This window comes from Physcomitrium patens, chromosome 24 (assembly GCF_059467195.1).
Source record: "Physcomitrium patens ecotype Gransden chromosome 24, ASM5946719v1, whole genome shotgun sequence".
Taxonomy (NCBI): Eukaryota; Viridiplantae; Streptophyta; class Bryopsida; order Funariales; family Funariaceae; genus Physcomitrium; species Physcomitrium patens.
Window position 1 is genome coordinate 3,021,488 of NC_143433.1, and position 72,089 is coordinate 3,093,576.

A 72,089-nucleotide genomic window follows, 5' to 3' on the forward strand; every position below is an offset into this window, starting at 1 on the left:
CAAAGTGGGAAACTTTCCGGCCTTGTTCAAACCAGGTCCCAACAGACGAGGAATCTGCTTAATGACAGACTCGGAGGCCAAGAAAGCGTGGTACTTCTTCGCCAGTTTCTTCACGAGCTTCTTGTTCTTGTTCATTTTCTTCAAGCTCTCGACGTCCATGTATTCCATGCCCATCTTGTTGGCCTGTTACGCAATAATGGGGCGAATAAATAAGAGGTAATCAACCTGCGTAATGTGGCATGCTGACAAAATGCTTCTCAACATGGGTGGCATTAGTTGAGTTAGAGGAAATACCTCCTCAACGTGCTGGGCATCTCCGAGCATGCACACGCGCATCTTAGGGCGAGGAATGTGTGGCAGCTTCACGGAACCACTGAAACGCTTGTCTTTCTGGGGATCATAGTTCTTCAGACCGATCTGAAGCTCCACAGTCTCTGTGAACTTCCTATTCTTCTCCTTAGCGGCAGTGGTAATCTGAGTGATGGCCTCCCTGAGGACATCGCTCTGAAGCTTACTGCAGCCGAGAGCAGCATAACACGACCGTTAAACGTGTAATTCGACTAGTAGGTTGTAGCTACCAATCAAACCCTACTAAAAACCCTAAAACTCCCCATCACCTTTCGATAACCTATCGAAAACAGAAGTGGACATAGATACAAATGTAAATAAATCAGAAATGATAATCTCTTTGAAAACGCAAAAGGTCAAAGAGGATTCCACTCTCCGAGACAACCATATGGTTTACAAACAGGGAGAGAGACAGTGTCACCGTCCTGAATGCGGCTAGACCAACTGCAGAAAGATGATTCAATATTCTACTGTGAGGAGCAACCTATTCAGAGTTGAGCTTCTTCATGGGTCCAAATGAGAGAAAACAAACCTCATGGTTGCAGCAAATTACGCACGAACCAGGGAGTCCTCACGACGGTGTGAAGTTGAAAGAGGTCCAGGCATGTAACCTAGACGAGGTTTTGTACAGAGACGAGATAAACCCCTAAACCTAAGCAAGCGTCGGAACCGAACCTTGGAGGCTTGGACACGGGTTCAGAGCGGCTTGAAGCCCTTGACCGCGCCCTCGAGCGTCGTTGGACTGGTGCCCGAGGAATCTATGCCCGTGGTTCCAAATTCTGAAACCTGCACTTACTTTGCCTTGTTACTTTATGCTGTTCCACATGTTTGTAAAAATTAAAAATTAAGAGAATAATTAATTTATATTTTTTATTAATTTTATATGAAATTAATAAAATTTTATTTTTTATTCAAGTACATTCATAAAACTTAATCATTTCATTAAACAAAATTAATTGGAGTAATTTTTTTTAACCCATCAGCAATTCTACAAGAAGTGGTATTGGTTCAAATAATTGCACAAAAATGTGTAAAATTACTAAAAATTATTTAATTCATCAAAATAAAATAAATAATCAAAATAATATAATTATAAAAGTAGAGACAAATAATTAAATTTGAAAAAGAAGCATACACAATAAAATTCAATAGATGTGTTTTTTTTTTTTTTTTTTTTTTTTGACATGTAAATGAAGTGAATCCAATACATTAATGGAGTAGAAAAATTGCAACAAACTACTTGATACCTTATACTTAAGAGGAAGTGTCATGATATAACTTGATTAATGAATATATATATATATATATATATATATATATATATTATAGAAGATCTTATTTTAAAATATTTTAGCAAATTATCTTAGAAATATAGATAATAGTAAAAAAAATATTAAAACTAAAAGGTGTTAATATTGTCTTTTTACAAAATAGGCTTCTACTTATTTTGTAAGGCTATAAATAAGGCAAACAAAGTAGATTGGAAAGTTAAATGATATAGGTATGTATAGGAGGAAGTTAAGAGTAGATTTTAGAAAATTTTATCTCAAGAAGCCAAGAATTGATACTTGGAGAGGACCAGTTGTCAACTTAGGTTAGAATCAAACCTTCAAGCATAAAACCATGCACCTATGATGACTTCTCAATTCTTTTGTACATCAGAGAGTGGGATTTGAGAGCAAACTTGAGAAGAGATTTTTTGCCATTGGTTTTATGTCAATTGAATCAATATTGAGTTTTTGAGGGATTTTCAAGTAAAAGATGTTCTTAATTGATTTAGATTTTAAGAAATAAAAATATGTTTACAAATTTGAGGATTTCTCAAGTTTTATGGTATTTATATAAGTGAAATTTGAGCAAAGTGTTGGTGTATTAGTTCTAAATATGTGTACAAATTTTGGGGTCAATTAAACAATTAGATTGAAGCATATGAAGGTTTTTATGGGTTGAGGTCTCAAAAATTGGAGTTTGAAGGATAGTGAGTATTTCTAAATCTTCAGCAATTTGTCAATTGGATTGAAGTGAATTATTTTTATATGGATTTTAGACTTGATTTTTGACGTCTAGGTGAAATTTGAGAGCAATTCAATAGTTTACAAAGGAGATATTGCCACTGCAAGTTTAGCATTCAGGTTGGAGTAAGAGGCCACCTAATACCTAATTGGATTATCTTGCATTTCTTTCAATTATTAAGTATGATCAATTTCATCTTTCTTATGCTTGTTCCTAACTAAGAGATTAAAAATTATGAAAATTTTGAATTGATATCAATAGTTTAATCATTAATTATTGAGGTTCTATTTTACTATAGGTTTGTTAAGACTTTATTTAAGAATTAGGATTTATTAGGATTTGGTTTCAAAGTTGGTCTAGGATTTGGTTAAGATTAGGATTTACTTAAGATTTGATTTAATACTTATATAGATTTTTTCTAGGATTTAAGGTTTTATTAGGATTTTATTAGAATTTGAGTTAAGATTTAAGGTTTCATTAGGATTTCATTAGAGTTTGATTTAAGATTTAATTAAGGTTTAGTTAGAGTTTAAATTAAAATTTTACTTAAGATTTTGTGAGCCAAATTTTTGATTCATAATGAATTTTTTTTAAAATTAGAATAAATCAATGGAATTAAGAAGAGAAAATTTTGGATATAGTTAGATAGGATAAATTATCAAAGAAAAGGCTCATTTAAGTATTAAGAGTCAAGTACAATTATAATGGTAGATGAAATGATCATGGTTTAAGTAGAGTTAGTGGTTAGATGGTGTTATATTAATAAAGTAGTAAAGCAAGAGGTAAAAAATAGAAAATATGTTATCTAGATCTTTAAAATTAGAAAATATATTAAAAATAGTAAAAATTGGATATACTATTTTAAAGAAAGAATGAAGTAGGGAATATTTTTGAAAGGACTTCCAACAATCTCTCATAAGGATGTATTAGGAACTTATTAAAAATAAATAAATAAACAAATAAATATAAACTAACAACCTATTTTGTTGGATCAATCTAGGCTATAGAGATTCTAGTTTAAACCATTCCAAACCAAATAAGTTATATAAAAATATAAGAAAGACAAGATCTAGATGTCACCAACATACGCATGTAAGCTAGTAATTATATGTATAAATAGGTAGAAGTAAGTAAAAGTAGGTAAAAGTAAGTTAATTCTATAATATTTGCTATACAAGCTTCATAGAAGCTTCATAAACACTACTTTGGCTTTATAGATGTCTTTAATTGACTTTTTGGATTAAAAACGTGGTCAACAAGTTGGCCATGTGCAACACATGTTATTAGCTTGAAGACCAAGCTAACTATGTGGCCCACATGTAGAAAAACTTACCTTGTAAGTCAAGGCATGTGTCCTACAAATTCAACACATATTGGAGGTCCTAGAGAACATCGCCACGTAGCCTTTAGTTAGATAGTATATATAGAGACAAGAGTGAAGCCTCCTTCACTCTTATCAACTCTTTTCTTGCTTCTAGTCTAGTTTCAAGGGTCTCTAGTTTTCTTGGCTTATGGCAATAGCCATTCCAGTTTCTTTTTTAATATACATATCAAGTTATTTCTATTTTGTCATCTTTCTTTGAGAGAAGTCTCACTTGTTTATTTGTTTTTATCATATTTTTATCCTTAATAGATTGACAAGAGTATAATATAAGAGCTTTGTTTAATCTTGATTAAGAGTGGATTGTCTCTTTTTCTTGATAAGACATAAGCATATTAGAAGTTATAGATTACCCTCTTCTAAATTAATATTTTTCTTAGCATTTTCTTTATTCTCAAGTCCTCTCTTCAATTTTTCTTGAACAATATTAGACATCTTTTTTTTTTTTTTTTTTTTTTTTTTTTTTTTTTTTTCAAGTATTATCATGGCAAAACTTGCTGAAATGAAGAGTACAATGGCACAAATGCAAGAATAATTGAGGGAGTAAATGCTTGCAATGTATCAACTTAATTTACCACTATAAGAAGCAACAAGATTGATAGAAAGTGAAGATATAGAAATGATTGGAGCTGCTTCAATATCTGTACCAAATCATGTCCCTTTTCTTCTTGTAGAACACCCTTCCAATGTTAGAGAACCAAGAATTGCCCTATTCGAGAAGTTTGATGGCACCAGATCAAAGTTTAGAGGATTTGTCAATTAAGTACAACTTATGATTGAACTTCAAACCCAAAGCTATCCAATTCAAAGATTACAAGTTAGATTCATTGATATGCTTCTTTTAGTTTCAGCATTATCATAGTTTTCATCTTTTCTTGAATGACGAGATCCAATATTGGATAATCTAGAAGCTTTTTTGGTAGAGTTTTAATCCATATATAGAGAACATGATGCAATTCGTGTTGCAACCAATAAGATCTGTATTTTGCGACAAAGTAATCAATCAATAACGTTGTATGCTTCACAATTTTGACAACTTGCAACTGATATCAAGTGGGATGATGCTGCATTTATTAGCCGATTTCTCTACAGATTATAATATGAAGTACAAAAAATTAATACTCAACTTACTTGATCCTCAAACATTGAGTCAAGTAATTGACTTTGCTGTGAAGTGTGACAATCATCTTTTTGAATTTCGATCTGAGAACCATACAAGTGGACCTAAACGTTACTATAATTCAATGGCAACACCAACATCTCTTCAACACATACATTTGGAAGTAGAGGATATGCAAATTGATGCAGTACGTTTCAAACCTCTTACTGAGCAAGAAAAGATTCGTCGTTGTCTGAAAGGATTATGCTTATATTATGGAGAACCTAAACACACTGCTCAACATTGCACAAAGAAGCAATGCAACCATAAAATGAGGAGTACAGAGATTAAAGAAAATAGCATGTCAAAAAACAAATTTGTCTAGCTACAATAGGGACTGTGCAGTTGGAACCTTGTACAACGCCTAGTGAAGGTCCTATCCTCTCCTTACAATCCTCTCTATGTTTTATGATAAATATTATTCTAGGACCTAAACATTACAAAGCCTTTGCCCTGCTAGATTTAGGAGCCTCAACATGTTTTTTAGATGAAGAATTTGCTAAAAGACATAGCACATTTTTAGTGAAGAAAATTAAACCTCTTCATATAGAAGTCATAGATGGTTGTCCATTGTCTTCAAGAGACATTACTCATGAAATCCTTCCTATATAAATAGCAACTAATGGTCATAGTAGCTTTGTAATATTTAATATTATTAGATCTCTTTCTAATCTAGTCATTTTAAATTTATCATAGTTAAAAAAATATAATCCTAAAATAGATTGGACTTCTTGTAGTCTTGAATTTTCTAAAAGTATGACTAAGAGCGTAGTTAATCAAGTAGAAAGTCATAAGTCTAGTATAATTAAACCTATATTTATAGGTGCAAGAGCTTTCTTGCATGGTGCAAAAGAAGGATCACCTTGTGTCATTTATGCCACACCTATTTCTATTGGTAGAAAGACTTTAAGTGGCATTCCAAGCCAATATTAAGATTTTCAAGATGTATTTGAGAAAAAGATTATGGATACCCTTCCGGAACATCGTTCCTATGACTACTCAATTGACTTTCAAGAAGGAGGACAACCACCATTTGGACCAATCTACAATTTATCTCAAAATGAGTTAGCTGAACTCAAAGAATATATTGAAGAGAATCTGGCTAAGAACTTCATATATCATTCCAAATCTCCAACATGAGCTTCAATTTTATTTATGAAGAAAAAAGACAAATCATTGCAGATGTGTGTCCATTATCAAGGACTCAACAAAATCACTATAAAAAATAGGTATCCACTATCTTTGATATGTGGACTCCTTCATCAATTGAATCAAGCTAAGATCTATACAAAAATAGATCTACGAGGAGCATACAATGTGGTACGCATTATAAAAGAAGATGAATGGAAGACTACGTTTTGAATAAGGTATGGACATTTCAAATACAACGTCATGCCTTTTGGACTTACAAATACACTAGCAGCATTCCAACATCTAATAAATAATGTCTTTTGGGAGTTTTTAGATGATTTTGTTGTCTGTTACCTAGACGACATCTTAATCTATTTTAAGAACATAGAAGAATATGAACTTCATATTTGTCATATATTACAAAAACTAAGAGATGTGGGACTCTATGCCAAGATAAAAAAGTGTTTATTTTACACTACTCAAGTCGACTTCTTAGGATACATTTATTTCAAATGATGGACTTATGATGGATCTTAAGAAAGTTCAAACTATTATGGATTGGAAGATCTCAAAAACGGTAAGAGATGTCCAATGTTTTTTGGGATTTGCCAACTACTATCAAATCTTCATCAAAGACTTGTCTCAAGTTGCAACTCCACTTACACATTTGACTTGTAAAGACAAATTTTAATCGAATCAAGAAGCGGAAGTAGCATTTGAAGCTTTAAAGATAATCTTTGTTTTTGCACCAATCTTATATTGCGTCAATTTTTCTAAGCCATTTTTTTTATAGAAACAGACACATGAAACTTTGCTTTAGGTGCTCTATTATCATAAATGGAAACAAATGATAAACTTCATCCAATAGTATTTCATTCCAAAAAAATTTCAGTAGTTGAGATCAACTACGAGATCCACGACAAAGAACTTCTTGCAATCATGGATTCGTTTCAAGAATGGCACCATTATCTAGAAGGTGCTTCTAGGCTAGTCATAGTGTATACGGATCACAAGAACCTTGAATATTTTTTGACAGCACGTGTTTTGAATCGTCTTCAAGTCTGTTGGCGTATGAATTTGTCAAGATTCAAATTTAAGATCACTTATCGACCAAAAAAACAACAAGGTTTGTTACATGCACTCTCTAGACGATCTTGCCTTGCATCAAAGGAAGGAGATGCTGCTTTTGATCAACAATAGACAATTCTCTTGAAGTCATAGCATCTTCATCTTCGAGCAATGAAATCAATACTAATTGTTGATTCAACTTTCATTAAGCAAGTTTACTCAAGTATGTCTTCTGATCCTCTTATTCATGATATTAAAGAAAATCCTTCAAAGTCTTATGATACTTCCTAGTTTGAATTCAAGAAGAATCTACTATATTTTGAGGAACGCCTATATGCTCCAGAAGATGAAGCTTGATTATGTGTTCTTCAAGCTCGTCATGACTTTCTAGCAATAGAACATTTTGGATACAATAAAACTTTAGAACTAATATCTAGGGACTTTTGGTGGCTCAAAATGTGGAAAGCTGTCAAAGATTTTGTACAAACTTGTAATATTTACTCAAGATCAAAAACTTCTCGTCATCAACCTTACAAACTTTTTGAGTAACTACCCATTCTTAAACAACCATGGTCTTCTATTTCTATGGATTTCATCACGGTTCTTCCAATCTCAGGTTCTTATAACTCTATATTTGTAATATTAGATCATTTTACCAAGATGGTACATTTTGTATCATATACAAAATCTATTACAGATGAAGAAACATCTAAGCTCTTTCTTGATAATATCTATTGCTATCATGAATTACCCAAGGATATTTTATCAGATGGGAGAACTCAATTTGTATGAAGATTTTGGCGGACTCTTTTCAAGTTTTCAAAGTGGATATAAAACTATCTTCGGCATTCCATCCTCGAATTGATGGACAAACGGAGCATATTAATCAAGTTTTGGAGCAGTACTTAAGATGTACCATTAACTACCAACAAGATGATTGGACAACTCTTTTATCATTAGCAAAGTTTGCTTACAATAACACGGTACATTCTTCTATAAAACAAACACCTTTCTTTGCCAATTATGGTTATCATCCATGACTTGATACTTTTGACTTTTTAAAAGTTGATTATCCTACTACGAAAGATTTGGCAATTCATTTGTCAAAGCTATATGCAACGATGAAGGCATAGTTAAAAGAAGCTCAAGAACAACAAAAGGTCAATGCGGATGTCTATCAAAAGGAACAACCACCATTCTACTTGGGTGATAAGGTATGGCTACTTCATCGCAATATCAAGACCACTCATCCTTGTGACAAGTTGGACTATCGAAGGCTTAGACTATTTTCTATTTTTATACAAATCAATCCAGTTGCATATTATTTATATCCACCGGAGTCAATAAAAATCCATCCAATATTCAACGTGTCTCTTCTTTAATTGTATAAGATAGTGGACATATCAAGAAGAAGATAAGCTCCACCTCTCCATATAGAAGTAGACAATAATGAAGAGTTTGAAGTCGGAGAAGTTTTAGATTCAAGGCGGCACCAAAATAAATTGGAATATTTTTACCATTGGCACGAATATGATATTAGTGAATGTACATGGGAGCTAGTAAAGAATTTTATAAATGTAGTAAAGGTGGTGGAGGCTTTTCATCGACAACATCCATCAAAATCAAGATGAAAACCTTTCTTATGAAAGAAACAAGATCTAAGCAAGATAACATTTTACTTTCAATCCTTGTTTGTAGCTTCTTTGTAGTTGTGATGCTCAGAAGATGGAGAACCAACAATCAATTGATTTGACTTATGAGCCTTTGTTTGCTGTCCTACCGGACGAGGTATTACAATTGTCACAACCTTTAAGATGATACAATCGAGATGAAGATCTTCAAGAAGGACATGTTCTTCTTTGAATAGATGGTGAGATACAATGCTTTTGGTATCATGACCTTGGAAGAGACTTTTGATGTTTGGTGATTTTACTAGAGGTAGGAACAACTCCTGAAGATGTTTCAAATTTTTTATTTAAAGGAAGTTATGAAGGCCTCAATAACGATCAAATAACTGGGTGGTCCTTTCACCCTAGTATGGGAAACTACAAATGGTTGAGAGGCCCTATCAATCATCTTCAAAGAGAACAAAGATCAAAATATGTAGCAAATACAATTCATCGCATCATGGATTTTCACAACATATTATAACCGCTCCTCGTGGAACTCGTTCCTAAAAGGGGAGGTAATGTCATGGACATATGCATGTAAGCCAATAATTACATGTATAAATAGGTAGAAGTAAGTAAAAGTAGATAAAAATAAGTTAATTCTATAGTATTTGCTATAGAAGCTTTCTAGAAGCTTTATAGATGCTACTTTGACTTTATACGTGTCATTAATCAACTTTTTGGATTAAAAACGTAGTCAACAAGTTGGCCATGTGCTACACATGTTATTAGCTTGAAGACCAAGCTAACTATGTGGCCCACATGTAGAAAAACTTACCTTGTAAGTCAAGGCATGTATCCTACAAATTCAACACATATTGAAGGTCCTATAGAACATCACCACGTAGCCCTTAGTTAGATAGTATATATAGAGACAAGAGTGAAGCCTCCTTCATTCTTGTCAACTCTTTTCTTGCTTCTAGTCTAGTTTCAAGGGTCTTTAGTTTTCTTGGCTTATGACAATAGCCATTCCAGTTTCTTTTTTAATATACATATCAAGTTATTTCTATTTTGTCATCTTTCTTTGAGAGAAGTCTCACTTGTTTATTTATTTTTATCATGTTCTTGTCCTTGACACTAAAGCACCAAAATTTAAATGAAGGTAGTGAGGTAAGGCAATACATGGGATGGTATGTAATAGATGAGAAAGTTGAATGTAAGTTTGAGTTAATTTAGGTGATCTTGTTTGAGATATCTGTATTGCGTGGAGAAGAATTTGTCCTCACTAGGAAGTTGGGATTGCTAGGTGGAGTAGCAATTTGGACCTAAGTTGCAAGAAAGGTCAGATTGTAATTTAACTTTATAGAATAAGTGAGAGATTTCTAGTAGAAAAAGGTGAAGGTTGTGGCATATAGAAGTTTTTGATCGTGGGGCATAAGAGTCGATCCAAATCAGTAGAAGGAGTTGTCGATTAAGAGAAGGAAGGGTACAAATTCTAGAAGAGCTTGAGCGGATTGAAAGAGAAGTAATAGTAATGTTGTGTTGTCTTAGTGTTGATGGATCTAAGCTGCGTGGCCATTTCAAAGGAGGCTATGAAGTGAAGGTATTTCTATTGGAGGAGATGAGAGTGATAATAGTGCGCAGACATAGAAATAGTCTAGTAGCAACAAAAGCAAGACTTGGCTCGGGAGTTGAAAATCATGGTAGATCAGCCATGATTTGCCATGTTGTTATAAAATGGTAGTTGATTTCTAATAGTTTTTAGACAACAAGTTTGGAAGAATTCTTATGCATATTTTTTGGTGTGCTAATAAGCGATTAAGGTGTTGTGATTCACATTTTAGTTTAGTTATTTCTTTACTAAAGAATGGGTTGCATATGAAAACTTTCACGAGTTGATTGGTGGATAATTAAAATAATAAATAAATTAATTAAAATAATAAATATAATAAAATAAATATATAAATAATAAAATATAATAAAATAAAATTAATAAAATTAATAAAAATTAATAAAATAAAATAATAGATAAACAATGGTTAAGAAGGGAAAGACATCTAATCTTATATGGGTGAAGTTATTCTACTAGACTACCAAACGAAATTAAAGTGGATTTATTTTGATAAAAAATTTGATTAAAATTTAATTAATTTTTTAATTAAGATTATATTAGGATTTTATTTTTAATGTATTTTTAGGATTTTTTATATTTCTTTTTTGACTCCTTTTAAATTTATTTTGATAGATTAAAGTTTAATTGGATTATTAGAAATTACTTGAAGCTTATTTAGTAGTCTATTAGACTTAGTAGAATTATTGTTGCATTATTATTTATCTTCTATAGTTAGGTGCTTGGTGTATTTTTAAGCAAGAATACATGTAATACGAAAATAATATTAATAATACTAAGAATATAGAATAATTATTAAAGTGAATTAATTTATTCTTTTTTATATAATTATATTACACTAAATTATTTTAAAGTTATATTTAATCATCTTGTTGCAATTTAAGAGTTATTCCATCTCTTATATAAGCAAGACTTTTATTGTAGGTGTTTTGATAATATTTTTTTGAAAAATTTTAAATATTTTTTATATTCAATAATATCTTTTTAAACTATGTTTCAAGTATGGAGTATATTCCATACTATATTTTCAAAGAAAATATTCTTTTCATAAATTAAAATACTCCATTAATAAAACATTCTTAACGATGATAAGATTTTATGAAAATATTTGAATCTAGAAGGATAAATTTTTAACAAAAATAGCTTATTTCCAAATGAAGGATTTTAAAAAAATATATTTTCATAGTTTAGATGTTACTTTGTATAAAAAAAAACAGTCCAATCTCAAATATAATCGACTTGGTGACAATTCCAAAACCAATAGAGAATAGATTTGGGCATTTAAAGCTTATGCACAATACAATTAATATGAATATTAGGACTGATTTTTCTCTTCTAAGTGTTAACCACTATAATTTTTTGCCATATATGCCACATATATGTAGCTTATTTACAAAAAAAGTGATAAGATCAAATTTCTTTCTAATTAAATGAAAAGTCTTAATTAAAAAAAAATTCTATTTTTATGCTACTAAATTATTAGTAGAGTTATTTTTTTGAATTATCTTTTTATCAAGTTTGATTGAGTAATTTAATAATTCTTTAATAGTGACCAAAGAATATAATAGAGGATCAATGGTTAATTTACAAATAAGATTATAGAAGAAATCAATATCAAAAGTTTATTAAATTATTGATTTTAGTTTTAGCACAATTCTAATAATTTTAAAAAAAAAACTTTATACTCATTGTCTTTTAAGTCTTACTCAAGCAAAAATAATTTATTAAAGTTGAGAATTGTGAATTAAATATCTACTAATATATATATATATATATATATATATATATATATATATTGGATAAGATAAGAAAACTATTTATTTTCTTCTACTTTATCATATTTAAAAGAGAGTTGAAATATATTATAAGATATTATAAAAATAAATAAGAAAATTGAGCCAAACAAATTTATACATCCATGTACAAAAAAAATCAATTTTTTTCCACGTTTTAGATTTAATACTCTATTTAATGATAGAAAGTGAAAAAACAAAATCTAATATCCAAATTCTATAACCTATTGGTTTAAAATTTATCAAATAATATTTAAAATATTTTTGAATATATTTTTGACCTAATTAAAGAGTCACTAAAACCTATTTGAACAAGAGAGCTTTGGTGGCATCTTTTGGATTAATAATGCCAAGACCACTTTTTCATAAGCTTTATATCAAATAATCCATGTTATTGTGGATCAAACTAAGGAAGTAGTGTTTGTCTACAAAATTATTTAACTATTACATTAATCTTTTAAATAACCTTTATTGAGTTAATCTGTGTGGCTAAAAAAGATATTATAAAGAAACTTAAATATTATTTACAATTATGGCTTCATCTACTACATTAATTTTAGTAGAACACCAATAATTCAATTTTCTTGTGATTCTATTGATAAAAAAATAAAATAAAATAACATCCTATGTATTCAAAGAGATATCAAAGAGGATTTCAAAGATCATAATATTAATATTATGATTAATATTAATATTATTAATACTAATATTAATTTTAATATGAATTAATATTATTAATACTAGTATTAATTTTAGTTTCACATTCCTATGTAAATTGGTTTGAATAAACCAATTTATTTGTTATTTTAAATTTTCAATAAGCTATGGATTTAGACCAATTTATTTTAGGACCTAAAGCAAAATTGATTTGTTTTTAATAATATTTCTTTTATTGAAAACATTTTTTTTTCTTTCTTTTTACAAACAATAAGTATGGAATCACCAATATTTTGATTAATGACTTATTGGTGGAGACTTTAGAAAATAGAAATATCTTATAGATGGTATTTTTAGAAAATAATATTGAATAAAAATATAAAGAACATCATCAACTAAGATGAAAAAGTTAGGTATTAAATTTTAACCTTATTTTAAACTTTTTTCTATTGTTAAATTATTTAAAAGAACAAAATTGAAGTTTATAACTAAGCTTATATATTATAGACTAGTTTTAATGTTATGAAGAAAACAAATTTTTAATCCAAGTAATTCTAAAGTTTTATATATAAATTATATTAATTTTATATTTAATTATATAAAATAATTATAAATAGATTTTTTAAAAATAATAGTCCCTTGGATAACTATTATACTATCTAAGATAAATCTCAAAAAAAATAGTTGGAATAAATAACTTCTTTGAAAATTTCTTGGAGTTTTTTTTGGATTATTTTACTATAAAGTTTATAAGTATTTAAAATGGTGAAAGATCTCTAATTATTTAATTTTATTTTGTCATCATTTTTGTACAAAAGAACAACATGTCATTTGTAAATGTAACGTGGAAACTAACTTATAGCTAAGATATAGTCAATCATTAAAATATACCTATTACTAATAATATGGCAAAAGATCTAAATGTTTTCAAGACCTAGTTTATTAACATTCATTTTTTTTGCTTTTTGACATAGATTATATAACTTATCAAGGATAATAATTTGAAAAATAAAAATAAATAAGTAAAATATATTATAAATAAAATTAATAAAAAAATATAATAATAAATATATATATGTATATATAGAAAAAATTAAATTGATTTTTTTCAAATAAAGCTATAGATTCTTGAAATTAGACTAAAAATAAGAAAATAATTGACAAAGGTGAAAAAAAACCTCACTCTTGTCTCTACATATACTATCTAATTAAAGATCTATATGACAATGTTTTATAGACCATGTAATATATGGCCAAGTTTCAAACCTACAAATCACCTATCAATACCAAAAAAGTGGATATATACATATTGAAATCATTACATAGGTGGGTACAATTAGAGAAAAGTAGATTAATTTCATAATACCTTCTAAAAAAGCTTCTTAGAAGCTTTTTAGATGGTGTTTTGACTTTATATATGTTTGTAGTTGATTGATAGGTTAAAAACTTGGTCAAAAAACTATCCATGTGCCATATGTGTTGGTAGCTTGTAAAACAAGTTAACTATGTAGCAACCATATTGAAAACTTGTCTTATAAGTCAAGATACGTTGTCGTATTATAACACAACTATATGGCAAAAGATGATAATATGGATGTTATTATAGAAGAGCCAAGTTAAAAGATAAAGTAGAAAAATATGGATAAAAGATAGGAAGGTATTAAAACTTTTAATAATAATACTACATTTTTAAAAAATTAACTTTTATTTATTTTGTAGGGCCATAAACAAGGCAAAATAAGGTAGATTGGAAAATAAATGATATAAGCATCTTTAAAAGCAAGTTAAGAGTAAATTCTAGAAAAAAATACTAAGAAAAACTAGATATTAATACTTGGAGAAGACCAGTTATGAACCTAGATTGAAAACAGATCCCAAGGCACAAAACTAAGTTTCGACGATAATTTGGGAGTTCTTTGGTAGATCAGAGAGTGGGATTAAAGAGAAAACTTGATAGGGTTTCAATGAGTGTTAGTCTTGGATGATTTGGATTTGTATTAACTTTTTAAGAGCTTTACAAAGTCGGGATTTGTTTTGGGTGACTCTGGATTTGTGAAATAAAATAGGTGATAATTTTTGAAGAAATTTTGTAAGTTTGGCAATAGATCTATAGATGAAATTTCGAGGGTTTTTGGTTTTATATGTATTCAATATATGTTGTGAGTTTGAGCTTCATCAAACAGTTGGATCGAGGATAATTGAAGTTTAAGTGGGTCAAGGTCTTAGAAAGTAGAGTTTTAGATCCAATAAGGGTTTCTAAGATTTCTTGCAATATATGAATTGGATTGGAGTAAAAATTATGTGCATGGATAGTAGACTTATTTTCCTATGTATGTGAGAAAATTGAAATCAATTGAATGGTTCAATAAAGAGATATTGGCACTGGAAATTCAACAATCAGATTAGAAAAAGAGGCGGGCCAACATTTGAGCAAATATTAAGGTTGATCTTTGTTTTGGTGAATTTGATCTTCTTCAAAAAAATTTTGCTTGTTGTCAACTTAATTGTAAAGACGTGTGCAAAATTTGAGTTAAAACAAATGGTTCGTTCTTTAGTTATTGAGATTTAAATTCACTGTAGGAATTACTAGGATTTGGTTAGGACTTGTTTAGGATTTGATTAGGGTTTGACTAGGATTTATATAGGGTTTGATTAGGATTTTTTAAAGATTTATTTAGGATTTGACTAGGGTTTTTGTAGGATTTGTTTAAGATTTGTTTAGGATTTGAATAGGATATGTTTAAGATATGTTTAGAATTTGATTACGATTTGTTTAGGATTTATTTAGGATTTGATAAGAGTTTGTTTAGGATTTGGTTAGAATTTGTTTAGGATTTGGTTAGGATTTGGTTAGGATTTATTTAGGATTTGACTAGGGTATATTGTCACGGACACAAAATACAGACTTGAAATCTAACAAGAAGTTCAAGAAGAAGTGGCAGAACTAGATTAAACAGATGAGTACAAGAACAACACCAGAAAGGTGAGCTAGAACTCCAAGAGATGTGTTGTCGAGACTGAAGAACTCTTCAGCCTCGACTCCTATATATACTACTGGCCTATGGTTCTAAGGAAGCGCATCAAAAAGCTTCCCAAGAACTATGAAGCTTCTCGAGCAACTACCCAAGAGCTAGGAAGCTTCTCAAGTAACTTCCTAGAATCTACTAGAATATTCTAAGAATCTTTTAGAACCTTCTAAGGGAATCTTCAAAGAATCTTTAGAGAATCTTTGAAGAATATTCTAAGAGAATATTCAAGGAATCTTCTGGAAGTTTCTAGAGACTTCTTTCTAGAAGGTTCTAGAAACTTGTCTCTAAAAAGGTCTAAGGACTATGTCCCTAACATATATTTAGGATTTTTTTAGGATTTGTTTAGGATTTGTTTAAGGTTTGTTGAGGATTTATTCACGATTTGGTTAGGATTTGTTTATGATTTGATTAAGATTTGATTAAGATTTGTTTAGAGTATGTTTAGGATTTTTTTAGAGTTTGTTTAGAATTTAGTTAGGATTTTTTAAGATTTGATTAGGATTTGATTAAAAAAAATTTAGGATTTGATTAGGATTTTTTAGGATTTGATTAAGATTTATTTAGGATTTGGTTAGGATTTGACTAGGATTTGACTAAAATTTGACTAAGATTTAATTTAGGTTTTTATTTTAATATTTTATTAAGATTTCTATTTTAATATATTTTGAATTTCTATATTATTTCTTTACGATTACTTTAAAGGATTTTTAGGAATACTTTGTGTTTCTTATATAATTCCTTTGAAATTTTGATTGAATTTGATTGATGTTTGATTATATTTGTTAATATTTAATTGTATTTTTTTTTTAAATCTATTAGAGTTGTTAGGACTTGTTGTTGTAATTTTTCTTTTATCCTCCATAGCCGGGTGCCCAGTGCATTCTCAAACCCAATGCCACATATTACAACAATGTATCATGCAAAGTCAACACGTTTATGGAGGTCCTATAGAATGTTGCCACATAGATCTTAATAGATAGTATACATAGAGGTAAGAGTAAAACCTTCTTCCCTCTTGTCAACTCCTTTTTTTGCTTCTAGTCTAGATTCAAGAGTCTCTAGTTTCTTTGTCTTTTGGCAATAGCCATTTCAATTTCTTTTTAATATACATACTAATTTATTTCTATTTTGTCACTTTTTTTTTACACAAATTATATAGATTTTTTTGATCATTTAATTTTTTTTGTAAAGATTAAAAATATAAATATAAATATAAATATATATAGATCTTAAGAATCTTTTTGTAGCTCACTTTGATGATTTTAGAATTTTGTGATAATATATTATGTTAATAATTTTTAAACACAAAATAAAAAGGATAATCAATAATATCTCTATTTTTTCTCTATTTAATCAAATTATATATTGTCATCTCTTCTTGTCATCAACCTGAAAGTTTGTTGAACGATACTTATACTTATTTATGACAAATCTAAAAGACAATGTCTTAAGGATATTTTTGAAGAGTAGAATGGGCCTCTTGTAATTAATCTTATAATTTGATGTATTGCCTTACTTTTAGAAATGATAGTTCTTTACAAATGAATTTATGAAAATATATATAAATTTCTATACAATAAATAAAGAAAAATTTGTTAATATATTAAGATGTAATATTATATAATTTTAAAATTAATAATTTTTATTTAAATGATATTAAAAAATTAATATAATTTTGAAATTAGAGGATCTAAATTTAGACTTTTATAGCTCAAGACTATACTTAATGAAAATGTGATCAAATAATGAATTTATTAAAATAAAATATTCTTAAATTTATTTTTTTTATAAAAAATAAAGTTTTAATAGAAATTTTCTAGCCTTTGTAAGATCTTTTATACTTATTTTTTTATTATCTTATGAATAATATAATGAACCATTTTATTTAAAGGTTTTTAATAAGTGAAAGTGAGAATAAAATTAATTGCAAGAATTTTTTTTATCTTTAGATGATATTCTACTACAAAAATTATATATATATATATATATATATATATATATCATCTTTGAAACCATATCTCAATCATTACCAAAGATAAATAAAATGTTCAAGAATAGATTGTCAATTAAGTCTTTTCATAGTTGACATCTTCATATTCTGTGTTGTTTTGTTTTGTTTTATTTTAAGATGCATAGATGATCATAATCTCAATAGATTATCTAATTATATCCAAAGGTGTGATCTATAACACTCTATTATACTTATGAGCACTTATATTATCAACTTAATGATTAATTTTTGAAGAGATTAGTATACAACTGCCTTCAATTTTTGCACCATGATGGTTATTTATATATCTTAGAGTTACTTCCAAACTATGAAAATCAGAATTAGGACACAAAGAATTGTCTAATTCTTGAGTCCTTCATTTACATATAATAAGCTCATAAAAAAAAAATATATTATATTTAAAATAAATATTTGGAATATAACTACAAAGTTTTTATATTTTTGAAGGATTATTAAGATTCTTCATATTATACAATAAGGTCTTTAACTTTATAAATTAATAAAAGAAAAAAAATTTAAATACATTTCATTAATAAATAATTGAATTCTTTAAAATCTCAATAGTTTGGATTGGGTTACAAGAACCATCAACAATTGGCTTAATAGATGCAATATTTGAAAGAAATTATCATTTCTTTGACAATCTTGTTAATACTCTTAAAAGCTTAGATGAATTAAAAGCTTAAAAGATTTTATTTTCTTTGTACACAATTTTTTATATTTTTTTCATATTAATATCATTTAGCCTAGTCTGGCCCAAACTAATAAGTATATTATTAGAATTTTTAGTTTAGAATTTGATTACCACATCTAAAGAGACTAATAAAGTCCTATCTCGACAAATTTGAGTTCATTTGACTATTGGACCTACTTTTTGACCAAATCGGCTAAATTGATGGTTGTTCTTCCTTATCAAATATTACAATCTATTCTAATGTACCTTCTCTTTTTGAGCTAGTGTTAATAAATTGAATTGAATTATGCTATATAAAATAGAAGAACTTATTTTTTTTAGAATCTAGATTGTAGTGATCAGAATTTCTATAACTTCTTCCAGTACTAGTCAATGATTAGTAAGAGTTAGTAATCCCACTGCTAGTTTTTTTTACTAGGCTATATCTTATATTTGTTTCCTACAACAATAGATGTATCCTTGTTGTACTACATGTTCCTTCTCTCATATCTAATCCCTTTGATCAAACATTTATTTGCAAAATTTTCTTCTCTTTATTGGAAGTAATTATCATTTTCATCATAGTTACATGTTCTTTTGTATTTAACATATATATCTTATTTTTTACTTAAAATTAGAAAATTTATCAATTATATCATTTAATTCAATAATTATAATTTATTCATTTTTATTTGTAGCAATAATTTTTATATTTTAATTTGTGGATGAATAAAAACTATCTATTTGTATTATCTATTTAATACTTTGTTATGTTTCTTGATACTTGTGTCAAATTAGAAGAATGTCATTAGCATCTGCTTAAATATTATTATTTGAGATTAGAAAAAAGGGAAATGAGAGAAAGTCTAACATGCCAATCTAACAATAAAATTGAGCAAAAGTTCAAAGATAGCATTTTGTGGTAGTGATTTCATCTTGTATTTGCTTGTATTTGATTTTTGACATAATTAGATGTAGCCAATCTAATACAATCTTTTATTTGTGTCTAATATCCTTACAAAATCAGCACCTAATTGATACATTTAGATAATTAATGAATATCAATTTTATAGTATTTATAACCAAATTATACACAATGATTGTTGCATTGAAATAAAATCTGGATTTTATTGCCATGCGTAATTTTAGCTTGTGAAATTTTATTTTGTTAGAACCATGGCTTAAGGTTTTGTCTAGTTTAGATGCAATTTTTCTATATACAATAAGAAACTTGTTTAATATACTTTTAAGTACTATCAATATTGGTATTTTGAAAGAATTGTATAAAAACAATATGAATTCTAAATTTTTTGAGAATTGATATTTGGATCTCAATACTAAAAAACATAAATGTTGTAATTAAATCTAAGAAGAGATTGTATCAAAATTTTACAAATAGTTTCTTTGGAAGAAATTTTTAGAAATAGGTATCTCCAAAAAAATTCTTGTCAATAGAAACTTCACCATTTTTTCTAAAATTGTGGTTGGTCTTCTAATCTATTAGACTATCTTCTTCACATGTCTCTTCTATAAAATTCAAAATCACAATATATTACCAAAGCTTGGTAATTTTCTCCTTCACCTTGTACTTATTTATTGCAACTTCTTTCATCACAATGAAAATAAGAATCCTTGCTCAAGTTCTAGAATAATTAATTGGTTAAGTAAAAATGGCCTTTGACTTGAAGCATGACATATATTTTGATCATTTGATTTTTCTTTATCAAACCTATTTAAAGGTTTGCCTTTGAGTTGTAGCATATTATTTTTCTAATTGAATTTTTTATTCTTGCTCCAACAATGCTTCAATATACATAATTTTTATACAACTTTGTAGTTGTTTCTATTTTAGAAAAATCCTAAAAAATAATATAAAAAAAATAAAAAATTATCAATTATTTATATAAAACCAAGATTAAAAAAGCAAGATTTAACTTATACAATATAATTCATGTTGTGTTTGCAAGCTCTCCTATAATTAATACAAACCAAATATCTTATTGCAATTGTTAGTTTTTGCTTTTTTCTATAGCTTGAATCAAGTACCTACCATCTTATTCAATAGATATATTATTTAGTACAATATATAGTTTTTTAAAATAATAATTATATAAAAAATATTATTCATTATACAAATAATTATATATATATATATATATATATAGAATCAAAATAGTTTTAAAATATATGTATATTATTTTAGATTAAAGATAAAATATCAATGCATAGTGATATTTTTTTAAAATTATAATAATCAAATTAAATGTATTAAAGAAATATTTATTTTATATAATTATATTTAAAGTTTATTATTTAATTTTAATATTATTACTTTATTTATTTTTTAAATATATAAGATATCAATATATTAAAACATCATAAATAATCTTATATTCTAATAAATGAATAATATAACATATAGAAATATATTTCATTTTAAAAAAGGATATCATTTTTTTAAAAAATAATAAATTATTAATAAAATAATTATAATTTTTTAAATTTTACTTTAAATATATATTTTTAAAAATAAACATATAAGTTTTTTTTATATAAATCCATAAACTTGTTAAATTTCAACTATTGGAAGTTGGTTACAAAAAAAAAGGTTTATATATCTGATGTATCTGATCTTTTTGGTAAAAACAATTATTACTATTAAAAAACTATTTTAGTTATACATAGTCAACTTTAAATTTTTTTCCAAATCTTTAGAGCCCATAATTTAAATTAAAATAATATTAAATATTTAAACTTGTTAAAGTTTCATCTTATGCAAAATTATATAATAAAAAATAAAACATTATATGATATATTTTAATAATATATCTAATAATATAATAAATCTTATATTTTATATGATTTATTTAACACAATGTATAATTATTATGAATTTTTGAAAATTTACATGCCAATTTTTAAAAATAATTTCAGTAAAAAATTATGTTCTACTTTACAAATAATTATTTTATTTAAGATTAAGTAAATTTAGATATTAATATTTTAAAAATTGATTGTATGAGTAAATATTAGTAATAATTACAATTGATATTCACAATGATTAGAAGCATGATTGAACATTAGTTGATTTCATCTATAATATTATAAAATCTAATATCCAATATATTTTATTTTTTATGCCAATTTATTTAAGTAATATTTTAAAAACTAGTATAAGTATCAAATAAATTAGCATAAAAAATATTCATAGATTTAATTGCTAATTAAAAGTATTTAAATAATTTTATTAATACTGTTTAGTGAACTTTTAATTTTTGTTTAAAAATTTAAAATATAATTCATATTTTTTAATGTACTTATTAAATATTAAAGTTTCTTAAAATTTGGAAATTTTATTCAATGGTGTTGCAATTGTAAATTATTTTTCTACTTTAAAAATATATTTCTAAATATTTAATAACTATTTATTAAAAAATATATAATAAAATGAACTAAATTTTATGTATTAAGAAATGAAATAAAATTTTGATAACCCAATGATAGATGTAAAGTGTATTTTCTTTGATCAAGTTATTTAAACTATTTAAATTATTTTACTTTTTATTTTTTATTTTTTAATAATTAAGTTATACACTCTTTTAATATTTAAAATGTTATCTATAAAAATTTAATCTAATTTTCTAAATAGTCTTAGATTAAATTAGATTTATAAATAAAGACGAATGATTTTTAATAGCTATAGAAATTTTAAATAGATTAAGATGTATTAATATATATTAAAAATTTGTATCTAAAAAAAATCTAATTATTTAAAATTTAAATTTATTTATTTATTTATTTATTTTAATAAAAAAATCCTTTTTTACAAGAATATGTTTCTATAATGGCATAGAATAGCTTAGTATATAAGAATCTAAAGATAATGTTCTGTAAAACTTAGAATAGTATATTAATTAAATGTTAAGTAAAAATATTTATTAATAAAGATTTTTATTTATGATTTATATATTTAAAATTAAGGTAATTTATCATATTCTAAGCAACAAATACATCTTAGACTTCTATCATAAATCTAAGCTAAATTTAACTATTTTCTTACTTTATAATTTCTAATATAATTGTGGTTTGCAATCTGTACTTTGTTTATTTGCTAATGTACATGCAATCTTAGAATTTAGAATTTATTATTAAATCAAAAGAACATTCTTTTATACATTTAAATATTTATATATATTATTTAATTATTTTAATTTAAAGAATACTAATCTGATTAATAAATCATAGCAAATTTAATTTGATATGAAAATAAAATCAATAATAACATGATTTTAATTTTAAAAAATTCTTTAAAAATATTAAAAGAAATGTTACACACATACACACACACACACACACACACATATATATATATATATATATATATATACACACACACAAATATATCTATATATATATATATATATATATATACATACATACATATTTATTGGTAACTTAAAAGATTTTTTTTTTCTTTATTTTTTTTAGATTTAAATCTATGCAATTTTATTTTTATGTTTTTTTATTCAAAATACTTAAGTATTAAGATCTTTGATTTGAGTATTAATTTATTGTATAGTGATTAGGATGAATGTTTTATCAAGTATTTGCTAAAATTTTTTTTTAATAAGACACACCTAAAAATCATTGTGATTTATGTAAATATGTATGGATATATTTGTGTATATATATATATATATATACATATTTGTACAAAAATATTAAATTAATCCACCTGTGTAGTAAATTAACCCACCTATATATGACTATCATTAGAAAATGGATCTTTTCTAGAACCATCGCTATAATCATGGCCTTCATCCCAACTCCCTTCATTCCCAATCCACACTTCCTCCATTCCTAGTGGTCTTCATCTTGAACTCCCCCCTCTTTCAGCTCTCATTTCAATTCTCCTTAGTCTCCACAACAAGGTGGATCAATTTAGTAAATGGGTGGATTATTTTAATATTTCTTTCTCTCTCCCTCCATATATATATATATATATATATATACCTTAGTTATTTGATATTCTTTTTATCAATATTTTATTTTTACTTGGTCATATTTGCTAAATAGAAGGTGTTTCTAGGTTATAAACTTAAATTTGTTAATTAATAATCCTTGCTTAATTTATAAAATTTCTATCCACCAAAATTATAAATTAAGGAGGCATATTTTTATTATCTTTATTATATGTTGAAAGTATATTATAATTTATTTTAATCATAAATAGAATTATTAAAAGTGAAGTCAACACAATTTTTTTTCAAATTTAAAGTCTTGTTCTATGGAATTTATTGTAAATTTTTATTCTAAGTTTTAAACACTTAGTCTTTGATATTCCTACAATAATTATCTCCACATTTGTATATTTCATTCAAAGAAAAAATACAATCTTTGTTGTAGATTTTGATTTTGAATTTAATTTTAAAAACCATTGCTAAGTTTTAGTTTATTTGAAAGTATCTATGCTTAAAATATGTACATGTGTATGTATGTATGTATGTATATATATATATATATATATATATATATATCTTTTTTTGCTTTTAAAACTACTTTAGACATATTTTCACAAACAGATAAATTTCTACAACATAAAAACTATAACAAAAATTGTAAATGTATCCCAAACATGAAATCTATAAAAAAAATTCTAAATGTATTCCAAATGAAAATTTTAAAACAGTCTTGTGAAAATCTTATGTTGGATTATTTTATTAAACACAATAAAAGTATATAAGATAAAGCACTCCTGAAACATTATCAGTTCAGAAGTGTTTTCTTTCTTTCTTTCTTTCTTTCTTTCTTTCTTTATATTGTGTTTATGTTTTGCTTTTAAAAATAAATATTTTCATACTTTTTAAGAAAATCAAAATACATAATATTTATTAGATATCTTGTAGCCAAATTTGAGAAAATTAAAAAGAAATAATGTAAAGTATTAGATTGGTTACACCATTGTTAAAAATAATAACAAAAACATATAAGTTATAAGATAAACAGGACTCCAGATTTTTTTCACTCTTAAATTTTTATCGTTTTTTTATCGTTTTAAAATATTATTTACTTGTTTATTTATTTGTTTATTGACATAATTACTGACACAGTCTATGGCTCACCTTCACGTACACTAAACATTAAACTTAGAAAATATTACCACATCATATTCATGACACCCAACTGGTTTAAGTACCAACTTATGACCATCATGTATCCCTGTTTAGTTCCATTTGAAACGCAACAATTGCTCATCTCAGAACATTATTTTTGACAAATGACTATATTATGAGATATCTGTGGTGGGCATTTAGTCTCTAAGGACATGAAAATAGGCTGCCAGTTGTGGGATCTCCACAACATTGCAAGTCAGTGCAGCAAAATGATCCACTTTCCTGTGAAGCTGTCAGCCACCAAGTTCTCTTGCAGCGTCAGTCAGAACATGTATGGATTCAATACACAAAAAACTCATTTTGTCATTCTGCATTTCATCGCAGGCACAGGAACAAATACCCAAAGAAAAATACTTCTCGAAGTAAAAGGACTACTTGTTGTAGAGGCTTGAACAAAAACTCTTCAAATATAAAGGTGAAAACAGACTAAAGTGAAGGATTGGCTGCACTTTTTTGGAATTGCGGTGTCGAATGGCTGCACTATGTCTGTGTACCATCTTGTGAGTTCATAAAAGTTGAAGAAGTATTCTCAAACCACGAAGTGGTCTGTTTCTTTTGATTTTGACGTTAGAGCTATGAGGTTGTCGGACTTTGATGACATACCTCAAGCTGAGATGCCAGAATCTGGGAATGGAAAACTGATGATGCCGAACAAAAGTGAACTGCAGAGACTGAGTAGACCATAAGAGAGTGTGAATCCTTCGGTTGCACCGTTGTCATCGCCATCCATCAAATTGTGGCTCTATCCTCATAGCTCAAGGAATTCCTCTCACGCAATTCGCTCTTTCTTGCTGCTTGACTGTGTCGTGCTCTTGTCGTCACATGAAATGGATTTGTTCAGCGATGCAAGGTGCCGTTGCAGCATGAGATAATTGCTTTTGGGTGTTCCGATTGGAGTACTTGGTTTATATTGATAGCGTTTCTAAGAGTGGACGTCTATTTTGAAGCAAAAAGTAGCCGATTGGAAGCCCACCAAGAGTTGTATTCGAGTTGGACTCAGTGATCTCCGCTAAAGCAGCAAAAAAGTACATTGCAATGACGATTTTGCTTAACATGCATGACCTGAATGTCTATTTTACTCAAATACTTGCTGAACTAATTGCCAAGTGTAGAGGTCAAAGAGTCATAGATCTCAAGTCTCTATCCTTCCCCTAATCTGTGCACTGTTCGAGTTCTTTCATCCTCGGAACATCTTTGGTTTTGATTTTTAAATTCTTAGCAATTGGGTGACTGATTAGTAGTTTTCTGAACGCAGTGCAGACAGGTTATCAAATGTGGTTAAGGTTTCTAATCGCCAGATAGTCATCACGTTTTATCATACAGATCACTCATAACAATTGTGTTATCTTTGAGTCCTTAACATTCATGTTTTAATCACGCAGGGAGGAGTTCTAATAGACCCTACTCTCAAAATGAAAGTCCAAAAATTGCTGAGTGGCTATATAAATGGAACATTTAATTTGAGACACAAAACCGCAGTTCGTGAGAGCAGATTCTGATGGTAATTCAGATAACATCTCTTGAATACCGGAAGTTGAAACTCACCACTTGACTTTTATTGTAGCATTCGAGGAGACAAAAAAAGCCTTCGACTTATCGAGTGGCTAAGTGTTCCTTGAGGTTAGCTTTTGAGCTGAAACCCAGTACCTTGTTGCACGTAGCTTCTCGTAGTAAAGTAATCCCAAAGAGTGAAAGTACTCATCAACTGATTCAATGCGCAATTGAGTTGCACGTTCAGAGTTGTGCTTAAAAGAGATCATATGATTAGCAAATGGTGAATTCTAAGTGCTTAACTCATGCTCGCCAAAGACCGGGTGTCCGACCACGACACTGCTCTGAGTAGTTTAAACTCAATCTCTACTCCAGCTTTATGGACCTTATTCACAAACCGAGTCTCGAATCATGTAAATATTCTAGTAATACACGAAAACGCTCTTTGAGTACCATCTCGGAGTACCACGTCCATCACACATGGAAAGTTTGGAGTGCCTCGTCGGCGTGTTCCATTATAATTCAATGAAAAAGTTAGAAATGGGCAGAAATGATCACTTGTTTGCCTTCTTCTTGCGCGTCCTACAAGTTATCTCCGGTGCTGCGGCGCCCTTAAAAATAATATTCACCCCTTCTTCGTCAACAAGTCATGGAATGCCGGAAATTGTATTTGTCCTGCTGTGCTTTGAGGTTGTGTGCACACTCAATCACCCCTGCAGACTAATTGCCTACACGAATATCACGAATTGCAGGGGATCCCAACTCGGTTACTGAGGTTGTGGCGCACCGACGTACCACAGGGGATGAAAGCCGTGGATACGATGAAATTGGGGGAAACCCACAGATGAGTGTTGATGATGCTGTAAAACGTACAGTGCCGCAGAAACAACATGCTGTCAATTGAGGGGGTCACCTGTACTGCGGTCCAGTGAGAGATCTGGTCAATTAGCAGCATTGATGGTCGGCCTGGTCACATGAAATACTCCTCACATTTGTCGACGAGGAATTTCTACTTGGCAAGGTGTGATAAGATCCTCCCTCTATTCAACCTGAAAACAAACGTTGCGTACAGCCTGCGTACTCAACCATTTCCATTGGGTGGGCTGTTCTTTTCTGCATCACTCTATATTGCCCTTTGTTGGTACACTTCTATCTGTTGTTGGAGTTTTTACTGCAGCAGTCTCTCACGACTTGTCACCAGCTCTCAAGTCTCTTCTAATGATGTTTAGAAAGTGCAAGGCAGTAATGTGCACAACATCTGCAGCATTTTGGAGGGTGTACCTTCGACGGACAGGGAACAGGAGAGAACCAATTTAATGGGGGAAAAAAGATATGATGTAGGTGGTGCAAGTCATTCCCTACCCTATCGCTCAGCATCTGTTCTCTCAAGGACTCGCAGCTCGCACCCAGTTTCACTTCTTCCCCTCTCTGGACACAATAGTTTAGGGCCATATTTCATTACTTGGGGAAAACGAAAGAGAGCAAGGCTTCTTAAACCCTAATTTTAGCTATAGCAATATGACAGCTACCTACATTGGAAATTCGAAAGTGGTGTGTAAGAGAGCGCCCAACTAGACAAGATCCCACCAGGGTAAGCAGCATTATAAAAATTATATGTAAGCCAGTACAAGATACCCAAGTTTCTCCAATTCCAAAATTTTGACTTACGTCTCCGGAGGCGCTACTCCCAAAGGGAAACCAAATCCGGTTTTCTCAAGCAGATCCCAAGGCAGGAGCAGAGGGACACAACGAACCTCATTTACTTGTACAGGTGAGTACAGTCTGACCGCAACAGTCTCATGAATACGACTGACAAGTTCATCTCTATAGTCGCATTAACTGCTGCCCCAGTTGCTGCAGCAAAGCGGCAATGGTTTCACCCAATCCGCGCAACAACGGGATGTGTGGAGTAGAAATTTATTTATTATATAATGCCAAAACGAGTTCTTGTATTTACTCTCCATCATGTCAGAAATCAACGTCTACGTTCCACTGAAAATTCGAGAGAAACGATTTTTATTGCTTCACCGAATCATGTTCCAGTCGTTATGCTGGAGCTCTATTCACCCAACTGTTGAACATGAAGATTTCGTTTTGACTCCCACGTTACAAAAAACACAATATGCCCATGCCAATCACACATTTTTCTTCGTTACCTTTTTTTTTTGTCCTCTATTCTTTTCACCTGGACATTTCTGAATGTAAAACAGACCCCAACTTTCACCTTGCAAATATTCTGGAGATTCGATATTAGCTTTTGTTACCATCCACAGCCTCATCATGTGAAACGGACCCCATCTCTTGCTCTCTATCATTTGACAGTTGACTTGAGATTGTGCTCAAGCTCTCTCTGGAGCCCAAACGGCTCCGAGGTAAAACTTACCCTGTTTTTCAAAATGACTCGGTGTTTGCCACAAAAATGGTGGACATGGATGGTGTCAGAAGAAACTGAAGAATCCCCTTCATTTGTTGTATATGTTTATATATATAAATTATTTTTCTTTTGAAGAATGAAGCTCTGTGGTGAGATATATCAAGGGAGAAGATATAACAGGAGAATTGATTGGGAATTTAGTTCAGGCTAGTCCAACACTGGCAGACGCTGCAGATTGAAATGAATGCAAAGGGAAATTGAGAGACGATAGCTTTGATGGAGTTCGAGGAGGAGCGAAGGCATTGAATACGCGGGCACGGGATCAATTATTGATGTCTAGCCCAGCGGTCACATCAGTAACCGTGGGGAACGGGGAAAGCACCGTGGGGAACAAGGCGGACATGGGGAATGGGAACGTAGTGGGAACTTCATCTTCTTCCTTTGTCTTTGTTGATAAAACCTCGGGAGATGGGCCCGGACTTCTCTCAAGGCATGGCCTCTCATGAAACACTAAGCTCGATTGATTTGGTGAGCTGCCCTGGCCATTGCTGACCCGCCTCGCACGGTTGTAAGCAGCGGCCGTGTGCAATGCGTCGCGACGCAGCTGTAGAGCTATTCCGTGGCTGATTTGGTGCCGTATCGCTGCTGTTTCGGCACGCTCAGGGTTTGTTGCAAAAGCTTGGGTGTGTGTGCTGTGAGGTGTCGCTATGCTGGGGTTAAGTAAGTGTGCTGGGTTGGAGTGAGTGGTACGTTGAAGGTATTCTAATTCCAGGGAAATCTCGGAGGTCTAGATGGAGTCGGGGGCACTGGAGCTGCATGTTTCTGGTGGAAGTTGTTTCACTGGAGCCGAGGTTCTACGTTTTGGTTTCTCCTTCCGGTTGCGTGACGTATCTGCATTGAGTTATGGCCGGATTGTGGCTTGGATTTGAGGGCGGAGCTGCAAGGAATTGAAGTGGAAATGCTGCTTGGCCATGCGCATAGACTCATCGTTTTGTGTCGGAAATGCGGCATGTGAAGGGTGTTAATCTTGGCCTGGGAATCCTCCTGTTCGAGCAAGGAGCCTGAGATAGTATTGGATATGCGCGAAATTTTACAATGATTGAGTTGAAGCTAAGCTTGCAACGCGTTGGGGTCAGGCCCTGTGAAGGCCCGTTTGCTGTGCTTTGGTTGTTAGTCGAGGTGTGAAAAGCATGAGGTGTGGGAGGTTACAGGGATATGCTCTACTGAGGTCACTGTATTTCCTGATTGTGGCACGTCGGTCTACACTGAATTGGCACATGGAAGTCAACGCTGTATTCTCCTGAAGCCCAAGTCGTTTTAACTTATTGCCAATCCCCTAGACTGAAGCGGTGAAAACAGCGTTACATATGAGCTGTTAGGAGCCGGTAAGCTGCCGTTTTGAAGCACCTTACGGAAAGCACTCGGAGAGATCTTCTGGTGTTTTTATGGACTGGCGATGCCGGAACGCTCGTAGTGCAGCTTTTGGAACTCGTGCAAGCCATATTTTTCTTACTGCGTCGTATGTCAGAGTTTTGAAACTCGTCACGAGGAGTTGGTACGGTGATGTCTTGACAGTTCTAAGGTTTCCCGTACACACACTACGTAGGCTCGCCTTGACTTTCACAGGTCCCTGCGGGGTTCTCTAGAGATTTTTCTGATGCATGTCATCAGGTGCTCGCGAAGCTGGTCTTGTTGGCATCGACTGACTAGTTCCTTTGGGCAAGGAGAGTACACGGTTTAATTGAGGGGAGGGAGGTTTATTGAATTATGTCAAACCAAAGTTAGACTGATTTTCCTGCAAATATTTATTGTTTCAAGGACTCCACGATTTGGAATCAAAAGGAACATTGGTCGCTAGCTGTGGTTGGTGCTGTGGCAATGCATATAGACTTCAAGATCAGCACTTGTTGTGATTGCAATGATGTTTTCACCCCAACAAGTCGGAGTGTGAGACCAGTACTAGTTAACGCTGTTTCCTTTTTTTGCCTGTTTTATGCTTGAATAGCTTATTCTTCAATACCTGCAAGGATATCTTTCAAGTTGGATAAATGTCAGTTGCGGTACGAAACAAATTTGGAACACCTACTGAACATAGGTAGCAACCTGGTCGGAGTTCCGTACTGCTCGCTCTAGCAAGCAATGCCCAGTTCCGTCCACTGTGCCACATCCTAATTAGGAAAGAGAGAAGGTGTAGCGATGTCTGCAATAGGGGCAGTGAAGAGGGAAGAAGAAGTGGAAGAAGTGTATGAGCTTAGTTCAAGCAGTACCAACAGCGATGACCCCAGAGAGGCAAAAGAACTGGGCAAAAGAAGCAGTCCCATTGAAAGCCCTTGGGGCGAGGGTTTTTTTCTGCAGAAGAAGCAGAAGCTGGAGCCCTCAGATGATCTCCGACTGAACGAATGGAGGTATGAGGATTTGAAGAACCAGTCGCAGGGGGATTTGAACATTGGTCATGAAACCAAGAGCATATCTTCTCCGGTTGCGCTACCTTTTTTTCCTCAACCTCCGCTCAATGAGTCCGCGAGCACTCGAGCTAGCTGCAAGCAGTTTTGGAAAGCTGGTGACTACGAAGGTCAGCCTGCTATTGTCATGCAACAAGCAGGTGAGATTTCGTACCACATAATTCCGATGGTACTTGAATGAATGTAATATTATCGATCTCATGTTTCGTGGAGAATTAGGGAGGTTAAACTCTCAGAGATTTTATTTTTTTGACATCCACTATGTATGTGATTCCTACTGTCGACATTATTCTAAAAATAATAATTCTCGGGCTCTTTCTTGACTACCTAATTCATCCAAGTTTCCTCGTACCTCACTTCGTCTCTCTACCTCTCGCCTTATATTTTCAAGCTGATTGAGAATCTACGTCAGGCATTTATGCGAGACCATTTAATTATGTCATGGAAGGAGAATGTTTTGGTGCACGTTAAGATTTGTGGCGCTATATATCAGGTTAATGGATAATGTAATGTTGCAACAGCAGCTCTTCTTTTGTGACAGTAATGACTTGGAGAAAGAGTTTTTCCTGCGTGTCTCAACTTAGCTAATCGTGATTTTGAGAGTTAACTAGTGAACTGTCATGAGATTGTTTTACCTTGCACTATGAAGTCAGTGAACTGAAATACACATAACATTCGATCATAGGGGGAAATGCCATTACTTTACCAATTCGTGTCGTGTATTTAGGTGCAATTGACCACGTTAGGGTTCATCCGAAGTTTCTTCACTCCAATGCAACTAGCCACAGATGGGCTCTTGGTGGTACGTTCCACTCACATCATGATTCTTGTTTTTCTAGTTCGGGGTTGCAGTTGGGAGGCAGAACAGCTTCTTTTTTTTTTAATGTTTTTTTTTTTTTTTTTTTTTTTTCTGTCTTTACTTTTTTCTTGGAAGGTACTCTAAAATTTCATCTATCTCTTTTTGATACATCATGATAATTAATATCTTCAACATAAGCTGAACTGGAGAACCTTAATAACCGCAAAGCTCTCACTAGCATCGCTGCCACGTATTGATGTTAGTTTAACAGGCAATTTTTAATTATTCATGCTCTTTTCCAAGCTTACCTGCTAGCATACGTGATAGTAGGGCCTCTTTTGTGTTATAGTGGTAGGTTATTTTGAGCTCTATTGATTTGTAGGTGGATTACTAACTTATGGTTGGACTTTTTGCAGCTGTTGCTGAACTAGTGGACAACGCTGTGGATGAGGTACATTTTTGCTTTCTAGTAGCTGAAAAACAATGATCTTTGGCTATTGGTCGTCGGAATCCTTTCTCGTACTGCACCAACTAGCGCAACTCTATCTGCTCTAGGAACATAGCACACATTTCGCTACTCATTACAACAGTATTTTAGGATCTGGAGGATGTTGTATCTTCAGTCAACCAAGCTAAATTGTACCTGTCTAGAATCACATTTCTTCTACGGGATCATGTTGCAAATTGGTCCCTCATTGGCGGCGGGGCTAAGTGTGAATTATTTTTCACAACCTGCAGGTTGTTAATGGCGCTACATTTGTGAGCGTAGATGTGTCATTGCACCCCAGAAATCGTTCCTCTATGCTTGTCATTGAAGGTGTGCACTTTTCGCTGACACATAATGCTACAATGAGAAGTGTTTTTTTCTGACTACTTGATGACATTGTGGTTTCGAACTATCTCTAGCAATCTACGAACTTCTGTACCAGTGAGTATATCGTTGGTTGATAGTATGCTCTAGTTCGCTGTTCTTTCTCATGAGGTCATGCTTACTCTATAAGCCATTATTGCTTTCATAACCGTTTTTCTGACGTTTCTACTAATTTGTACACTTGGCTTTCAGATGATGGTGGTGGGATGACTCCCGATCGAATGCGTCAGTGCATGTCCCTCGGTTATTCTGCAAAGAGCAAAAGTGCCAACACTATCGGTCAATGTATTAATTGCTTCTTCATAACTTAATGTCTTCTGAGATCATTTTCTTTCTCTTTATGTACTAACCTCTAGAGTTTTTCCTGATCTTATTTCTCTGGAAGTTGAAATTTCCAAGTGCTTTCTTTGCTGGCATTCCAAGGTGGTCATGCAGCATTATGCTGATATTTCTTGCAATCCAGTCTGCATCAGTTTCTTTTTTCAGGTGAATCGCTTCAACTTGACACGACCTTGCCTGCTCGAAATTGCAGATGGAAACGGTTTCAAGACAAGTACCATGCGGCTTGGTGCTGATGTGATTGTGTTTTCACGATCTCGTGCTTCCAATGGGCATAGGTTTGTCACAACCTTGGATAGTTGAGCAACCGTGATACCATTTTCTTAGATTCTACTTAATCATGATTGTTTCCACTTAGCTGTCATTCTTTTCATGTACTCCTTCACTAATTTCATCGTGTCAGAAGTTTTTGTCTGAATAGTACATACTACAACTCGGTCTGATTTATATCAATCAAGTGCATCAAGTGTCGTTCAAGTGGAAATTGTAGATTTGTTTGGTATCTGGAGGGCCATAAACCTTTTATTTACAAGATCTCACTTCGTCTAATTGGCGGACAGAGCTACACAGAGTATCGGTTTGTTGTCGTTCACCTTCTTACGACAAACTGGACATGATGATATAGTTGTTCCAATGGTGAGTTGTTATCATTTGAGTATTTATGCATTTATTTGATGCATCATATATTGAAAGGTGGTTAATTTCTGAAAGAATCAAGAAAATAGAATTAGCTTTTGTTTCCGCTAAAATTGAGTTGAAAATATAGAAACGAGTGCTTCTACTCGTCTGTGTTGGTATCATGACCAAATTTTAGAAGAGGTTGAGTGCCAAATTGTTATCTGTTTATAAGGGTGGTGAAGAATGTCGACACATGAAAGAGTTTCAATATGAGGAACGAAGTTAGAAGAGCTTCTGAACTTGTGCAGATTGATTATGAAATTGGAGATGGGGAGGTGTGGAAGATGATGAAGACAACTTTGAACGACTGGACTCACAATCTAGAAACAATTCAGTCCTGGTCTCCTTATTCAAGTGAGGAAGAACTGTTTGACCAGGTTTGTTTACTTTCTAGCTGTGAATCGAATACGTACTCGTTTGACTCCATCCAATGAGTGAAAAATAGGTATTTATAAGAACGGAGCTCTCACGTAGGAGTAATTTGTACTGCAGTTTTTAGCGAAGTATCATGCGCTTGCAGTTGCAAGCAGGAATAATGTAACTTTCTTTTGGAAACGAGAGAGCAGTGCCTCTACATCATTACCTATCACGGCCACATCAGCATCTTCATGTTTGATTGGCTAGCTCACGCTGGATGCTTTAGGAAGGAAACTATAACGAGTGGAAGGAAAACCAGGATTGAACGTTATTATTTATTGTCTGTTACCTCAACAGTTTGCAGGTATGAAGGACCATGGGACAAAGATTGTTCTGTACAATCTGTGGGAGGACGATCAAGGCCAACTCGAACTAGACTTTGACACAGATCCCTATGTGAGTTGTCCAGCTGCCTGTTTTTGAACTATAGTCTCTCGATATAGAGATCCTTGACCACAGATATTACGAAAGCTAATAGAATATCAGATAGATGCACACTATCATTGAAACATCATTGTGTATCACCCACTTTCGCAGGTCTAGTGGCAGCAATAAAACGCTAATTGTTTTTGGGATTGTAGGATATTCAAATTAGAGGAGCGAATCGTGACGAGAAAAAAATACAAATGGCTCAGCGGTTTCCCAACTCTAGTCATTACCTTACCTACCGTCACTCATTGCGAGTACGTTACTTTTCCTGTTCAATGTTTAGCAGATTCTTTTACTTTAACATCTTGCTTTTAATGTACGATTATCAATCAAAGGGACACAGAAATGCTGGAAACGTGTATGGGGATTTATCAGTAGTCTCTATCTGTGCCCCACTTCTTTTTTTTGTCTTTTTCATTGTTCAGAATAGCAACTCAGAGTGAGTGTGTTAGTGTGTGTAATTGCAAATGTACATGTATGGCCGTTTGTTGGTGTGGCAGAGTTATGTCTCCATCTTGTACTTGAGGATGCCACCTGGCTTCAGAATTATGCTCCGAGGACAAGAAGTTCAGCACCGTAATCTTGTAGATGACCTGATGTTTACCCAAGAACTCACTTACAGGCCACAGAGTGGAGCTGATCATGTAACCAAAGAAACTGATGTAAGACTGCACGCATCTGCAATTTTTGCATACCATTTCATTTTGTGCACATACAATTCTTTTGTCTTGTACTTTATTTCCTTTATAATGTGTATGTGTTGCTATTGAAGTTTAATTAAAAACTGTAGAGATTAGTACAAATTATGCAATGTGTGATTCGCAGATGATGGCAGTGGTTACCATTGGGTTTGTGAAAGATGCTAAAGACCATGTAAACATTCAGGGTTTTAACGTTTACCACAAAAACCGCCTAATTAAGGTGATTATTTTACTCTTATGTTCTGTCATGTGCGTAACAATATTTTGCAATTTGGAGCATACAATTCATTCATCTTCTGTTCTCTTTTAGTCTTTGCTTCATTTCAGACTCTGTTGATATGAAACCTCTTTTGTGATACTGTGGCATGCTAGCTTTTGTTTTTTTAGGGTATTTGACATCCAAATGCATTCAAGCATATGATCAATTGGATGGTTGATAATGACATCATGAGTTCTTTTATGTTTTATGTAGCCGTTGTGGAAAATTTGGAATTGTACTGGCAGTGATGGGCGGGGTATTATAGGTAAGCGATGGCTTCCTTGAGAGAACTGGGAATCTGAATGAATTCTTTCTTCTAGGAATCGATATGTATGTTCATGATTTCTGAATACTGTATCGTGTTGTTGAGTACCACAATCTAGTGTAATTGAAAGTTATTTCCTCAATCATGTTTGTGAGCTTCCTGTAACAATTCTTTTTCCTTCACAGGAGTCTTAGAAGCCAACTTTGTGGAACCTGCTCATGACAAGCAAGGATTTGAGCGCACTACCGTCCTGTCACGATTAGAGTCTCGCCTGTTGCAGATGCAGAAGAATTATTGGTGCTTTTCTTTATCCTTCAGCTCAGCTCGAGTCATCTATTGACTATGGAAACTTTTCTTGCAAGTATTCGCTACCTCTGCTATCTCTAACATTCATGGATTTGCAACTCCACAGGGCAAATAATTGCCATAAGGTGGGCTATGTGAGCAAAAAGATTAAGAGGAGCTTACCACCTGCCCTTGTGCCTGGAGGTACTTTTCACGATGCTAACTTCAAGAGCTAGTTTTTTGGATGTGAATTTTTTGGTTTTTTGTGTATCGTGGACTGTATTAATTATGTACTTTCCTCCAGTGCGCGTGCTCGCGCATTATAATCTCTTTTTTACTGGTGTTTCTTTTTAGTACTGATTCTGGTAATCTTCCTCCACTTACAGAGGCCGCTATGAACAAGGGTCAAGGTTCAACAATGTCATCTCCAATTTCGGACCCTCACGCAGAATTACGCCTCTCTTTGCCTTCCAACTCAATGAGTGAAGGACGGAGAACTGGAGGGGTTTTGCGAACGTATGGAGAGGGAACGTCAGGAAGACTAAGGCTTGAAATCGAACCAGCTTCTGCGATATCTAGAAGTGGATCTCTCAACAACGGCACCTGTATGGTTAAGGTGTTCCCGAGAACTTCTGTCCTGCCTTCTTTCTGCAAAGTCAGACTTACAGTTGCTTCTAGAGTGCGCCACGCCCATCATTTTCTCTTATGATGGGGCATCTCATTGATGCTATCTGCTAACTAGTAATTCCTGTGCTGCAACAGAATAATGAGCCTGGTCCTAAGGAGACTGTCCCTAGCCGGAAGTCATTGGAGGATCTTGGAAGGATGGTATTGTCGTTGTTCTACATGTTGACCTCGTGCTGCGTCAGTATGTGTGTTTTTATTTGAATTGTAATTTCCGGATATATATAACTGCCAGAATTTTGTTCAAAGGAAACTGTATCTATCAGGTGTTTATCGGTCATATGCAATGAAGTACCCCCTTCAAGATTTAAGCTGTTATTTCTTCGCACATGAAACTGAAACCTGTGGAGAAATGTATCGCAGTTTTTGAGATTTTTACTCTTGTTAATTGTCTGTGGTTCAGTTTGTTAGAAGGGCTGCTGCTGCAGATGTTGCTCCTCCTCCACAAGTGCAGCAGCGGCCAGTAACCTCGAATGGCCATAGGCCATTGGTGGAATTGGAGATATTGAAGCAACTAAAAGATGAAAATGAGCAAATCCGAGAAAGGTTCTAATTCTGTAGCAAATTTTTTTAAAAATACTTCTTGATCTATTCTGCTCTTTTACAGAATACTAGACCTTTTGAAATATGCCTGTTTCTTCTAGCTTTACCTATCGTCATTTCCATGTTCAAAAATTAATTGGCTTTCTATTACATTTACGCATTTTTGTGCAACTCGCATATCAGCAAGTCTCGACCTCTGATTTTTTTGTGGTTTCCTCAAGGTGCCGGAGGCTGGAGGAGGCAAGTGAACAGAGTCTGATGTTTGAAATTGAACGAAATCGTAAATTAGAGGCTCAGGTAAAATATTTTCTACTGTTCACTGTCAAGTTTATGCAGATGAGTGTTTGTTGTACTTCTAATTCCTGGTACATTTACTTTTTAATGATATTAATTCGAGTGTTCTCTTAGATGAACGTGAATACCTTACCTAATGTTATTTCTATGGCTAGAACAGCTTCTAGACTTGGAACAACAACAGGCAGTTTATAGGCGCAATCTAGAGAAAATCATTCGAGAACGGGATAGTCTGCATATTGCATTGGAAGAAGAGCGGAGGCTTCGAGAAAGTGACGATGAAGAGATGAGAAGAAAACTCAAGGTTAGTTTATTTTATTTGGCTAAACCTTAGACGGCTTTTGATGATTTCTTTCTGGTTCCATCATCGTGGCATTTAGGATAAGTCTTTGTCATTTAGCGTTTGATCCCGTAGTGTCGTTCTACAACTTCTGGCTTTTTAACAAGAGGGATGTTTTTGCAACAGGTCGCACTACTCCATGTGCGAGAGCTAGAATCCGAGAACCACCGCTTGCGTTTCTCTAGGTGTTGAGTCCATGTTCTGTGTGGGTTTGAGGTTTTTGTACAGTTACTTCAGGATCTAGTGCCTCGCATCACCACATTGGTACACCCATAGCTAACAACCGGTCTATTCAGCATATTCATCGTGGTATTTATATTCCACGGCTGAATGAGGTTTAGACACAACTCCTACCTCCCTCTCTTGCAGTTCTAGACACCGTTCGCAGAAATGAGCGTCTGGTCGAGACCAGTGGAAATTTGGTTCTGTTCGAACCTAGCTTGAACATTCTTAAATGAGGTTTACAACTCCGATGTACGAGATGATTAACTAGAGAAGCTGCTGTTAGAATTTTGGTCGAATCTTAGGCTAGTCATTATCACATTTCTCTAGAGTGCATTTCCTCTTTGGAAAGAGTTCATTCAATGTACAATCCACAAATACTCCTCTCATAAGTCGGTATTTGATCATGCTACACTAGATAAAAGATGGATTCTAGCAAGTGCATTCCACAAAAACCTCGGAGGTATGATTTTGTCAAACAATGCGCACTCAACTGAGCGAGACATCGGTCGAAACACACTGCATCGTCGAATTGAGAGCACAGGTTTATTTTTCCACCTGTGTGAACTGCGTTTGAGCAATGTATCTTTTTTGGTCAGAAAGAAGAGAAATTACACAGCACAAAGCTGCTTCCTGACTGTGAGTGGCCGTGAGTTGCTGGGTTGTACAGCCCTAACTACCACCTGTCTTCAATTCAGATGTACTACATTAATGATGTGGGGGGTACACCTGGGCATTGGTAAACGACAAGATCCATCCCCTCAATGACAGGATATGCATCCTTGTGACGACCAGTACCTGCAATACCTTTGCAGGTAAAAGTATAAAGTCGTTCTGGGTTCTGGAGCATAGTATCTTCACACCAATGAAGCCACAGAAGTGTGGTTTCTAGGTGGTGGAGACCGTTCCACCTCCAAAATTTGCTGCATTTTTTGCACACTATATCTCCCCCATCATCCGTGCGACAGAATCTTGTGCAAGCAGCACCATTCGATGTTGTAGCGTACGTCGTTACAGTATCCGTTGAGATCGATTGTGCAACATTATTTGGATATCTGAGACAGAACTTGACTTGGTAACAAAGACGTGCATTTTCCATTGTCATTCGGCTTTTGGACCGACTTTTTGACATGAAATGTTGCAACCCTTTCCAACATAACATTCCAACCTTAACTAGCGTTTGCCAAGCTGGAAACAAAGCAATACAGTTGTGAAACAATCCACCGTGTCGATCAGCTGTGGCACCGAATACACTGCAACAGCGACCACCTGTGAAGTTCCACGGAAACTGAACGAAATCACACATGATTGTTTGAACACAAACCTAGACGAATCCGGAACACCATCCAATTCAATAAAATTTAAACTAAATCCTACAACTAAATCAATCTGTAGAGAGGGAAAAAATAATTAAGTTAGTCATAAAATCACTCCAAGTTATTTCTATATAACTCTCAAAATCAAAAATCACTCTCATAAATCACTCCAAGTTATTACATTCTATATAGATTTTGTTAAGGCCATGTGAATTCAAGTTTTGTTTCAATTCTGATGAAAACTTTATACTTGATTTGACCCAACATTGCCCTTACCTTATGTAAAATTATCTTCTAAAGCAATCTATGTTCGACATTGTCATTGGTAATATCTCTTGCATTTGTAAATTTCTCTTTTTTCTGCTTATTAGTTGTAATTTGACTTGCCTTTTTTTAACAAAATTTTTATAAAAAAAATATTAAAAAAGTATAAAAAAATACAATTCTTAGAGAGAGTATGTGTTTTTTTCATTCTTTTTGCCTCGAGAGGAGACTTGCATATCAAATGCAATAATGATATTTACTATGTAGATTTACTATAATATGTACCACAATGAAAACTATAAAAAATATTTGGTCTTTATTATATTAAGAGACTAGAATACTATATTATCTTATTACAATCATATATTATGCATTTGCAAAGGCATACTTAGGGATTGGGCTTGGATTTTTCAAGGTGCAAATCTAAGCCCAATCCCTAAGTATGCCTTTGCAAATGTAAATGGAGATAAGGTATGGCCCAACGTACAAGTTGGTGGTGTAACAAAAAAGGTGCTTGTTTATTTTACTTCTTACTTTGTGGATTGCATCTTTGTAGTTGGATGATTGCAGGAACCTACACATAGCCATAGAAGACAATGTGATGTCATGGATATATTATACAAAAGATTGAATAAGAAGTTGAACAAAAGAATTTCAATGGAACCTACACATAGCCATAGAAGACAATGTGATGTCATGGACATATTATACAAAAGATTGAATAAGAAGTTGAACAAAAGAATTTCAATGGAAAAACTAGTAAGAATTTGATTAAACCAAATAAATATAGATCAATACCAAGAAAGATGAACTAGAACTCCAAAAGATGTGTTGTTGAGATTGAAGATCTCTTTAGCCTCAACTCCAATATATATTAGATATTAAGAAGCTTCTCAAAAAAATTCCATGTTGCATGAAGAAAAAACAATCCTAAAAACTTCTCAAGATATTTCCATGTTGCTTTAAAATAAAACAATCCAAAGAAGTTTTTTAAATAACTTTTTTAATCTTCTTAGAACTTTCTAAAATTTATTAAAATATTTTGAGAACCTTTTGGAATCTTTTAGAATATTTTAGACTTCTTCTTAGAATATTTTTAAAATCTTCTAAAACCTTCTAAAACCTTCTAAAACCTAATAGAATATTCTAAGAATATTTTGATGTCTTCGTAACATGTAAAGAAAATTGAAGTTTTTTCCAAACAACCAATTTACAAGGTACTAACTCTCTCAAATCTCAAAGCACATGCATTGTGTGTGCACATTTGTCCATTGCTATGGAATATTGGATGTGCAAGACATTATTTTTTACTGTGAAAATACCAATTGTAAAGAAACTAGACTCATATTTTAGGGGCAAAGTTATATCTAGGCAGTTAGGATTACTTGCAAGGCTATTAATTTAAAAAATATCAACTCCCTTTATGAAATGGTTTTGTTGTTGCATTTTCTGGACCCTCATTAGTGTCTCTAGTATAATCCTCAATATTATTGTTGTAGTCAACATAACTGCATTATTTATTCCTAAAATTCATATTGGATACTGCTCCACATTTAGTAGCAGTACCAACCATTATTCTCCTCCAAGATGTCTTTGTAGACATCATCTTCTACAGATTGCTACGTCAACCCTGATTGATCTCACCACATAACAACAATTGTTTACCAACTTCTAGTTGCAACTCAAATTATTAAACTAATCTATAAAATCAATTGTCATGTTTGAAGTGGATTACTAAACAACTACCAAAATAAGTTAAATATTATATACCCTTTCTTCTCAAAAAGTGTGAATATTCCATAACATTATCAAAGTTTAAATTGATTGTCAAAGGTATTTTACTCTAATAAAAATAATCAATATTTGGCATTCTAAGCATAGACAATCCATATAATTTGGTAGACAGATTAAATCTACTGCAAATTTAGTTGTAAAAAGAAAGGAAGTTGTAAAAGCAAAATAATATGAACGAAGATTGTTTGTCTAAATATTATTTGTCTAATGATGGTTATGTTGTTGGCAAAGTCCCGCTTATGACCTATACAAGACTTGAATGTGGACAGACTAGGTGGCACTTCAATGAACTTTATTTTTATGAGCATGTAATTTTAGTGTGGCTAATCTTAAATTTGCCAACACTCTTCTTTAATGTGATGGACAAGGTGTACTACTATGTCTGATTTGTTTCCTATTCAGAGTGCAACTTGCACAATAGTTTAAAATTGTGGAATTCGATATGTCTTTAATATGTTTATACTATTGTCAATTTTCAAGAATTGTCTTTTTCTTGAAACAAGGTTGTATAGTATTTTTTTCATTGTTTTCATTATATTCTCAACTTTGGTTCAACAGAATTGGTTAAATCAAAGTTGAAATGATGTGGCTATGTTACTCAAAGGCATAAGTTTCACATACATATCCAAATCTCATTTTAAAAAACACAATTAATTTTGGAAGTACAAATATACAAAGAAAGACAAGTTCATACTTACTAGGACAACAACTAACTTTTTTATCACAAAAAAATCAAAAGTAGCATTGTAGTGATCAAACAATTTTTAAATATATATTTTTATTTAGTGGCTGAAAAAAGTAATAGAAATATTGCAGGTGGCAACAAATTATCCTCTAGCAACAAGACACTTGCTTCAATCAATGTGTCTAGTCCCTCTTCAAAAAGGCCTACCATTTTAGCAGACGGAATATTTACTATACATGATATGTGTTGTGGAAAAACCAATATATTGTGTTAAAATGAGCATAAAAATGTAGCCAATGGCACGAGTTTCATTAGTGTATGTATATCTATTAAAAGAGCTATTGTGGGTTTCAAATAGAAATTTGAAGACAATAAAATCTTCTTTTTGTGAAAGAACCATCACCAAAAATGATGAATGTTTATAAGGTTTTCAAATTACAAAAATAAAATTTTGATTTTTACTTTTCAATGATAAATATAGATATGCTTTAACTATCTTATTTAATAAAAATAATTTATTTATAGAATCTCTATTTCATATCATATGATAGACCAACATAAAGATATAAAAGTAGAATATCAATATAAAAATTACAAATATATAATGTTTTCTTTTTTCTTTTCTTTTTTATTTATTTTTATAGTTTCTAGTAGTGGTTTTAGATGGTTTGTCAAAAATCATCACAAATACAAGCAAGAGTTATATATAATTAGATTCACCAACTTTGTTTGTATCAACAATGTAGGGATTCAAATTATAAAGTTGATAGATTCAATTTAAAACAGAAGAATATTTTAGTTATTATGAAATTGTGCATCAAATTTTTATATCATTTCTAATTGGTACATGTCCAAAGTTGGAAAAAATTTGAATTTAAAAACAAACATATTTTTGAGAGGATGTCCTGTTCTTTGTTTGCTTGATTTTTGTGTTACTTGGAATTCTTAGGTTTAACATCATGATTTTTTACAAATTTCTTTTTTTGATAGGTAGATAGACTTAGATCAAATATATGAATGATGGCAAATGATTTGTAGGATTTTGCCTTCTTATTTTTTATTTGTTTATTTATTTATTTGATAACCATTAAATATACAACTTCACAATCAACATATCTGAAATCATTTGTTTAGAGGTAACTTTTCACCACTAAATCTAAAATTCTACAGATAAAAATATATGATACAATATATAGCCGAACTATTCAAGATGGTCCATTTGTAACCCTCATAATATCATATAAATTAATTATTTTCATTACCTTTATTTCAAAAAAACTAATAATAATAATAATAATAATAAAACAGTAATAATAACATTGAAAGAATCAATGTTGCCTGTACTACACTTCAACAAACTTCACGAATGTGAACAGTACGGTAAAAAAATCCCAAGTAGAACCTAATAACATTCTGGAAGAGGTCCTACTGAGAAAATTAATTTTACAGTTTCTTTAGTACTAATGTTCACCTTACTAGACAGAAAAGTAATCGTCCTGGTTTTGGTATTTGACTTGGTGGGGGCCGCGCGTACGCGAGCCCCCTCTGCCACAAATTATGACGTGTATGCCTCCCGTAGGAAGATACTAGAGTCACCCGGCCCGAAGTGCAATGGGGCAGGCTCCGCTAGGCCATCCACATTCCGGATCATGGATCGACCCCGCCCAGGTAAGTGAAGAACCCAGCTTTCTTCAGAGTATTTGTAGCCTGAACTTGTACCTTGACTCACCTAACGGTATGGGATATATAACAAAGTTTTTTCTGCTGCGAGGTGAACTTTTCCTGAAAGACTCATGGCGGAGATTCCCTCGTTCCCCGAATGCTCTTCCACACTTGGAGCTTCGCAATCTTTTTTACTCGCTGTGTCAGGCGAGGCTCAGCATAATGTTGGGTGATCTCCTAGGGCTGCCATGGTGGGTTTTGTGAGTTGCACTAGCTCACTGGTCATTTGTTTTCTCAGTTTTGAAGGAGTTTCAGTTGCCGAGGACTTCAATTTTTTCGAGGATTGTTGTTAGCAAAATGTCGGCAAATTTCAGCCGCAGTGAATGCCTGGCTTTTCAGGTTCACGGATTTTGGTCAAGAGTCTTGTATCAAGTTTTCCACTCCTGTCATAATCCAGCATGCTGCGGTGTGTGATGCGCGTACCTCATGTCACTCGTAGTTCATCTAGGTTTTTGTTTAGAATTTCAACAATCATCAGGGTCTTAAGTGGCTGCAATCCTGGCCGTCACGTTGCGTTCTTGAAGCCATGGCGACCGCAATTGCATCCGTTGCCGTGTAATTTTTGAAGCTTTCCGAATCCTTACTGCTCCTGTTCGCTGTGTAACCACCAGACTGTCCTTATCTGGTTTGTGCTCTTGCGAATTGGTTCAGCTTCTAGGCAGGATATACATAGGGGGAAATGTTGATGTGCACAGGAGCATCTGGAATGCTGATTCCAACGGGATTGGATAGTTTGTCGCTTGCAAAAGCCTCTGTGCGCTGCGTTCCCCTCCAGTTGCAATTCAGTCAACAACTTTGCATCCGTCGAAATGTAAAAGTATCCTTCAAGGAGAGCAAGCTGTTCGCAGCTGCAAAAGGGGGAGGAGAGGGTCCTACTGACTGGTCAAAGTTATTGGACAATCCTAGCCCTAATATTACCACGACAGAGAATGTATCCGAGGCACGAATTAAGCACGGCTTCAGTCAGCGTTTGTCGAAGACAATTCGCGAGCATAATCTTTTTCGGCCTGGAGAGAAAATACTTGTTGCTGTCTCTGGTGGTCAAGATTCTATTTGCCTTCTTCATATGCTGGCGAGCCTACGTGATCAATGGGGTTGGCTGTTAGGTGTTGTGTATTGCGACCACCGGTGGTCGTCGTCGTCCCGGAAACAAGGTTCCCACATTTCACAGGTTGCAGCAAGCTTAAGGATAAATTACTATCAAGCAGTGACCACGTCGCCTGTCCCCAGTGAAGGACTTGCACGGACGTGGAGGTACGGCATATTACAAAGGATAGCGCTTCGACATGGATTTACGTCTATAGTCACAGCCCATACTGCGAGCGACCGGGTAGAAACTCTCCTATACAACCTCTTCCGTGGCTCCGGCCTCCATGGTTTGCAATCCTTGACTTGGAGACGCGTATTGTCTCCCTTGCTGTCGCTCTCTCAACGCACAGCGTTTGCTCCAACTGAGATCGTTTCGTCACTTGCAGCCCCGAATGGAGAAATGGTCGAAGTTGGTAGCTCTGAGGTTGCCCTCGTAAGACCTCTCCTGGGTTTTACAAGAACAGAGGTTCGGGAATATTGCGACCTCTTAGGATTACCTCTGTGGCCCGATCCGAGCAACATGTCGCTCGAGATCGACCGCAACCGCATCCGTCACCAGCTCCTCCCCTACCTGCGAGAGAATTTTAACGACTCAGTGGACAAGTCCCTAGCGCGGTGTGCGGAAATCCTCCATGCTGAACAACAGTATCTCGACAGCATTTGCAATAACATCTTGAAGAAGGCGGAGACTGAGGACGCTGATGGGAGAAAACTCGACATTATGATCATGCAATCCCTGCCTGTTGCATTGCAACGTCGAGTGCTCAAACAATTTGTTGAGAATTTTACTGGCAGGAGTTTAGGGTTCGACCATGTGGAGCGCTTGCGAACTGCTTATTCCCTCTCAGGTGACTCCCGCAGTGCATCCAATGGCGTTAGCCTCGCATTGCCAGGAAATGCCTCGGTGAAGTTACTGAAATCCTACTTCCATTTGACCCGAACAAAGCAAATTTAACTACTCTCACATCACGACCATCACATGCTTCTGCTACAACAAATCACTTGAGTACCAAGTGCGCTATTACTTCACTCCGAACTCGACTCTCTTTCTGTCACTGATTTCTGTATTCTTGCATTTTATTGTTCCCTTATCGCATTTTTCTCCTCTGTGATTGCCCGCACTTAAATTGCTGGCGTAGGTATTTTGACAATGACACGATGCGAGTAAAGTGGGTGCCAAAGACAAACATTTGATGGTGCCACTACAGGATGAAAGTGTGATAAGCAGCCTCCAGAAAATTAACGACCTTAGTCATCGGCCGAGTACGTACCCTTGCGAAGGAGCTTGTCACATCTTAGAGAATGTGCATACAGAAGAGTGAGGATCCTGATACATACCAAAAGCTTTTACGTACTACTACTGATACCAATTTTTATTTTATCAATTTAAGATAAGAAATTCAAACAATTTGCGACCGTCATGCATTGGAGCAGATGTCTTCTCACCAAAAGCTCCTCTCAGTTTTCTTTTAAAAATACGTCGAATATTTCACATGAAACAGTACAGGAGTAGCGAGTGAGTAACCCCTCGTTAAAGTCTGCACTACAAAGTTCGGAAATTGTCTGAATTGCTTGCGTAGCTTAATTGTCGCCAGGGACATTGAACATGAATTTCTCGCTACGAAGCAAAGAATTCCTACAGCTTCTCTATTTGAAAGAGTTCCACGGCGCATCCTGTAATGTCCGAATCGGTTCGCTCACGGAACCCGTCAAATTGTATGTGCAACAGTCCTACCTCTTGAGGTTTACAGTGCTGCCCCCGGTATGCTTGGAGCTCAGTGTTAGGGCATCTGTGGCAAATAGACTCATCATGATCCTTTTCAAGTTTGAGCCATAAAACAATCATCGAGGAAAGGAACGGTTGGAATGAAATGTTGACATTCACGTTTACCACACAATTAATGCAAAGACCGTTGGTGTCTTGATTCATGGAGGAAACAGCCAATGAATCACCTTCATCAATGGACCATTGATAGAGGGTGATTCTACTCATGAGATCGTCGAAATGAAAAAAAGAACGAGACAAGTCTAGGCTCAGTTAACATAAAAAAACATATGTCAAATCCATTGCTTCGGGCACAATCACCTCAACATGCCAGGAATTAGGGTTTAACGCCCATTTCCCTTGAGTTGACGAGGATATTACATCATTGGGAACGTGTTAGTAGTGGGAACGGCCACGGACGGCAGAGATCGATGCTCGGGAAATTCGGAGAATTAAAATGGAGGGTGACGATATCTCATGCTTCAGAAACCCTAATCTGGCTGTGAGGTCTCTGGGAGGGGAAGAGGGGGAGCTTAGCGTCGTCAAAGGTCTTTTTACTAGCGCACCGTTCGTGGTTGCAGCTCTCTCAGGTGCAGCACGAGCTCGGAGCTCACAACTATCCACGATGGCATCAGCTGCGGCTCGCCCTCTGGTGACTGTGCAGGGCGTCGATGGGGCCGACAAGGGTGCCCAGGCAACTCTGCCTGCCGTTTTTCTGGCACCAATTCGCCCTGATGTGGTTGCGACTGTGCACACCGCATTGGCGAAGAACAAGAGGCAGCCTTACGCTGTGAGCACCAAGGCTGGTCATCAGACGTCCGCAGAGTCATGGGGTACCGGGCGCGCCGTGTCTCGTATCCCAAGGGTCCCAGGAGGTGGAACGCACCGCGCCGGACAGGGAGCTTTCGGTAACATGTGCCGAGGCGGACGCATGTTCGCGCCCACGAAGATCTGGCGCCGCTGGCACCGGAAGGTGAACCTAAATCAGAAGAGGTACGCTATCGCGTCCGCATTGGCCGCTTCAGCGGTTCCTTCGTTGGTGCTAGCTAGGGGTCACAGGATCGAGCAGGTTCCGGAGGTTCCATTGGTATTGGGCGATGGTGCAGAGGGTATTGAGAAGACTTCTTTGGCTGTTAAGTTGTTGAAGAGCGTAGGTGCATATACCGATGTCGAGAAGGTTAAGGCGAGCCATGCCATTAGGGCTGGTAAGGGTAAGATGAGGAACAGGAGGTACGTCTCCCGCCGTGGACCTCTGGTTGTCTACGGTACCGAGGGGGCCAAGCTTGTGAAGTCATTCAGGAACATTCCTGGTGTTGAGGTTGTTTCGGTCAACCGATTGAACCTTCTCCAGCTCGCACCAGGTGAGAATTGATAGGGAGCCCTAATTTATCATGAGGGTTTTGGATGGTTAGGGTTGAGGCATCATTATGAGATGTCGCTTTCGCATGTCTCCGTTTCCACATGCTTCTTCATTCCCGAGTTGACGTTCATTTAATTCCTATGTTTACAAATCTGTGGATTGGGGATCATGTTCTGATGAAGTCTAGATTCAACATCAATGTGCATCGGTAGTTCAAGGGAACGTTTTTTGTTTGTGCACTTGTAGGTGGTCATCTTGGACGGTTTATCGTCTGGACTAAGTCTGCTTTTGAGAAGTTAGACTCTATCTACGGCACCCAAGAGAAGAAGTCCCTTCTCAAGAAGAACTACAGTCTCCCTCGCAACATCATGGGTAACCCCGACTTGGGTAGAATCATTAACTCTGACGAGGTTCAGAGCGTCGTTCGCCCGACCAAGTCTGACACTAAGAGACGGGCATTGAAGAAGAACCCGTTGAAGAACTTGGGAGCTCTTCTGAAGCTTAACCCCTATGCTAAGACCGCCAGGAGGATGGAGCTATTAGCTCAGGAGAGACAGGCCAAGGCTAAAGCCGAGAAGTTGCAAAGCAAGAGGTCCCAGATTAAGGTATCGTGTTTTTCTCTTATTTTTGAAATGGTGAAACAAACCCTGAATTTTTCTATGATGGGGTTTTACACCTCAGATAATATGTTCCTTGGATATCAAGTCTGCGTTCACGTTCATTTTCCATCGAATCAGCCTCATCGCTGGTGATGCAAAGGAAAAGTAAACTAGAAGTTGATTTAAGCAAATTGAGTTCATGCCTGATGGGAATTATTCTGCTACATGCGTTTCATTCTGCATACAATGGTTTTCCATGCTTGTTTTTCTCGCTTCCAAAGCTTTGTCGTGACTCTCAGTGCTTTATTGTACTTGCAGCCCGAGGAGAAAGAATTGATCAAAAAGCAGGGTGCTTCATGGTACAAGACTATGGTTTCTGACTCAGAATACACGGAGTTCGAGAACTTCACTAAGTGGCTGGGCGTCTCTCAGTGAATACAGACTTGATGCTTTCTTGTCACGTTCACTGGATGTTACTCTTGCCCGAGTCAAGAGTAACTTCGGTAACTTTTGTATGGGCGCGCTCATAATGAAACCATGTCTGGACTTTAGAACTTTTGACGCGGGCTACTGATTTGATGGATATCGAGATGTAGTCAATCGTTTTGGTCCTTTTTCCTGTATGTAGGTTAGAAAGTGCTAATTCATGCTGGCTTCGAATACATGAGGTGAGACCTTCAATATGTCCGAAAATTTTCTTCTCTTCTCTAAGCGCAGTCTCTGTTCGAAATTAAACGAATTTTTGGAGTAGCCTGTTTTGAGAAGTCACCATCATGTCTAGCAGTAAACTACGATCTGCATGTGTTCCGGGACTAGTGCAGTCCGGAAGCATTCAGTTACCATTAAAAATCTTTGGTACAAATCGGTTGTAATGTAAGTGGTGAGAGAAACATGTCACTTTCTCTAAGTTGGGCTTAACCTCTATAACTTTCCTCTCAATCTACACCCTGCCTGGAAACAAATCTTGAGGAGAGGACCCCGTATGATGTCTAAGTGAGGAAATGCTTACCAACCTCATGCTTGTACAAAAACATGACCTGACGTAGAAAATTGAAATGATGAAGCAGGGCTTGGTTCGAAATGGTCTCGCCTTCGCTGGCAACAATATCGTACTTCTCATTAAACTTTCTAAATTCCTTCAACCCTAGAATAGAGCTTTCTTATGTTTCACAATCTACAATAGTATATAGCTTTATTTAGATTTAGCCCTGCTCATGTTATCCAATCGTGCAGCGCGGTGTTTTGTTATACATAAATAATATCTGCTCCAGAATCTATCTCATCCAAACGATTGATTAGAGATTGTTTGTAGTATTTGGGCTTGTCTCCACGTCCACTTCTTTGAAATATTAACAAAATGTGCACAGGTAAATATCTACATCGAATTGTATAAATTTACCAGAACATGCACTTGTATTATAAAAACCGAAATTATTCTGTGTTTTGTATTTAGAGCAAATCGCATTTATAGGTTCAGGTCGTTACCACCTTAACTGTCGTGACGGAGTGGAAATCGGCCTTGACTAGAAATCATGTGGGCTCTGCCCGCGCAGTTTCAAGTCCTGCTCAGCACGACAGGCGTCCATGCATTTAACCGAGATCGTTGTGAGAAGCACTTGTACATGATTACTGGGAAAAATTGCTCAGGATGTGTTTCTACCAAGTATGACCGGTTTAGAGGACCTTTGCTATGTCTTGGAACTTGCATATGAACGCAAGCCATTGATGTGAACTAAAGAGAAATATAATTTAAGTGGGTGGGTGTGGATGTTTGACCGGATGAACTCAAATACAGAGAATGGCAATCTGTCCCTGTTCTAATTCACCAGACACGAAATTTGGCCAGTCTTGGTAGTGTTTTCTACCATTTTTCTATTACTATTTTTCTAATTTTTTATTTATACTTTTAAGGTGCAAAAGAAATTTGTAGAGTAAATAGAATTTGGATTTAACTTTCTACATGGTTGTGCCTTTTGTTGCAAATATTTACATTGCATTTGGACATAAATACATGAATTAATATCTAGTTGTTTGGATAGATGAAAATATGTACTTACATAAAAACTTCTTGTTTAACAAAGAAGACAAAAGTGCAACTAAAACATCCTTGAACAATTAATACTAATAATTTATATATTCTTTTTATGATAAAGTTTCATAAGGGATAGATTGTAGAGAAGGTTTATTGATTGTGTGTCCTTTGAATGTGAAAGCATATAATTCTTGAGTTATGTTGCATATTGAAAATAAGTAATAAAAGATATTTATTAATGAAAATATAAAAAACTATATAAATGCCTCATAAAATAAAATCTTACTATGTTAAACAATTCAAAGAATTAATATGAAACTTGTTCTATCTTACATATTAATTTTGACATAGATTGATTACTTAAAGTGTAATAGAATGTTAAGTACACAAGTCAAGTAAAAACAACCTAAAATTGATGCATATAATTTGTAACATATTGATAAAGAAAATATACATAATGAAGCATAGTAGTGCACTTTTCTTTGAAGATTGATTCAACAATCATATAAGGATACTCAAACAAATAATAGCTACTTCAATTGAGAGTTGAACTTAGGATCTTCAACTTACTTAATGGGCACTCTAACCAACTAAGCTATAGAAGTTGTGGAGAAGTGAGATATCAATCTCTATACCTCTTACATGCTAAGTGAGTGCTCTACCATCTAAGTTGAAATGTGCCAAAATGGCTTATATAGAAAAGTATTAAATTTTTTTATAATAAATTAGTCTACATTGGCAAGCAAAGTATATCAAATGGAAAGTTCTATTTTTTATTTATTTTTATTTTTTTGGAATCCTAAATGTCGTATTTTGGGATTTTGGATATATTCAGGTATCTAAGGATTGTTCGTAAGATTTTTGATACATGATTAGGTCCAAATATTTGGATTCTCTATTGATAGTACTTAAGACATTTGTGGTCAGTTATCATTTGATGTGTGATGTATTGTATGTGAGTGTTAAAATGTACATGCATTTTTGGATTTGTACCACTGGAACTTTAATCTAGTTACTTGTCTTGTGATAAATAACCAAACTAAAGCAATCTTCTCCTAAGGATTCAATATCATGCATGATCTTTACAATGATATCATCTGCCATTGCTCATGTGAGTTGCTTCCTTATATTTGTGACATTTTCTTTTGATCATTATGAAATTGTAGGGCACTGAAATTGTGATTGAGTCGCCATTGGGCATACTACATTCTATGCTTCATTGAGGCAAGTCATTGTTTTTTATTTCATCTTAAAGTAGTAATAGATAGGCAGTTGGTATTAGTATTGTTGAGATAGAAGAATATTTCTATTTAGGTAGGCATATTACCTCGCAAAAGATGTTTGATCATATCTACATTTTCGTGAATTTATTCTCTATTTTATTGTGGTGCTCGAATGAGCAATAGTATTTGTAATTTTGGAGCTTCGCCTATGCATCTATAGCTACCTATACTATGGTTTGCCATGTGTAGTATAGCACTATATTGAGGTAGAAATAGTCTTCTCTGAGGTAATGTTTGTACTTTTAGTACCATACATACCAAATTATTATACAACTTAGGATGTCTTAAGGTATATTCTTAATGATGGAGCATAAACTGTTTGCTTTTCAAAACATACTTACTTCCTATACATTTATATTATTAGAAAGTATAAAAAATGTACCATGGAGCATAGAATGCTATGTGATGGTGGGGGTGGCCAAGTCCATAAGCCCTCAGACAGTCATGTATTTGTTTCATGTTGTCGTGATCTATAAAAATACAAAAAATATATGCTGTGCTATTTCTAAGGTGTGGCCAATACATAAGTTATAATGCCTCTCTTGTTGAATCTTACACTTCTATTCTTTCATAGAAAGACCCTCTACAATTAGAAGCTATACTATTGCAAAGATTTTATGAGAGAGTCATAGATGCTACAAACTAGCCAAGTATTGAGTTTGTTAAGGTAGAAAGTATTCTTGATACTCCATCTTCTTGTCAAATGCCATCTATTTGCATTGTTGCACCAAGATGGTTTATATCCCCTCTTTGTTGTGTAGTTGAATAGTGGCTCTTTTGCTATTGATCCTTGCTTGTACCATAGCTATTCTTTTAGATTAATTTTGAGATTCTTTATTAGATCTACTTCTTGCATCTATATCATGTAGGTACCATCTAGAAGGTTGGTTGGATTAAATTCCACCATCTTACCTAGTTGGCTTTTGATAAAGATTCTCATTCTTTCAGTTGCTTGTGCAAAAATTGCTATGTGATTATCAATCCTGATGAGCTTGTTTGTTTATTTTCTTATTACATATTGTAAGCTTATTTAGTCCTTAGTCCCTTGTCTTATTATATGGTAGATTGATGCATTGCTACCTATTGTGACCTACTTCTCCTCCGTCAATGTGATTGATTGTATAAGTTTTTATATTACCATGGTATATATTATCTACATGAATGTTTCTATCTTCTTGGACCTTGTCTTTTGTTTTAGTATTTGATTAGTTTGCCATTTGTATCTTATATTGTGATATATATTGTCTACTTTGTTGATGCCATTGATGGACTAAGTATGAAATTTAGATTTGGCTTTTGCTCCTAGGCTCATGTTGTCCTCTACAGTAATTTTTTTGTTTAAATATAAGGATTGCTTTATCTTCTTGACCTACGTGTTTCCAAGTAATTTGGTGAGTCTCCTCTTGATCATCATCTATGCCATCCATATCACTTGCCATAAGTTCTAGCCTTAAAATTTAATTTTGGGAGCCATAAATAACCAACTCACATGATTGTTCCAGTCTCCATTTTTGTAGAGTTATATATTTCTTATTTTGTATAGAATGAAAGATTTATAGGGCTCCATCTCTAGCATGAAGGCCCTTGAAATAATCTTTGCCAAGAATACTCTTATTTGTCTTATAGGATCAAATATCTTGATTTTTTTTTAGATCATTGAGATTGTTGTGTTGTTCTAAGTCACTCTAGTTCTTATCTTCTTATCTAGGTTGTCGGCCCATTCAAAGTTTCTAATGAGTGCCTTTATCCTCATCAATACTTTTTGTTGGATGTTATTGCACAAGGTAAGATATCTTATACTATTGATGATGATCTAGTTAGATACAAGTACCTTAGCTAAGAGGGATAGTTTCTTATTGAATCATGTTGCAAGGTTCTTGAAAATTCGGTCCATTACATCTTCATCCTTGTTGTGTTAGATTATGTCATCTTTGAATGTAAAGCCTAAATAATTTGTATGTGTGCCTTAAAAGAGCTATATTAGATCCTTATCTTTTTTTTATTTCATAGCCGTAACTCATTGTTGATATACAAAGCCCTTATCTTATTTCAGTTGACCATTAAGCCCAAGATTACATAGAATAATTCAAGCACTTCAAATGAGCATTGTATGTTCTTAGGGATTCTCTTGAGATAGAGGGTTGTATTGTTTGTGAAGAATTAATTATAGATTTTGTTACCATTAGAGAGATGAAGATCCTCAATTATATAGGTGATATTTTTTATCATATATAATGGCACATCTAAAATGAAGAAGTAGAGATACGGTACCAAAAGGCTTCCTTGCCCAAGCAATCTTTCTAAGGTAAATTTTTTACTCTTTTGTTCATTCATTAAGACTATCAATTAGACATTCAAGTAGAGATCCATCATCCACTTGACCCATTCTTTTAAGGATTCTAGTTTTTTTATTGTTTGTTGAAAAAGGGTTCAATTGACTACATCATATATTTTCTTAAAATCAATGACTAAGATGACAAGATCCCATTGATTTCTTTTGGCCTAATAAATTGACTCTTAGGCCATTAGTACATGGTCAAGTATGTAATGTTCCTTGACAAACCTTGTTTGTGTCGACCAGATGTAAGTCGGTAATATTGATTGGAGTTAATTAGCGAGGACTAGTCTATATGTCACTAACAACATCATAATGTGGTGGTAGTTTTTTATGTTTAATATTACGCATCTCTTTAGAAGAAAGCTAATGTACATGTTGTTGAAGGTGCCATAGAAGCATTCATCATTGAGAGAAGTATTGATGAGCATGGAGATGTCTTGACCAACCTACTTATATTTCAATGAAGAATTTCATGGATATGATATCTCTATCTATAACTTTGTTTTTTTTGGAGGAGTTTGGTAGTCTTGTAGAATTCTATCATAGAGATGAAAGTGGTAAATTTCTTATTTTGCATGGGAGTGATGTTCATCAACACACTTTGTAGGTAGCAATTTCAAGCCGCTTGATTATTCTCAACTATTGAATAGTTTGTGTACACAGTTTTATAGAATTAGTAGACATAGTTCATTACTTTGGTTTGTATTGTCATATACTTACTATTAATAGTTAATAATTTTTTAATACAAGTTCTTATCTTTTTATTTTTATAAAATTCAAAAAAATTCATTTGAATATATATTATCTAGTCAATTCTGTAATATATCATTTTATTCTTGGTTGTCTCTATTTTTTTTTCTTTCTAGCCTTGTTAAGAGTAGCATGTGCCTAGTTGAGGTTGTCTTATGCTTCCAAATTTGATTAGTTCATTTTAAGGCATTATTTTATTTCTTCAATTTTGTAGAATTGACTTATATAAGAGACTATGTCTTATTTCTTTTATTAACAAGATACTTATCTTTTTGATTTGTTAAAAGGTTGTTGCAACCTTCTTCCTCTGGGTGCCAAAATAAATATTTGTTATTATATCCTACCATGCTACTATAAATTTTTCTTTCACTTCTGCATCATATATGTGTCTTTGATCAAAGTAGGCCTTTTGTAGCCTCTGAGTTACTATGAATTATATTAAGAGGAATGTGGCAAGGTAGTTCAAGATGTATGCTACCTATGATTAAATGCCATATGTGTCTTCTTGATTGTGTAATTCTTGACTTATGTAGAATCTATCTATTCTAATATAACTAGGTGTAGGATTTTGTGTTTGCCATGTAAATCATTTGGTACCAATCTCGCAATATGAATCTATATGAAATGTATTGAGGATGTCCAAATGCATCGTGAAGTTGATTTATGTTGCTTGTTCTCTATAGTCTATACATAGTATATTAAAGCCTATTCTTTTGTTTCTATAGAATTTTATTATATTGAAGTCTTATGCTACTAGCTAAAGAATTCAGAGTAAAAGATAGTAGTTTAATATGTTCCAAAATTATACCTTCTATCTTATTGCATTTGATAAGCTAGGCTTATTATATAGGCTTGATGTATAGATATTTAGGATTTTGATAGGCTTGTTATTTTCTTCTAAGACTACAAATTATACTTAAGACTCCATAATCACTCTATAGTCTTAAATATAAATGTCCAATTTGTAAAATATCAAGATGGCTGTGCCTTCCAAGTATCTTCCTTTTTATGTGAAATATATTGCATTATTTCAAAAACTTTTATTTCTTTTGAATTGGAGTTGTCTCATCCACTGCATACAATCTTTGATGTTGTAATAATGTTCTTATAGTAAGATGGTCTTGAATTGAGGTTGTCCTTTCCAAAATAAATTACATATTTTGGTTCTTTTTTTCATACCATATATGCCTTGTCCAAGGAACCTAATATTGAAAGAAGTAAGGATCATGTTGTCTATAATCATTCAAAGAATATAGGAAGTTGGTTAACACCTTCTTCTAGGGCGGTGTTCTCATTAGACCCCAATTACATTCACTTTGATAAATTAGAGTTTTTTATTTTATTTATTTATTTTTATTTAAAAGATAAATATCTTTTATCTATAAATATCTAAGTGGTTGTCTCTACTAGGCCTAGGAGCTATTTCAATATCTCTTTTAATGTGATTAATATGAATTCACAAAGACTGCTATATACTAAGATCCATATATGTTGTTCTGGTTTTTAAAATTTAAGTGTGCTCATTGTGATTGAGATAAAGCTATGCATACAAAGAATTTCATACTATCTCTACTTCTCTACCAATGATATTTCCATACTGCATAATCTCATCTTTTCAATAGATTTTTCATATTGTATATGTTGACAATGATCTTTAAAAGTGCTATTGCTATTCTTCAAAGAATAGTATCAATATTTGTATATGTATCTATTGCACATGGTTCTCTAAAGTTGATACTTATTTAGATGCTATTAGTTAATTTTTAAAAATACTAAGATCAATTAAAACTTTGTAGAAATGAATATTTGATAGTTTTCTTATTATTGTAAAAAAAAAATAAAAAGTCCTTACAACTTGTGATTTATGTATTTAGATGTGGAGTAAATAAGATTGTTTAGATCCTTTTGGCAGTACTATAATTCAATGTCTCTTTTTTTTTACTAGTTTTATATCTCTTGTAAGGGCCATGGTTGTTTGTTTGGATTGAGGGCAAATTTTCCTTAGATGTTTCTTCTTCCAAACAAATTGGAATCCTTTTGTGTCATGTATGATGTAAGATTGGTTTTTTCAAGGCAGATCACTATTCTTTTATGTTATAGGTGTATCATTTACTTTATTTTTTAATTATCTATGTTTTTCTATAGATGTCACTTCTTAATTTTGTATTGATCTTGTAGTTGTAAAAATCGTGTATTGAAGTTAAGGATTCTCAATAGTAAAGATCCAATGTTACAACCGACTTTAGCTTATGTTGCATTGATACAATATGATAGGTCATTTATTCTTATGAATTGCTTTGGAGAGATTTTTTTTTTTTTTTTTTTTTTTTTTTTGATGTTACAGATTGTGGTTGAATTAGATTGGTTTGTCTCATCTCTTATTGTCATCAATTTTGAATAGATCTTAGATTTTATTGGAATTTTTTAGCATAGATTTTTTGGTCTCTTTGAATGTATCAATCTTATTTTTTGGAATTAAGTAGCCTTGGTTTTCATTATAATGCATGGTGTCCAAATGCTTTGTATCTAGTAAATTGATTTGAATATCCAAAGATGATTATTTTTTATAAGAAGAGAGAGTCTAAAAATGGTCTCAATAAGCTAATCTTGTCCCATAATTTGATTGCATTTGAAACCTTGAGCTTGATTCTTGATTCTATCATTTTGCTTATATATGAAGAAGATTCTTCTACAAACAACAATTCTCTAAATCAAGATAGGTATTATCCTTAGATGAGATTCTTGTCATAGGTATTGACTCAGTTTAAAGAATTATATCTAAATGGGATATGCAAAAAAATTGTACATTTTTTTATTCTCTGCTAAAAAGAATGGTAAAAAAAAACTTCTTACCTTCGTAGCTCATTGGAATATTAAAAGCATGCTGAAAGTCTTCTAAGGTTAAAAATGTGGCTTCAAAGAAGTGGCATCCTATTAAGTAGCAAGTTTCCAGAGTTTGATGAAGCATAGAGAGAATCCATTATTTCAAGGCTAGTTTCCTTCGCTTTTGCCAACAACATAACTGATGACTATAAGCTACATTGCCTTATCATGGATTGCTTTGATGATTTGAAGTTCTTTAATAGAAAAAAAAACTTATATTATATTAAAGTCATACTTTGACTGAGTTGTAATGTTTGCTAGTAGATAACAAGTGTCTAATGGAACTAGCATTTGGCTCATAGTGCTTACTTCAAGACCTCATCTAATTAAAAATGGAGCTTGTAATTGTTTGAAATTGTTACTGAAGTGAGGCATTGGCTGATTATTCAAGTGTTATTTTTTCTATAGAGAAGCAGTGCCCAAGTTCTTTATTATCAGGCCTTTTCTTTTAATGCCTTAATATCATATTAGCTATGTTTTAATCAATATGTAATTTGTAATAATTAGTCAACTAATAGCTCCTAACTATATTAATCTTAATTGATTGTATAGAGTGATTTAAAGAAGAAAGAGAAAGAAATTGTGATACTATATTCTATTATTGTGACTACTATGTGAAAATATATATATATATATATATATATATATATATATATATAATATTTAATTTATTATACAATATAATAAAAGCCACATTATCAGATTTTAATTGGTAATAAAATATAACTAGATTATTACTTTGAAGTAGTTAATTTAAAAGGATTCTAATAGAAGTTGATTTTTATATTGATAATAATTTTTATATATTTGGAGCCACCTTTATTAGACATTGATTACTCTTAAAATCTTATTTTATTTCTTTTATTTGGTATTTAGGATACATACTACGTAAAAAGGATTAAAAAAAGGATTAAAAAAAGATTCTTATATAAAAAGGGATAATTAGGCTAATCATATGGATGAATGGAAATAGATGAAAAAAATCTCTATTCTAATTGACCAAAAGTCATGCCCAATGGACTTCAAGGAAGCTATCTAAGGCCTTATTAGAGATTAGGATTATTTTTTTTTGAAGGGATTCAAACATCAAAGGTTAGGATCATCAAGTTTAAGATTTCGAATATAGTTTCGGTAAAACTTTTGTGTGATTTGGAGTTTTTGTGAAAGAGATATAAATGTGTAAAGCCAAGGTGTTGAATTTGTACCTATTGTTATTCTTTGGTACATAGCGCATACGTATGAAGGGCTTTTAAAGATTGGATTGAACAATTGAAAAGTTAGTTTAAAAGAATACATTTTACATAAAAAAAAATTAAAAAAAAAAATGAAGTAAATTTAGAAGAGCAATGACTGCTTGAAGACATCACTTTTAAATTGATTTTTGTTAGTCAATGAATTTCATGAAGAATTTGGTTCTAGCCATATTTCAAGCATTTGAATGAATCTTTGACTATAGTTTTTTTAAAATATATATTACTATATTATAAAGCTACATATCAAATTTTGTGGTATTTAAAATTTGGATTTGTGAGATATGAAGCAAATATTATTCAAGTGCTTATAAATTGGAGTTTAGAGCACTTGCTAGGGTTTCTAAGATATCAAATAATATGTAATAGATTTACAGTTTATTTTTTTGTGGTAAAGATTAAGAATAAATTCTACATTATCTAGAAATTTGAAAAAAAAAAACTTAATAATTAAATCAAGAGATATAAAATTTTAAAGTTCAAGGAAAAAAAATCTTTTGTAGAAAAAGAAATATTTTGAAAAGATTTTGCTACAATTTAGGCATTTTATGCAAAATAAAGGGATTTTTGAGAGCCAAGACTTTATATATATATATATATATATATATATATATATTAATGATAGAGATTTATAGCTATGATAAAATTGCAATATGAATATAAGTTATTAGAAGAAGATTATGGATTTTTTTGAAAATATTGAAAATCTAACTTATTAGCAAATAGTTAATTTTGATTTGGTATAGCAAAGGATGTTAGAGAATTTGTAAATGCTCTAAAAAGCCTTATGTACAAACCTTATTAAATATAAATGATTTTTACTTATAGAATATATTTTGATATTATTGCATTTATTTGTTCTCTATAATAAGAATGTATTACTTATTGGAGCTTGGCTAATAAGTTAAAGCTAAATTCTCTGTATTTAGATATATAATGTATTTCTAGATCATAAATAATGCCATACAACACCGTGATCTGGTGGTACCAAACCTTATTGATGGATCTTGGCCACTACTATTATTTTTGCTCTACTTCTGCTTTGTTGCTCTACCATGCTCTACCATCTAAGTTACATCCCTTGGTCTTACATCTATATAACCTTTACATACATAGCCAATATTCTCATTGAATATATATTTTTACCCACATGCCTTATTTAACCTCATTCCCATTGCACTTAATTGGCTCAATCCATAACCATTTCCAACTCATTTCGATGCCAAACATTCTAATGTCATATCCATCTTTCTATACATTTTTGTTTTTTTAAAAGAAAATCCAAAAGAATCCTTATTTTTAATCTTATTACTATTACCTCGGTAAGTCCTAAAATTCCTTCAAAAAAAATTTAGAAAAATAAAAAAACATATAGATATATAATTTTTATCCAATCAATCCTACAATGGCACAATATAGAAGCTCGAAGCTTTCAAAACTGAGAGTGGTTAAAAAGAATAAGGTGTCATTACTTTGAATTAAAAGCAAATTTCTCAATACCAAGATAAATTTAATGTAATTTGCTATAAATAAAATTTAAAATAAATACAATATTAACAACTGTGAAACTTATTTTATAAAAGTACTAATGGCTACAAAAGTATATTTAGGTTGTCATATTTTTGTGAAATCTTGCAAATTTATTTAGATACATATAACTTTTTATTTTAAAAAACAAGCAGATATTGGTGCATACTTTTAAAAATCTTACTTTAAAAGAGACAACATTTATATAGACAATACCTATCCATATCAATAATAAATTATTATAAAAGAAACCAATCAAAATAAGACTTGTAAATAATGAAATTCATTCAGGTTTAAAAAATTGTCTTTTCATGCAATAGTTATATTACAATTACTATTCAATACAAAATATTTGATAAAAATATAAATTAGGCTTTTTTTTCATGCTACACTCTCATAAAACAAGGTCTGTGATTTGACTTCATCTACTTCCATTTACACCACACTTTTGCCAACCAAACACTGTGAGTTTAAAGACATTTACAATGAAATTTAATTAAACCGTATGAATATGTGATAGATAATAAAATGAAATAAAATAAAAAAACAATATCTTCTAAAATAAGATTAGTTGCAAATATTGAAAATGGATTCTAATGTTGTATAGTACGAGGGGCATTGTAAAAAAAACAATTTTTTAAAGGACAGCTCTTGGGGCTGTCACGGTCTATTTAAGGGCTTGGCTCTAAGCGGCGAAATGGCTTGGTTCCAAACCTACATCCAAACCAAATCTTGTGGTTCAATTGTCACTTGATGCTAGCCACCGAGCTTCCGCTATGGTTCCAGCTCTGTAGCCCTCCCAACCTAGCCTCGGTCCGGGAGCATAGGACTGACGTCAGCCCTCTGCCAAGTAGGTGCCAAGCTGGAGTCTAATACTTTTTATTTATTTATACTTTTACACTTTTATACTTTATTATACTCCGAATTTATGTTATTTTGAGAACCAGTTTTTTCTTGTGTATATTGAGAAATATATATATATACATATATATATATATATATATATTTAAATTATTATATAGGGTTCTTCTTAAAGTTTTGTATACAGCATCTTCTTATTTTATCATCGTTAATAATATCACATTCCTTGGTTTATGTGTATATATATATATATATATATATATATACAATTTAATAATTACTTGTGAGTATTTCATTGAGTAGTCTAATTTGTTGAAGTTTATATTTCACGTATTCACTTATCGTACTCCTGCAAGATAGAGTTGATAAAATGAAAATAGACTAGAAAACACTCATCAGAGTTGTAATTACTGATCAAACGTTACATTGAAAAGCTTTTACTTATCTTTCTGTTTTTATTACATGTGATCAAATTTTGACATTTTCGATGAAATATATGTCTCATCAATGGACAAATACTCACTAATTTTTAATTTTTGGAATTATCTATTGGAAACACAATTACATAACAGGTACACATTATACATATTAACGTTGACTTGAAATCAGACATTCCAAAAATTGTGAATTGTGCACATATTTCAAAAAAGTAAATCAAACAAAACTCCCGCTTTCAGTATTTTGGATTCACTCGTATCTTTGTGTACATATGGAAAGGATGAAATGTCTTTATGATGAAAAGACAATGGTTATAGTTGCTTTTCTCAAAGTCACAATTTGTTGATTACGTGTGGGGCGTGTAGGTTGACCCAAACTGTTTCGCTCATCCCCACAAAGTTGTATTGTGTTACGAACTACTACTGCAAATTTTTAAAAATTAACACAAGAGACTACAAATTTGTATGGCACAAAAATAACTCCCAGTTTGCGTTTCCCTGAAGTTACATGTGTGTGGGCGTGCGCGCGCGAGCGCGTATGTGTGTGTGCGTGTATGTTTGTATATATATATATATATCCAAAGCACAAAAGGGTATGCACCATTTGAAGAATCAGAAGTGTTTCTGACAAGCAAGCTTATCTGGATCCAAGTGTTCTGTGATCCAATGCCATCCTGTCTTGCGGCTGGCCTTCCATCTTTATGAACAAGAAATCGAAAAAAGCTTCATCGGAGGAGAAGTGGGGAGAGGTGCTGGAAATGGTTCGATGGTGAGAAACAGGTCTTAGGAGCAGCTCCACCAGGCTTCATTCCGAATGGGGAGAGAACGACCTGCCTGGAAGCAGCTCCGTTCTTTGTTTTTCTCTTTTTTTTTATCGCTTGGAAAACGACGGAGCGAAGGGATCGACAGATGTTTTCGTTTGTTTATTTATTTATCCCCTCCCCCCTCGATCCATCCCAAGAGGGGACTGCAACGCTGCCTCTGGCGGAACCACTCATCTCGCACGCGTAGGTGTTGCAATCTTTAGCAGCGATTAAATGACAAAAGGCCCTGGTAATCAATACTAGGCCACCGTGAATAGAGATCCTTTGCGGAGACTGCTGAAGTCAAATCTCAATACCCGGAGCATTAACAGTGTTTCAAAAGCCCAAGTTCTGTGCCGTCGCAATCGCATGCTAAAGGAAGAAAAGGGAAGAAGAAAAAGCACGAAGCCACGGACCGAAAGCTGGGCAGTACCCGGACGTCGGCGGGGATCGTCGATTGTAGCCGTCTTTGAGTGTCACGTCACCTAGATCCGGAAGATCGGTTAAGCCACGCCTCCACCCGAATTTGATATAAAAATATATATATGGATGGTCGGGCTGATCTGCCGAATCGGTCCCGGCTATCGCTGGCATCTGGCGCATTCAAGGCCATCTCGGTAGGCTCAGCCGCCCCTCAGCTTGGGTGGATCTGGGCTAACAGGGGAGCCCTAGTAATGGTACAGCAGTTTACGACTGCACGCGTTCCGACTGGATGCTTCTGACACCCATAGACGAGTCAACAGACTGATTGAGCAGGTTACCGTAGGGCTAACGTCGTTTAATTCGTGTTTCGGTTGATGGGCTATTCTTCAGAGACTCCTTGATGGTGATTTCGTATTAGGGGTATACTGGATCCTGATTTGTATGTGCAGGATAATGAACATCCAGGCCCCAGATCTCCGATTGAAGGTGAAAGGCAAAAATCAACGAAACACCAGTCGGCAAAAATGTTTCCTGTTATGTTTCCGACTGGTGGCTTTATGGTTTGCTTCTCCGTTTGTACGATTCACTAAGTATATGCCCCAAATGTATTTTAAGATATGAATATCAAATCGAATGGCAACGGGGGGTCGTATACAGAGATTGTGCCACTTGCTCGGCAGATAATCGGAGATTACATTGTTTCCTATGCTCTTCCGTTGGATTTTTTTTCTAGTTCAGGTTAAGGAGACCTAGCACAGGTTACAAAAGTTGAAGCCTCTTACTCAATTACCTTTGTCCGATGTGCCCTAATTAACAATGAGAATTCTCGGCACCTAGAAAACTCAGGCTGACCATTGAATTCACCTTTTCACTTTTCAGGGTTTTGTCTAGTGCATCCAATTGTATTTTTCTTTGATGTTGCTTGTGGCACAGACGCATGGAAATTCGGAAGCTTCACATCATTTTACTAAAATTTACTTGTCAACTTGTTTGGCTTTGTCTGTCCAAAACTATAGCCTCCATCTCCATGGTGGCAGCCAAATTATTTAATTTCTATCAAGCATTGGAACATAACTACTACCCCTATATTTCCATGCATTGTCAACAATGGCATCAGCTCTCTTATGTGCTTGTGATCTTTTTTTAACCTTTCAAAGGCATCAGCTCTCTTATGTGCTTGTGATCTTTTTTTAACCTTTCAAAGGCATCAGCTCTCTTATGTGCTTGTGATCTTTTTTTAACCTTTCAAAGGCATCAGACACACACAAGGGCTACAATTGCACCCAATATTTGAGAGAGTTGCATCCATCACTTTCCAAGAAGTTTACAATGCTTCTCTAGTGTCATTCCTTTTGGAACTAATTATCAAAATGTTGAAGTTTGCCGTCTCTTTTCTAGCAACTGATTTTCTCACCAGAGTGCAAAATGTTTGTACTCTAATTTTCATGTCTAAGTATTAGATAAGTTAGCATAATTAGACTGTGACATTGTGATAGGCTTTCAAAACAAATTCATCTTAATACCTTTTCAATTTGCATTTCCATCAATTATCAAACTTGTTCCAATATCTCACATCATCATTTTTTTCCAAATGTGGTGTCATTTCAAGTAATTCACTTAATAATCATCATTCTCCATCAACTTGCAAAAGTCCAACTCATCCGATTTCTCTAGCAAAATCAATCCTTGAGCATTATAGATTAAATTCTTTAACAACAACCAACTACTTATCAAGCTAGTATAACATCACAAGCATTGAATAAAAAAAACTAAAAGAAAGTGTGATATTGACTTAGCTAAATCAATTCAAAAATTGAGTAATTAGAAAAATTATACTTAGAGCGACATGATGATGCTTGAAAGACCTTTGTTGCATAGTAAGAGGAATCTCAGGGCAGTTATTGCATTGCACATGCATCTTGTTCAAAGTTAATTATTGCATCCAATCACAAGAGTAGTACATGAGCTAATTATCTTGTTTGTCTTCTTTTTTTGATAATGTATATCATGTCAAAGAAAATTCTGCAATGGAGCCGTATTATAATTTAGGATTTAATTTAGGATTTGGTGGCTAGTCTTATAATCTAGAAAAAGTGAATTTATTTATGTGGACATATTAAAGACAAAAGTGGTATATATATTAGTTGCATCCATAGTATTCAAACCAAGTTGCATGACAAAACATATACAAAGAGACAATTGGATGGAGCCCAAACTTATCATGACTATAGCAAATTTATGTAAGTTTGTAGTTCTTAACCTAACTTGTATTATGTTCGGTAATAAGCTCCGTAAAGGCCTAGCATGAAGCAATATCAAATTTTTGCTAAACATGAAAGTTGTTGAGGTTTGATTAGATGAAGAAAAAATCAAAAAAGAGATGGAATATTTATAAAGATGCATAGTCATAGCGTATTTTGTGAATGATAGACCTCTATTAAAATAATTATAAACTTAGTTAAGGCATCTACAAATAAAAAAGTAAGTGGAGTTACAAATGAAAAGAGATCTTAAACATGGATTTTTTCAGATTATTAATAAAAATAAAAATAAAAAACTTCTCAAAAGGTGTTGATGTAGACATTTTATATCTTGTAGTGGGGTACATGCATCCTCCAACCTTGAATAACAGAATTGAAGTCAAAAAAGATCTTACAATCATTCGACCTTCCAACAAGCATTGCAATAAGGACAAATTATGAAATTTCAACTTACTTAGTTCTATTGTTTATTGAGTGGCTTAAAAGGCAGGGTATAAATAATGAATTCTAAATCCACTAATTTCAAATCGATTGTCAAATAAAATATTGGCATATTAACATCAACAACTACAAGCTTTAAATAAATAATGTGTCGTTTGCCTCATACAACAAAAAAATGTTGGAATTCCATTAGAATAAGTAGTAAACAATGAATAAGATCAGCTTTCTCTCATCTCCCATTCCAATCCATGAAAATAAATGTATTATCACAAAATGTTCAAAGTTTCAACAACTCTAATAAAATAATATTTTTATATAACTATTTCTATCAATACATTCAAACAACAAATATTTTTGACATACAAAAATATGAAATGCAAAGAGACAAACTTAGAGGCAAGGAGTAGTAAAGTGTGTATGTGGATCACTCTTCGCTTGTTGCAATTAGTCATATCATCTAAAGCAGCTAAATTTGAATAAGCATACTAGATTCAAATTAAAAGTGCTTTAAGAAAAGATTTGATAGTATTGAATACATATGTACTTCACATAATTAGAAATTAGTGTAAATTATGCTATGAGCTACTTAAGACACTATTGACAAATTGTTGTTGAATTTTAACTAGAGATTGGAACTATATTGAATGTGCTTATGAAAAATCCAACATTTATGGAGTGATAATCATCTACAAAGAATGAAGGATTTTTAATTTATTAAAATATATATTAAAAATTATAGATGATTTATTGGATGCTCATACATTGTACTACAATTGAGATAGTAGATGAAGAGATGGGACCAAGGTTATGGCCCAACTAGATTGAACTTATATTTTTTCATTCCCAGATACCACTATAAATAACTCAAATTATACAATTATGAATGACAATGCCTTTTCAAACTACCTAGCTAGGTGGAAGGGTGTGCACCTCTAGCCGGTGCTAAGACAAAAATCCATATATGTAATAAGTGTCTAGTATTTAGCAAATGAGGTGGTACAAATATTAATTAGAAGAGCATGGAATTTAAATTTAACCTTACTATTTTTGGTAAGATTTTTGCTATGTAAAGCTTTATTGAAACTATTGCATTGACAAAGCCATAAAGCACAAAAGACAAAGATCATCTTATGCAAGAAGCTTGCAAAGGCAACAATGTCTCTTTAAACCAAATCTAAATAATTCAACTTAATAGTCCATGCTTGTAGAAAATATTAACTACATTTAATAATTTGAAGCAAAAAAAGTAAAAAGCCAAAATCTTTACTCTCAACTAATGTCAAGGACAAAGACTCGATGAGGGAAAATATACACCAAAAGGCTATCTCGATATAATAAGTCAAAATATAAACAAGTAGGTATATTAAAAGGAAACTGGAATGGCTATTGCCACAAGACAAGAAACTAAAGACTCTTGAACCTAGACTAGAAGCAAGAAAGGAGTTGACAAGAGTGAAGAAGCCTTCACTCTTGTCTCTATATATACTATCTAACTAAGGGCTACGTAGCGACGTTCTATAGGACCTCCAATATGTGTTGACTTTGTAGGACACATGCCTTGACTTACAAGGCAAGTTTTTCTACGTGTGGGCCACATAGTTAGCTTGATCTTCAAGCTAACAACATGTGTGGCACATGGCCAACTTGTTGACCACGTTTCTAATCCAAAAAGTCAATTAAAGACACCTATGAAGTCAAAGCAGTGTCTAGGAAGTTTCTAGGAAGCTTCTATATTAAATATTATAAAATTAACTTACTTTTATCTACTTTTACTTACTTCTACCTATTTCTACATGTAATTATTAGCTTACATGATTATGGCCGTGACATTACCCCCCCTTCTAGAGATGAGTTCCACGAGGAGCGGTCATCATATGTTGAGGAAATCTATGATGCGACGAATTGTATTCGCCACATACTCTGATCTCTGTTCTCTTCGAAGATGATTGATAGGGCCTCTCAACCATCGATAGTGTCCCATACTAGGGCGGGTAGACCACCCAGTTATTTGATCATTATTGAGGCCTTCGTAACTTCCTTCGAATAGAATATTCGGAACACCATCAGGAGTTGTTCCTACCTCTAGCAAAATCACCAAACATCGAGAGTTCCTTCCCAAATCGTGATACCAAACGCGTTGTATCTCACCATCTGTTCGAGAAAGAACATGTCGTTCTTAAAGATCTTGATCTCGATTGCGTCATCTTGAAGGTTGTGACAATCGTAATATCTCGTCCGGCAGGTCAGCAAACGAAGGTTCTTGAGTTGAATCCGCTGGTTGTTGGCTCTCCATCTAATTAGCATCACAAATGCAAAGAAGTTACAAACAAGGATAGGAAATTGAATGTTATCTTGCCTCAATCTTGTCTCTTTTATAAGAGAGATTTTCATCTTAGTTTTGATGGATGTTGTTGATGAAAAACATTGACTTTAGCTGATGCATTTCCTAGATTCCTGGATGGCTCCCATGTGCGTTCACTAATATCATATCCGCGCCAATGAACAAGATATTCTAGCTTATTTCGGCGCCGCCTTGAGACTAATATCTCTTCCACCTCAAATTCTTCATTATTATCTACTTCTATAGGAGGCGGTGGCATTTGTCTTCTTCCTTGTATATCCACTGTCTTATATGGTTCAAGAAAAAACACGTGGAATACAGGATGGATCTTCATTGACTCCGGTAGATGTAACCGATATGCAACTGGGTTGATCTGTTCAGAAACAGAAAAGGGGCCAAGCGTATGATAGTCCAACTTGTCACAAGGTCGAGTAGTCTTGATATTGCGACGAAGTAGCCATACCTTATCACCTACATTGATTTGTGGTTGCTCCTTACGATATAGATCTGCGTTTATCTTTTGTCGTTCTTAAGCTTCCTTCAATTGCGTCTTCATTATTGCATGTAACTTTGACAACCGATCTGCCATATCTTCTGCTGCAGGATTATCAACTTTTGAAAAATCAAAAGTATCAAGTCGTGGATGATAGCCATAATTGGCAAAGAAAGGTGTTTGTTGCGTGGAAGAATGTACCGTATTATTATAAGCAAACTCTGCCAATGGCAGAAGGGTTGTCCAATCATCTTGTTGGTAGTTGATAGTACACCTTAAATATTGCTCCAAGACTTGGTTTATGCGCTCTGTTTGTCCATCAGTTTGAGGATGGAAAGCCGAAGATAGCTTTATGTCTACTTTTAAAATTTTGAAAAGGGTCCTCCAAAATCTTAACACAAATTGAGTTCCCCTATCCGATATGATATCTTTAGGTAATCCATGATAGCGATAGATATTATCAATGAAAAGCTTAGCTATTTCTTCACCTGTGATAGATTTCGTACATGGCACAAAATGTGCCATCTTGGTGAAACGATCTACTATCACAAATATAGAATCATAAGATCTTGAGCTTGGAAGATCTGTGATGAAATCCATAGAAACAGAAGACCATGGTTGTTCTGGTATAGGTAATGGCTGAAGAAGTCCGTAAGGTCGATGACGAGGAATTTTTGATCATGAACAAATATCACATGATTGTACAAAGTCTTTGACTGACTTCCACATTTGTGGCCACCAAAAATCTCTTGATATGAGTTCCAAAGTCTTATTATATCCAAAGTGCCCTGCTGTTAGAAAGTCATGACGTGCTTGAAGAATACGTAAACGTGCTTTTCCTTCTGGAACATATAGGCGTCCTTCAAAATATAATAGATTATTCTTGAACTCGAACTTAGAAAGATCATGAGACTTGGAAGAATTATTCTCGATATCATAAACAAGAGGGTCTGAGGACATACTGGACTGGATTTGCTTGAGAAAAGTTGAATCAACAGTCAATGTTGATTTCATTTCTCGGAGATGAAATTGCTCCGGTTTCAAGAGGACCGTTCTTTGTTGCTCAAAAGTTGCATCTCCTTCTTTTGGTGTAAAATAAGAACGTCTAGATATGGCATCAGACAAACCTTGTTGTTATCCTGGCCGATAAGTGATAATGAACTCGAATCTTGACAAAGACATACTCCAACGAGCTTGACGACGATTCAACACGCGTGTTGACATGAAATACTCGAGGTTCTTGTGATCTGTATATATAGTGATTGGACTAGAAGTGCCTTCTAGATAATGACGCCATTCTTGAAAGGAATCCATGATCGCAAGAAGTTCTTTATCGTGGATCTCATAATTGATCTCGGCTGCTGAGAATTTTCTTGAATGAAAAGCTATCGGGTGAAGTTTGTCATCTGTTCCCATTTGTGATAAAACTGCACCCAAGGCAAAATCTGATGCATCTATTTCCATAAAAAATGCCTTGGAAAAATCAACACGATATAAGACTGGTGCAGAGACAAACGATGTCTTCAAGGCTTCAAATGCTGCTTCCGCTTCTTGATTCCATTGGAATTTATCTTTACTAGTCAAGCGTGTAAGTGGAGCTGCAACTCGTGAGAAATCTTTGATGAAGATCCGATAGTAATTGGCAAATCCCAGGAAACATTGGACATCTCTTACTGTCTTTGGAATCTTCCAATCCATGATTGTTTGGACTTTCTTAGAATCCATCATGAGACCATCATTTGAAATGATGTATCCTAAAAAGTCAACTTGAGTAGTGTGAAATACACACTTTTCCATCTTGGCGTACAATCCTGCATCTCTAAGTTTTTGTAATACTTGACGAACATGTATTTCATGTTCTTCGACGTTCTTAGAATAGATCAGGATATCGTCTAGATAGAAGACGACAAAATTGTCTAAGAATTCACGAAATACATCATTCATGAGATGTTGAAAAGCAGCTGGTGCATTCTTGAGTCCAAAGGGCATGACATTATATTCGAAATGTCCATACCTGTTTCGAAACGCAGTCTTCCATTCATCTCCTTCTTTGATCCGTACTAGATTATATGCTCCTCTTAGATCTATTTTTGTATAGATCTTAGCTTGATTCAACTGGTCAAGGAGTCCTGATATCAAAGGTAATGGATACCTGTTCTTGATTGTGATCTTGTTGAGTCCTCGATAATCAACACACATTCGTAAAGATCCATCCTTTTTCTTTACGAATAAAATTGGAGCTCCTGCTGGAGATTTTGAATGGCGTATGAAATTCTTCGCTAAATTCTCGTCAATATATGTCTTGAGTTCAGCCAACTCATCTTGCGATAAACTGTAAATTGGTCCAAATGGTGGCTGAGTTCCTTCCTTGAGGTCGATTGAACAATCATATGGGTGATGCTCAGGAAGAATATCTGCATTCTTTTTCTCAAAAACGTCTTGATACTCCTGATATTGACTTGGAATGCCAATTGAAGTCTTTACGTTTTCAGAAATAGGTGCAGCATAAATAGCAAAAGTTGATCCTTCTTTTGCTGCGTCTATAAATGCTTTTGCACCTATAAGTGTGGGTTTTACTATACTAGACTTATAACTTTTTACTTGGTTGGTAGAACTATTAATAACGCTTTGAAAAAAATCAAGTTTATGTAAATTTCAATCTATTCGAGGGTTATATTTTTCTAGCCAGGATAAACCTAAAATAACTGGATTGGACGGGGATTTAATTATGTTAAAAGCTATGTAGCTATCATGACCGTTTATTGTTACTTTTATAGGATGAGTTTCATGAGTGACATCTCCAAAAGACAAGGGACGACCATCTATGACTTCTACATGTACTGGTTTAGGTTTCTGTACAAAGGGTATTTTACGACTTTTAACAAATTGTTCATCTAAAAAATATGCTGAGGCTCTCGAATCTAATAAAGCAGAGGCTTTGTAATTCTTAGGTCCTAAATATAATTGTATTATAAAACAAGAAGAGGGTTCTGAGGAGAGGATAGGACATTCATTAGGAATTGTACAAGGTTCCAACTGCACGGTCCCTATAGTAGCTGGACGAATCCGTTTTCGGACATGTTGTCTTCTTTGACCGCCGTATCCTTCATTTTATAGTTGCGTGGTTTCTTTGGACAATGTTGAGCAGTGTGCTTAGGTTCTCCGCAATATAAACATAATCCTTCTTAACGACGACGAATCTTTTCTTGCTCAGTTAGGGGTTTAAAACGTACCGCGTCAATT

The 72,089-nt window shown here is 33.4% G+C and overlaps 4 protein-coding genes, 1 long non-coding RNA gene and 1 other non-coding gene across 8 annotated transcripts in view; 3 read left to right on the forward strand and 3 right to left on the reverse strand.

Annotated features, from left to right (window-relative positions):
- Positions 1-931, reverse strand: part of LOC112276991 (large ribosomal subunit protein uL1) — a 1,464-nt gene extending 533 nt beyond the window's left edge. Inside the window, exons 1-3 of the mRNA XM_024508879.3 lie at positions 881-931; positions 295-514; positions 1-183 (exon numbers count right to left, since the gene is read on the reverse strand). The exon at positions 1-183 is cut by the window's left edge and continues 189 nt beyond it. Coding sequence (XP_024364647.1) covers positions 1-183; positions 295-514; positions 881-885 — 408 coding nt within the window. The 5' untranslated portion in view covers positions 886-931. The remainder of the gene's footprint in view (positions 184-294; positions 515-880) is intronic.
- Positions 932-29,027: 28,096 nt separating this feature from the next.
- Positions 29,028-38,568, forward strand: LOC112276711 (protein MICRORCHIDIA 7). 2 transcript variants are annotated; one of them, XM_024508288.3, is made up of 21 exons: positions 29,028-31,143; positions 31,731-31,805; positions 32,219-32,253; positions 32,541-32,619; positions 32,866-32,958; positions 33,206-33,290; positions 33,573-33,648; positions 33,939-34,067; positions 34,405-34,503; positions 34,689-34,790; positions 35,037-35,198; positions 35,362-35,457; positions 35,710-35,761; positions 35,947-36,058; positions 36,174-36,250; positions 36,433-36,662; positions 36,809-36,874; positions 37,134-37,276; positions 37,495-37,570; positions 37,728-37,871; positions 38,034-38,568. In XM_024508288.3, exons 1-21 carry the CDS (start codon positions 30,738-30,740, stop codon positions 38,097-38,099), a joined length of 2,403 nt encoding a protein of 800 aa, XP_024364056.1. In that variant the 5' UTR covers positions 29,028-30,737; the 3' UTR covers positions 38,100-38,568. The 2 variants fall into 2 exon arrangements, 1 of the variants encoding a protein (XP_024364056.1); XR_016500482.1 differs by having other exon boundaries at positions 29,042-31,143; positions 36,809-36,914.
- Positions 38,569-43,702: 5,134 nt separating this feature from the next.
- LOC141044886 (uncharacterized) lies at positions 43,703-45,950 on the reverse strand. 2 transcript variants are annotated; one of them, XR_012216650.1, is made up of 2 exons: positions 45,811-45,950; positions 43,703-45,570 (listed from the first exon to the last, which is right to left on the reverse strand). It is a non-coding gene; the product is annotated as an uncharacterized LOC141044886 (long non-coding RNA). The 2 variants fall into 2 exon arrangements; XR_012216651.2 differs by having other exon boundaries at positions 45,789-45,927.
- Positions 43,706-43,864, reverse strand: LOC112277071 (U1 spliceosomal RNA). Its single transcript, XR_002968251.1, has one exon. It is a non-coding gene; the product is annotated as a U1 spliceosomal RNA (small nuclear RNA).
- On the forward strand, positions 44,590-46,407 carry LOC112276490 (tRNA(Ile)-lysidine synthase, chloroplastic). The gene is made up of 2 exons (XM_024507867.2): positions 44,590-46,012; positions 46,139-46,407. Exon 1 carries the CDS (start codon positions 44,590-44,592, stop codon positions 45,952-45,954), a length of 1,365 nt encoding a protein of 454 aa, XP_024363635.1. The 3' UTR covers positions 45,955-46,012; positions 46,139-46,407.
- Positions 46,408-47,326: 919 nt separating this feature from the next.
- On the forward strand, positions 47,327-49,281 carry LOC112276489 (large ribosomal subunit protein uL4). The gene is made up of 3 exons (XM_024507866.3): positions 47,327-48,125; positions 48,371-48,729; positions 49,042-49,281. Exons 1-3 carry the CDS (start codon positions 47,390-47,392, stop codon positions 49,156-49,158), a joined length of 1,212 nt encoding a protein of 403 aa, XP_024363634.2. The 5' UTR covers positions 47,327-47,389; the 3' UTR covers positions 49,159-49,281.
- The last annotated feature ends 22,808 nt before the right edge of the window (positions 49,282-72,089 follow it).

Bases quoted from the DNA above. Each gene is read 5' to 3' on its own strand.
- LOC112276711 (XM_024508288.3), top strand. From the start codon at position 30,738: ATGTCTGCAATAGGGGCAGTGAAGAGGGAAGAAGAAGTGGAAGAAGTG. The intron at 31,144-31,730 runs GTGAGATTTCGT...TCGTGTATTTAG, and splicing joins TATTGTCATGCAACAAGCAG to GTGCAATTGACCACGTTAGG. The intron at 32,620-32,865 runs GTGTGCACTTTT...CTTGGCTTTCAG, and splicing joins CTCTATGCTTGTCATTGAAG to ATGATGGTGGTGGGATGACT.
- LOC112276490 (XM_024507867.2), top strand. From the start codon at position 44,590: ATGTTGATGTGCACAGGAGCATCTGGAATGCTGATTCCAACGGGATTG.
- LOC112276489 (XM_024507866.3), top strand. From the start codon at position 47,390: ATGGCATCAGCTGCGGCTCGCCCTCTGGTGACTGTGCAGGGCGTCGAT. The intron at 48,126-48,370 runs GTGAGAATTGAT...GTGCACTTGTAG, and splicing joins CCTTCTCCAGCTCGCACCAG to GTGGTCATCTTGGACGGTTT. The intron at 48,730-49,041 runs GTATCGTGTTTT...TTGTACTTGCAG, and splicing joins GCAAGAGGTCCCAGATTAAG to CCCGAGGAGAAAGAATTGAT.